Source organism: Arvicola amphibius, chromosome 1 (genome assembly GCF_903992535.2).
Source record: "Arvicola amphibius chromosome 1, mArvAmp1.2, whole genome shotgun sequence".
Lineage (NCBI taxonomy): Eukaryota > Metazoa > Chordata > Mammalia > Rodentia > Cricetidae > Arvicola > Arvicola amphibius.
In genome coordinates, this window is record NC_052047.1 from 24,265,771 (window position 1) to 24,337,859 (window position 72,089).

The following is a 72,089-nucleotide window of genomic DNA, read 5'->3' on the forward strand; positions in this document are numbered from 1 at the left end:
ACACCTGTCTGAATGGCTAAGATAAAAAATGTTAATGACAGCTTACTGTGGAGAGGATGTGGAAGCACTCCTCCATTGCTGGTGGAAGTGCAAACTCATACAGCCACTTTGGAAATCAGTATAACAATTTTTCCAATAATTGAGAATCAGTCTACATTAAAACCCAGCAAGACCTTTCTTGGGCATGTACTCAAAGGATGCACACTCATAAAATAATGACATTTGCTCCACTATCTTCATAGAACTATTATTCACAATATAGAGAATGTGTAAACAACCAAGATGTCCCTCAAATGAACACTGTTTAAAGAAAATTTAAAATGCCAGTAGGACCAGAATGGGTACTACTTACTCAGTGTTAAAAAAAACGACATCTTGAAATTTTCAGGTAATGGATGGACCTTGAAAATAGACATCCTGGGTGAAGTAATTCAGACCCAGAAAGACAGTCACAGTACATCCTCATTCTTAAGTGAAGATAAAACACAAAGCAAAGGATAACCAGCCTACAGCCCATGACCCCATAGAAGGCAGGAAAAGAAGGAGGGCCCCAAGAGAGATATACACAGATCACTCTGAGAAGGGGAAATTGACTAGATCTCTGAGAAAATTGCAATCATGTGGGTAGAGGGGAAGGATGTAAGGAGACTGGCGAGAGGAGAAGAGGGAGGAAGAGACTATGAGCAATATGGAACTTCAAGTAGGGGAAGGACAGAAAGGGAGAGCAAGGAAAGGGATATCTTGATAGAAGGAGTCATTACGGGGCTAGTAAGAAACCTGGTAATAGGGAAATTTCCAGGAATCCACAAAGATGATCCCAGCTAAAAATCTAAGCAATAGTGGAGAGGGTGCCTTAACAACCCTTCTCCAGTAAACAGATTGATCACTGCCTTACGTGTCATCATAGACCCTTCATCTAGTAACTGAAAAATGCTGATACAGAGATCTAAGCACTGTGATGGGCTCACAGAGTCTAGTTGTAGAGAGAGAAGTCTGATACTATGAACAAATTGGTCAAGAGCATGACAGGGAACCCCACAGAAACAGCTGACCTGAGCAAAAGGGAGCTCACTGACACTGTAAAGCCAGCTGAGGAACGTGCATAGGACTGAACTAGGCCCTCTGAATATGGGTGGCAGTTATGTGGCTTGGTCAGTTTGTGGGGCCACTGGTCATGGAACCAGGATTTATCCCTAGTGCATGCACTGGTGTTTTTGATCCTAGTACTTATGGAGGGAGGTGTTGCTTAGTCTAGATACAAAAAAACGTGATCTTGTGATGGAGGACTCTCATTGGTTAATAAAGAAACTGCCTTGGCTTTTTGATAGGTCAGAACATAGGTGGGTGGAGTAGACAGAACAGAGTGCTGGGAAGAAGGGAAGTGAGTCAGATGCAATGAAGCTCCAACCCAAGATGGATGTAGGCTAGAATCTTCCTGGTAAGCCACCCCTTGTGGTGCCACACAGATTATTAGAAATGAGTTAATCAAGATGTGAGAGCTAGCTAATAAGAGGCTGAAACTAATGGGCCAGGCAGTGTTTAAATGAATACAGTTTGTGTGTTGTTATTTTGGGGCATAAGCTAGCCAGGCGACCAGGAGCTGGGTGGGATGAAAAACAGGCCTGCCCGCAGCTCTTCACTACTACAATCTTGGTCCTGCATCAAGTAATGTGACAGACTGTATTGATTCCCCATGGGAGGCCTCCCCCTTTGAGGAATGAATGGGGAGTGGGGATGGTGGAAGTCACGGGGAGCAGGAAGAGTGAGAGAGATGGAATTGAGTTTGGTACATAAAATTAAAAAAAAAAAGATTGCTTTAATAAAAAAGAGAGAGAATGAACAAACATGCTTCCAGTTGTCAAGAAGTTGTCCTGAGTAAATGGAATTGTGTGAAGAGCAGCAATAAAATCTGAGAACAGAGAAAGCATGGAACAGTTATATGCAGAAAAAATACACGTACAAATTTTCAGAGAAATTTTTGTTGTATCTTATCTTTCATTAAAATAAATATGATTGGGGTGTGTCAGATGATTTGTTTTGTTAATTTTTCTGCCACCAAGCCTAGTGTTCAGAATTTTATCCTCAGAACACAAATGCTGCAAGGAGAGACTATGCACCCAAAAGATGTTTTGTAATATCAACAGCCATTCATCACTTGATGCAATTTCATTTTTGTTTATGTTAATACTTTTTCTGGACAATCCTTGCTAATTGTTCTTATTGTATATAGTTTTATATTAGGACTACAACCTTCTTAATTAGACAAAAAGGGGGAAATGTGGAAATTTGACTTCAGAAGCCAAACGTATTAGTATGTTTTAGCCCTATAGATGTCTTCTTCTCTGGATACATAACAGGGTAAGAACTGAAGAGGAGGGTCACACATTCTCTCTGTGATTGTGAAGGAACTGACAGAACTATGGCTTGGCTTTTCCCTTGGCTCTTGAGGAACAAAGTTACAGTGCAGCAGCAGAGATCTGGTTCCCCTGTGGGATTGGTGGAGCACCTGGTGATTCGATACAGACTCCTCCTTCTGTCTTGTAAACATTGTACATGGATTTGATTTAATAAAAGGTGTAACCACCCTGATTCTCACTTTACTCAACTGTTAAGGTCACTGAAAGTTTTTGAGGATGGCTTAGCCTTTTCTATTTCTCCCATTGAGAACTGTCTGCATAAAGAAGTAATGCAGTACCCATCTTGCTGCAGAAGCTCTGTTTCTAGAAGCCACTTAAAGTCAGGAAGATTTTCTATAATCAATTTAAATGGAATTGTGTTTACTTTAAGTCTCATATATGCAAGATACCTAAGAGAATATTTTCAAGCCTAATGTTGTTTGCTGTCCATTTTATGTCAAGCCTGTTGAAATAAAAGCTATGTCATTAACATATATATTTCAAGGCTCCTAAATTGTGGATGTATGGTAAATTTTCCCTAATTACAATAACAAGCACAGTGATTAGCAATAAGGAAAAAATTAAAAAAAATAATCCTCGTGGTGGCGTTTCTAAGTGTTCCTTTCAAAAAAATGTGAAAATTTGCAGTTCAACAGATTGAACAAAATGAGCACTGTGATGTTTTCCACACAACAGATTTTATCAGATTTTCAATTTCATTTTTCACGAGAATGGTACTAATAAGGGATTTTAAACATTTATGACAAAGACAATTGGTCTTTAAACTCTCATCATCAAACTGTCACTAATACTACAATTTGCATATAAATTCCAGTTCCCCATTCTACACTGTGTGGAGAGAAACCACAATTATTTGTTGTTCTGGAAAGTTGTAAAGCACTTGAAGCAAGCAGGATGTGTTGTGTTGACAGGAAAATGCAGAAGTGTGTTGCTGGAGTCGGAGATCCTCACAAGGCCCTTCTGGGAAGACTTTGCAACTTCGTTTTGAAAGGTGGCTCTTCCTTGTAACTGAGGTAGAATCCACAGTCATGAGATCCACACATTCAAGTAAACAGGTTTTCTAAATTACCTGTTTACCACGTGCTTCTCCCATTAGCACCACAATTGCTTGCTGTTCAAACCAATGTAATGATCACTTCTTGGGCATTTATACAGTATGCCTGACTAGTTTGCTGCCTTTTACTCTGTGAAAAGAGTATTGATTACTTATGTTTAGTAAGCAAGTATAAAGCAATAAACCATGGGAGCTGTTGATAATTCGAAAAGCCGAGCTAGTAATTATCTAAGGATCAGGAGGATTATTACATACCAGGCCTTTGTAAATATGCCTGATTGCTACTGAGTGTCTCCAATGACTGTGTAAACTTAAATGCATTGTTTTGATTATTTTTATTTTTACTATTTTAAATTGACGTATTTTTCAGTACAAATATCCATTCTCTACATATGTCAATCCAGTTACAGTTACATGAGAATTTATGGAGAGTCAACAGTGAACTTAGACTGCAGAAGTCTAGTTCAGGGAAACACACACACACACACACACACACACACACACACATACACACTAAAAATTCTCCTCAAAACTCCTTCACACTTGCTTTCATTGCTCTACTCTGCAGAAGGAACACACGCTGGCATCAGAATCCCCAAGCATGTGCTCTGAGTACTGTTGGTGCTGCTAGTGTGCTTACTAAGACTCTAGTGAAAATGATTCCTCCAAAAGGAAATGAGATACCACAATGACTCTGACTTTTTTACTTTTGTAAATAGAAGACAACAGTTTTTTTTTTTTTTTTTTTTGAGGTTTTTGATTTTGGTTTTGTTTTGTTTTGTTTTTTGAGACAAGGTTTCTCTGTAACTTTGGTGCCTGATCTGGAATTAGGTCTTGCAGACCAGGCTGGCCTTGAACTCACAGAGAACTGCCTGCCTCTGCCTCCCAAGTGCTGGACAACAGTTTTAACAGTAAAATATGATATGCTTTCCAGGATTACTGGAAAGTGTCAAAAGTATGAAATGTGAATTTATTCAAGTGAAAATACATTAATTTCTTATTTTAAATGGTCAATACTACAATTTTCAGAATCATATTAAAATCAGAAGCAGTATTTTTGTTTTTAAAATAGTTGTCTATCAAAGGGCAGAGGGTGAGAGACCTTGGACACTCAGTTCTAAGAAAAATGTCTCCAATCCCTCCCTTCCAGTCTCTGAAGACCACTAAATAAGAGGAGGAAGAAAGATTGTAAGAGACAGAGGAGATGAAGGGTACCAATGAAACAAGGCTTTCTAAACATTGGTGGACCACTGACATACATAAGAATTTACAGAGTGTGGCAACATAAATAAGGCCAGCCCATATCTGGATCAGATAGTGTCATGAAATCTGAAAGGAGAAGTCAACACAATTTATCATCCCTAATCCAGAGCTATCTCATATTGATCAATTTCATAAAGGTAAAATTAGTTTTTTTCAATCGGGTCTCACTGTATAGACAAATCACTCGAGAGCAGACCCTGAGTCCAAGAGTAGAAGGTCACCTCTAGCAGAGCTCAAAAGTATTTTTCGTGGATCTTTATCTCATAATGCTTTATCATGTGTTAGGACCTTTTTTCTTTGTATCTTAGAGGTCTCTGTGCATGTATTATAGAAGCAAGCTGTGTGTGTAAGAATGTGTGTCTCTGCTTGTTTCCTGTGTTTTTCTTCTCCTATTTGTTTTCTTTACCATTACAGTTTTGTTTTTTTTGTTTGTTTTACTTATTTTATTTTATTATTATATTCCAGGTTCCTGTTTGTCTTCTAAGGATAGAGAAAAAAAGGGTAAGGATTTGAATAGGAGATATAGAGGGATATAGGAGGATTTGGGGGAGGGAAACTATAATCAAAAGATATTATAAAGATGAAATCCATCTATTTCAGTAAAAGGAAAATGGAGAATAAAATCATTGTCTAGGATACTGCATAAGAGGAAAAGGACTAAATAACTCCTATATGCTTATACTAAAGATATATATGTTTTTATTTAAAATTCAGATCAAGAATCCTTTGTTCTATGAAGCAAATATAAAAAAGAGAAAAATATGGCTAAAATCCTCACTATAGAAAAGTTAAACTTAACCTATCAACAATTGCTATTTTATTCATACAAAGTCAACATTTCCTGACAAGAGGACACAGAATGTGTATCATTCTGCCTGGTATTTTGGAAGTCCGTCTTAATGGAATGGAGGTTAATTCAGGATTTTTTCTAAAGATGGATTTCTCATAAATGACAGATCTTATTCAATGTGTGTATTTTCTAATTAGCTGCTCTAACTCTCCTGTTTAGTATGGCTTGAGGAATGTGGTGGTATTTCATTAGCAATATACTTTTTAAATTTTTTGTGTAATGCTACAATATAATAACACTATTCTAGACTTGTAAACTAAAGGATGTAAAGTAATATTCTCCAATTTTCTTCTCCTATGTTCGTATGTGTATTATAGGATGAAAATGGATCAACACCTCTATGCAGTTAAAACTTCTAGAATGGGGGAGTAGCCATTTGTAATGAACACGGTAGAGTTTCACTTGGACCTTAAACCTTCATTTTTGTATTATTATTATTATTATATTACTTTAAAAATTACTAATCCAAATTCCCACTCTCTCCCTTCCTCCCACTCTCCTTCCACTATCCCACTCCCTCCACAAAACCTACTGGCCCACCTCCCTCCTATGAGAGGGCAATGCACCCTGTCATGTGGAAAGTCCAAGGCCCTCCCTACTACATCTAGGTTGAACAAGGTATACATCCAAAGAGAATAGGATCCCAAGAAGCCAGTACATGCAGTACAAATCCCAGTGTCACTATCAGTGGCCCCTCAGTCCACCCCAACTGTCAACCACCTTCAGAGGGACTTGTTTATTCCCATGCTCATTCACTCCCATTCCAGTTGGATTTGGTGAGCTACCATTAGCTGAGACTACCAAAGTGTCTCAATAGATGACCCCCTCCTGGTCTTGACCTCCATGATCATACTCTCACTCCTTTCACTCTTCAACTGAATCTTGGGAATCAATCCAGTGCTCCAATGTGGGTCTTTGCCTGTTACCATTTATTGTTGGTCAAAGATTCTATGGTGATATTTAAGATCAGTCTGACTACAGGGTAAGGCCAGTTCAGATACCCCTTCCTCTCTTGCTTAGGATCTTAGCTGGGGTCATCCTTGTGGATTCCTGAGCATTTTTATAGAGCCAGGTTTCTTGCTAACCCCATAATGGCTCCCTCTGTCAAGATACTTTTTCCTTGCTCTCATCTCTGTCCTTTCTTCACATCTACTATCCCATTTCCTCAACTTCTCCTCAATCCTCCCCTTCTTTCCTTCCTTTTACTCCCTGCCCCCATGCTCTCAAATTTTGTTCGATGATCTTGATAGTTTCCAATTTCCAGCAGGGATATGCTTGGTATTGATATAAAACAGAGATGTTGACCAATGGAATTGAATTGAAGGCCCAGATATTAATCCACACACCTATGAACACCTGATCTTTGACAAAGAAGTTAAAATTATACACTGGAAGGAAGATAGCATCTTCAACAAATGGTGCTGGCATAACTGGATATCAACCTGTAGAAGAATGAAAATAGATCCATATCTATCATCATGCACAAAACTCAAATCCAAATGGATTAAAGGCCTCAATATAAATCCGACTTCACTGAACTTGATAGAGGAGAAAGTGGGAAGTAGCCTTCAATACATAGGCACAGAAAATAAGAGCAACAATAAATAAATTGGACCTGCTAAACCTGAGAGACTTCTGTAAAGCCAAGGACACAGTCAATAAGACATAATGGCAGCTTACTGAATGGGAAAAAATATTTACCAACCCCACATCAGACAATGACTGATCTCCAAAATATATAAAGAACTCAAGAAATTAGACAGTAAAATTCTAAATAACCCAATTAAAAATAGTGTACTGAAATAAACAGAGAATTCTCAACAGAAGAATTTCAAATGGCCAAAAGATACTTAAGAACATGTTCAACTTCCTTAGCTATCAGGGAAATGCAAATCAACTACTTGGCCAATAGCTTAAGCTTATTTCTGGCTAATTCTTATATCTTAAATGAACCTATTTCTATTAATCTGTGTATCACCATGTGACTGTGGCTTACCAGCAAGGTTCTGGTGCATCTGTCTCTTGCAGGTGGCTTCATGGCTTCTCATTGACTTTACTCTGTTAAGCCATTGACCAAAAGTAGCTTTATTCATTAACCAATATAAACAAAACATAGACAGAAGGACTTCCTACACCAGTCAGGGGTCATAAACATTTAGATCTGAGCAAACATCAACATGAAATTATGTTATATAGTAATCTCATTGATAATTTCCTTGAACATTAAGTGTTATTATGTTAATATTATGAGTATTAAAAATGTTTTAGTGGGTTACTAAGTTAGTTCCAATCTCTAGTAGCCAGTTTGTTTGTTTGTTTGTTTGTTTGTTATGTATACAATATTATGTCTGTGTATATGCCTGCAGTCCAGAAGAGGGCACCAGACCCCATTACAGATAGTTGTGAGCCACCATGTGGTTTCTGGGAATTGAACTCAGGACATTTGGAAGAGCAGGCAATGCTCTTAACCTCTGAGCCATCTCTCCAACCCCCCAAAGATATTTTTTTTTTGATTTTTCGAGACAGGGTTTCCCTGTAGTTTCTAGAGCCTGTCCTGGACCTAGCTTTTGTAGACCAGGCTGGTCTCGAACTCACAGAGATCTGCCTGCCTCTGCCTCCCGAGTGCTGGGATTAAAGGTGTGCGCCACCACTGCCCGGCTCCCCCAAAGAGTTTTTATACATATGAATATGGCTGTTAAAAATCCTGCTATGAATTTATGTTTTGGTGTTATAATGTATATGCTGGACAGAAACATGAGTAGTTATGTATGTGATAAACTCAGAAAGGGAATATTCTGTACTTTAGTCATCCAAATGCAATCAAATCAACAAAATTGAAAAAGCAGATGAATTCAATACATGTAACATAACTTTTTTATGAATAGCTTAAATTGCATTGCATTAAGTAAAAGCAGCATCCTGAATGAGAGACAAGACTTGATGTCTTGTTTATAGTTATCAATTTCTGAATTACTATAATGTGTTTGCAAATAATTTCTGTATTTTACTGACAGAAGATTTGAAAGGTGACATATTTTGTTATGCCAAACAAATAAACCTATAAACAGAAAAATATAACAAAATAAATGTGGATTATGAGTTTAATGAATGGCAGTTTATCAATTGTGGGTAAAAGTAGATACTGAAGCTACACTTTGCATCATAAATAATTGCTAATAAAACCTTGTCCATAGAGTTCCCTAGACAGCACAGAACATATGTTGCTATTCTGAATGTGATAGCCGGCTATAAACTTCTTTAGAATCAGCTATATCTGATATACTTGCTACGGCTGATGTTTACTAATTTTTTATTTTGTAAAGTGTTCATGCATATACACATATCTTTATGTTTAGATAGCTCAGAAGGCAGTCAACCCTGATATTTCTAACTGATCTATCCTAGGATGTGTGACTTTGCCATTCTTTTATCAAGACTATGTTACTGCTAGATCACCCTGACACCTTACTATTTTTTTTTATCATAACTTAGTATATGATAGAGAATCTAGACACTGTTATCATCAGTATCTTCCTTTATGGCCATGCTCTTGTGCTTTTCTTTCTTGTTATCCTTCTTGTAAAGGTAAGTATCCTCCAATGAACACTATTATCCCCTTGGCATTGGTGAAAACATATAATACATTCATTCATCTCATCCTAGCCTAGTATTATCAAGAATTTTAGTAGTTTCTGGAGATTTAAAAAGGAAAATTGTCAGGAAACCTAGATTTCACCAAGAGAAGTTAAGATATTTGAAGATTCTTACTCAAGGTCCTTTAACTCACAACTCTTCAAGTATAATGAAATTCTGAATCTGATATAAATTAAGTAATGCTACTTCCTTGAACAACTAAGCACACGGGAAAATTTTGATATATATTACAGATCTGTTCTCATATTTACATTTCTCATCTGACCTGATTTTTAGTATTACACTCCAGAAAACTGCTGAGATTTTATCTGCTCAGACCTCTTATATCAATGAATTTACATGATGCCCAATTCTTTTCTTCTCAACTCTACACTGTAAATGCTGTTTCTGTTACTCCAAAGATAGAATTTACTATGACCTGCTTTTGCTTATTTAATAATTTAAGAGGTGGTTTTTAAACACTTTCTATAAGAAAGTAATGTTCCCAAACTAGAAGTATAATAATTAAAATAAAAAATAAATAAATGAACAGAAACTATATGTGGCAGCCCAAGGGATGATAATAGTGTTATTTCATCTCTAAGAAGTAGCAAAACTCAAGGAATTATTCATTCAGCTTCCTGACTTACAAGTGATTAAAATTTCTGATGAGTCTTCTTGGCTGGTCATTCTCTTCCTTTAATTCATTCCATGGTCCAAACACAGAAAATGATACTGCTTAACTTTAGGCCATTTCTTCTCATATCAGTTAACCTTAATAAAGACTATTCCTTTGAGGCTGTCCCTGGAAACCTCTCCAAAATATTGTAGATTCTCTCAAGTTGACAAATTACCTGGAAGAACCATAATTCTCTTTTTTTTCTGACTAAAATATAATGTGACATGCTGTATGCCCTGTCAGGATTACTACTCACGTTATCATCCAAATTAAATATGTCCTTTCTACAGTGACATTTGTCAGAATATTTTGGAAATGGATCCAAAATTAACAGAGATTTTAAGGAATATGGAATAAGGTTCATAACACTTGACAGCATACTTGATTAAAATTGAACACAGACTGAAAATGTTTCCAGAAAAAAAACTGTATTTTATTTTTTGTGATGTACAACATGGCTGATGAATCTATCCATGGGAGAAGAAAACAGTTTTAAAGGTTATCTGCAAACTTCACATTTCTGTAAAGAAAGTATTCTTTGGGTTTAATATTTTTGTGAAATGAAAATATCATGTCTATCCTTCTCCATGTTGTACCCTTTGGCATTATAAATGTCTGCAGTTTTGAAGTCCACCTGAAATGAATAAAAATGGAATATTCCAAGTATTTAGCAAACATAATGCTATGCAAATGTAATATTAAGGTTAGACATATCATTATTTTATTTCATTACTACATCTCCCATGAAATTATCTTTAATAAAGTTGACTTAATAAAATTTCAGTTGATTCAATGTTACCTCTTAAAATAACAAAGAAGTAAAATTGACAGATTTAAGAGATAATGATAATTGAATGTGTTTATATATATTTATGTAGACTTACATTATTCCTTAATAAAACATACTGGGATCTGATTTGCTATTACTTATAATATTGAGTATTAAAAAAACCTCTAAGGACAATAGTAGATAAGTTTTTATCCAGAAAGAACGCAGAACAGCTTATGTCATGTAGTACATATGTTGTTAACAACCCTAGAAGATTTTGCAAACATGTTTATTAAAATAAATCTAAATATGATCAAAAATTTTCAGATTCTCCCATGCATCAAGTACTATGTCAGATTAAATATTTATATACAAGTTTTATGTTAACCTAAACATTTGTACAAACACATTGCTTTGATTTATTACTTGGAATTAAATATTCTAGAAACAAAAAATTTGACATCAAATTTAATAATTATCCATTGTTTTCTAATGACTATCTCCTGCGGTGTGTGCGTTTAAGTGAAAGCTGGAGAGATGGTACAGTAATTAAGCTTTTTATTAGTACACAAATCTGCATTTGATTCCCCGAATCCACATAGTGGCTTAAAGCCATCTATAACTACAGTTCAGACAATATAACACCTTCTTTAGACCTCAACAGGCACCAAGAATGCATGTGGTATACCTGAAGCCTCAGATATAAAGTTTCACAACTGGGCATACTAAGCATGAGATGTATGGATATGGGATTACCCTCTGTATGCTATGAATGTGTTTAATTACCATTGCTTTAAAAAGAAGTTGCTTTGTCCTATAGCAGGGCAGAATGTAGCCAGCCTGAAGAAAGAGAGAGAGAGAGAGAGAGAGAGAGAGAGAGAGAGAGAGAGAGAGAGAGAGAGAGAGAGAGAGAGAGAGAATAGGCAGAGCCGTGTAGCTACCAAAGGAGACGGACACGGAGAACCTTACCCAGTATAAGCCACAGCCTCATGCAGACACTTAGACAAATAGAAATAGGTTAAGATGTAAAAGTTAGTTAATAAGAAGCCTGAGCTAATAGGTCAAGCAATGTTTAATACCGTTTCTGTTTGATGAGTCATGTCTGAGCAGCTGGGAACCAACAGGCAGTCCCTGACTATACACTGAATTAGGACAATAGCACTAGACGTGCTAAAGTGGATGGGAAAATCCCACGAATCCTCAAACATATATATACACTGAGAACCACAAGCAACTGAGGAATACTAAAAATGGGAGAGGTGGACTTTGCCAGGGAAAAGCACACCAAATTGGTAATCTACTATCAAGTGGTCATCCCATGAAACATATATTCATACCATTAAACTTACTAATAGGTTAAATTTAGAAATGTATGTATGTGTGCATGTAGCAACATTACTAAAAATTAGTGTATGAATTTGAAAGGAAGGGTTTGAAGGGAAGAAAGGGAGAGATGATATAATCATAATCTCAGCAATAAGATGAAAATGCATGAAAAATAAAATCTTTAGACAACACCCCTCAAAATATTTGAAGTAGAATTGCCTTTGCAACAATGTTCTTCCTAGAGTTGAAAAGCTAACAAATAAAATAGATTATGTCAGGAATGCATGGCTCTGTTTTGTTTCTTGGACGTCAAGTTTCATAAACACTCCTGTATTCCTCTTGATTTCCTGCCTTATTTTGACCCTGAAATTAAGATGCTGTTGCTGAAGATATCACACACTTAAGTCATATATTATGGAAAAATGAATTTGGTATTGTTCAGGAAACTTTTTCCTTTATGGATACCATAATTGTATTAAAAGTGCTGTGTATGTTTCAAGAAGAGAAAAGTCATCATTCATCCTACCCATTTCTGAACATTGTGAATTAGAGTAATAACTTACCTGACATTTCTTCACTGGTACTAAAGTGGCACAAATGTAATTGGAAAAGCCAAAATCTTTCTATTTGTATTTGAGGCTGTCTTATAAGGAAACAAAACAAAACAAAACAAATTTTTGGCAAAATTACTGGGGCCAAGAACTTGAGGCAAGATTGTTCTATGCTTGAATGGAAAACCTACCACTCAATGAATTTACATGATTGTTGAAGCTAAGCACCTAAAATTTGGAAACAAACCTCTTATTGGAACAATTATTTTGCTTGTTTTGTTTTGTGAGAGACATAACCATATATTGATATATTCAATTGGAGATGATTTTATAGTTCTAAAAAGATTGGCAGAAAACATTAAATCTACATAACACAAAAAACCTAATATAGAAATCATGCCACTAAAGTTTCATTTTTGCTATTTCATGGCACTTTTATCTGAATGTTTTATTATAAATTTAAATTTAGTCTGCTTATGTTCAATTTCTTAATTACCTCCACCTACATTAACATTCAGTGGGAATCCTTTATAGAACCTGTTATATTTCAATGACTAAGATTTATGATAATTATTGTCAACTTCTGATAATTCATTTGTTTTAACTTTATTGGGAATTTATTCTGTCTTCAATGATTATGTCTGAACTGGAAATTGATAATAACCTTCACTGTGTGTTTTATTTATTTAATAATCACTATTCCTCAAAGTTCTGTTCAACAGTATTTATGTTAGATATATTTATAAGTTTAAACAGTTTCAGGAAAATTAATTGCACCATGATGAGTGATCAAATATAACAAAAATAAAAATTTTCCTATAAATATTAAATTAGGTATAAAATTAATGAATTTATTGACTTGAATACTTACATTCTGTACATGTAAATATTACAGATGATGTTATTTTTATCTTATTTCTTGATAATTTTAGACAATATGATTTGCATGTGTCTTTATCATTCAATTTTTTGCCAAAGACAAAATAAAAATCATCATAATAGTGAACAAGGTATAACCTCATCAACATATCCCATATAAGTCTATCAAACTCCATGCCAATTGTGCTTCATTTAAAAAGCAAACTCTAAAAGGCTAAAGGATTTTTCAACAGTCCTATTTTAAGTAAAGACGCAGCATGTTCTCAGTAAAAGTTTAGAGTTAAAATAAATTTTCTTATAAGCTCTCCAAATATAAATGAGACTACAGGCCTTGCAGTGTATCTGGCTATAAAGCCTTGGTTCATGTTTGGTAATATATAAATTAAGAAGATTGCAACAAATGCTCACTTCCAATGGAGTACAAGGTAAAAGAAACAAGCCAAAGTCAAATGGTAGAGGCCTGAACACTACTGCTGATTCATGTAGATGCTTAACTGTCTTCAGGGGGACACTGTTTAAAAATGCCATGTGGATCCAGGGAGCCTAGTCGTGATGAGAAATGATACTGTTGGCTTTTAATCTCCTTGACAACTAATTTTATTTCTTCTTTTCAGAACAGGAGTATGGTTCTGAAAGTGAAGTTTGCTGCACACAACACTACTTCAAAAATGGAAAAAACAATATATACTAATAAACAAGATTCACTTAAAATGAAATACACAACTTTCTCCGAAGTTTGTAAACCACTGTGTACCTTCACACAAAAACAGAATGAGTCTACAATCTTTATTCTTACCTCAGCCTCATGATTGTAAAAATGAAGGGGCCAGGCCTGCTTGTTTGTTGGGGTTTCTGTCCTGCCCGGTACCCCACAGCCGGCAAGCCCCAAAGAAATAACACAGACATCTCTATAAGTTATAAAGCTGATTGGCCCATTAGCTCTAGCCTCTCACTGGCTAATTCTCACATCTTGATTAACCCATTTTTCTGATCTATGTTAGCCCTGTGGCTCAGTACCTTTTTCAGTGGTGGCAGATCACATCCTATTGCTTCGGTGATCTGGGCAGGAGTGGGAGGAATCAACTTCCTCCTTCCCAGAATTCTCCTGTTCTCATTACATCATTTTTACTTCCTGTCTGGTTTTCCTGCCTATACTTCTTGCCTGGCCAATCAGCATTTTATTTAAAACATGATTGACAGATTACAGACAATTTTCCCACACCACATGATGATGAGGTTAAAGTGGAAAATGTAAAAGTCTAAATGATTTCAAGCTCTTCATGAAACATCATAACACAAAAGCATTACTATACCTATTAATTTGAATATAAAAAGCTGTCTAATAACTATTGTATGTGTGTACATTATATTTTATATATTCAAAATTATTTTACTTTGTTCCTGACACAATATTATTCTGCCAGTATTTTCTGAATACTATCGAACCAAGTGTGATGATTATTTCAATATCTAAGTAACTGCTTTTGATATAAAGTGTATGTCAGGGTTTATAGGATGCTGTGCATTCGACCTAGGTTTCTGTGCATGCTGGGAAAGTACCTTAGCCTTTGATGCATCCAAGCATTTTGTATAGGACAGGATTTGTCCTCTATCCCTGTTTTGACTATAGTTTTTTTAACTTCCTGTACTTCTTGTGTTTCGCAATTACAAGAAAGGACCACTAGGCCAGAATAAATAGAAGAGTGAAATATTTATTTATATTAAAGATTCCCTTGTATAATTTTAATATTACCTTTATTTACCTCCTAATGTGAATCTCTATATAAGTTAATGGACCTTTTCTAATTCTTGAAATGATTATATTTCTATATATTGACATTAAAATTATGAATATTTCATAAAATAGCATGTTATTAAGATGAAAATATTAAAAGTAAAATCAAATTATATTTCTGGAATACTGTTACTTCTGTTCTTTGTATGGAGATTTGCATGTGTCCTTGGGTTTGTGATGAATCTGGCAAATAGGGGCTTTACCACATAATGCAATAGAATGTCTCAAGATTTTTCTCGTTAAATAGTTATTAAACTATTATTTGAGTAAATTGACTTATTCTCCTTTTTAGCAAGATCCAGACTTAAATTCACTAGTTTGAGGCCTAATCAATACTCCACTAACTGCTCCATTAATCCTCTCCCCCTGCTTTTCTCTCTCATCCTTCCAGAAAGTGGTTCACTGTTGTTACCTCACAGCAGATAATTGATTTTCCGAGGTAATAACTTAGGGCACTTATCACAGATTTCTTCCTTTCCTTCAACTGCAGCATCCAATCAAGTTTTGACACATAACTTTCATTTCTGACTATTTAAAACAGGTCATTTAGAAGTTCAAACTAATAGAAAAGAAACAAAACAGAAAGATAAAATGAAGAAAAATATCAAGAAAGAAAAGGAAGAGACAGGCTGTGATTCTGCATTTTCAAAGCAGATTCATTAACAAAGTATTCAATGTTGGTGCTGTAATTTGAATTAATTCAAAGATTACCAGAACAGAGATGTTTATCGGGGAAGTTGAAGGATTTCCCTTGTATATAGTGGCTTGAAACTAGAAAATGCACATGAATACAGGTATCAAGATTACTCAGAATTACATTGTGAAAAAAACAAATGAAGCAAAGCTGATGGACCCTGGGGTAGAAGCTTCAGCATTAGCACATGCTCAATAATTAACCCATGCTCATGGGATCCGTACATGCCTTCAGTTCTGACATGGCACTCTCATGTCCTAAACGATGACTATTTGTGGTGGCGTTCATGGATATAACGATGATGTGCTGCTGGTTTGCTCCTTTTATTGATATCTATTTTTAATGGTAATTTTACATTAATTAATTTAAGAAGTATGTGATGTGATTGATTTCACAAATACTAATATCATTTAAAAAAACTTTTATAAGGTATTGTATTGGTGACAGTTGTAGCATATAAATACTAAAGTTCTGGATTCTCATTTCTAAAATGAATATATATATATATATATATATATATATATATATATATGAATAAATAGTATGCTTAGAGTGTGTGAATGTCTGCGGCTATGATAATTTGACTGTTTTCCTTGTCTACAGAGACTTGAATTTTAAAACTATGTCTATTTTGAAACAAACATAGTGAAGAATTAAGCTGCACTATTATCTCATGGCATTTAGCACATGCAAACATTCTATACCAAGCTCAGTTTTTGTTTTTAAGAAATAGATATTCCCAGTACCAGTGAAACAGGGTTGGTCAATCAAAGTAGCAAAGGGAGAGAACATACATTAAGGTACTGATAAAGGAACATTCAGGAAAAGAGTGAGGAGTTTAGTAATAAGATTTAATTCATTCCAGTTGCTGTCTCTGTGATGTGGTCCTCCTCAATTTGCCCAATTTTAAGATGCCAATAATTTAAAAATGTAGTTACAAATGCTTAAACTTTGAGTCTCATTTTCAAACAATTTTTAGCTAGTTCTAGCACATCACTAAGAATAGTTATCATGTATTTTTGGTGCGTTTCAAAGTAAAAATATTAACTGAGTTCTGTAATGAACTTTGGACATCATTATCTAATAATCTATTTTTCCATAGACCTTTTTATTTCTGTTTACATATATACACATACAAACACACATATAAACTCATGCTTGTTGCTTTGACTGATTTCTTCAGTTTTATAACTAAAGCAGTAAGCTTCTTGATAATCATGTTTACTCTAACTCCATCCCGAGTAATTTGAAATATATAACTATCTTTTTCAATCAAGACTTGATTCTGAAATATCCTCCAACGGGGTCAAAGTTTGAATGTTTCTTTTTTCTTCATAGTGACTAATGATATTTTAGGGTACTCTGGAATATCCATGATGTGAGGTCTGGGATCTTCAGTAGGTCACTAGGGAAGACATTTGGAGGTTATTTGTTGCCCACATCTCAGTTTCTCTCTGCTTCCTTTTCTGCTGCTATAATTGGTTATGAACTGACTCTCCTCTGTAAAGGTACTATCTCTGCTGAGATAGACAGCATCCATCTGGAACCACGTGCACAAAAACAGTTCTCTTCTGTTTGTACCAGACAATTTGATCACAGAGACACAGAAGTAATTCTTACTCCAATCTTTCATCATTATCAACAAAATACTAAAGATGTTTCTATCCTTTGAGTTTTATGTTCATATGCACATATGAATTATTGACAGTATTTTAGGGTTGGCAAGAGACTGGACTCTAGACGGGTTCCCAGGTGTCCAAGGAGATGTCCCCAGCTTGTTTATTGGGCAGCAGAAGAAAGGGTGCCTGAACTGGTCTTGTCCTATAACCACACTGATGATTATCTTGCATATTACCATAGAACCTTCATCTGGTGATGGATGGAGATAGAGACAGAGCCCCACATTGGAGAACTGGACTGAGCTCCCAAGGTCCTGATGAGGAGCAGAAGGAAAAAGAAAGTCAGGACCGTGAGGGGTGCGTTCACCCATTGAGACAGTGCGACAGATCTAAAGGAAGATCACAAAGACCAGTTGGAATGGGACTGACGGAACATGTGATCAAACCTGACTCTTTGAATGTGGCTAACGGTGGAGGCTAACTGAGAAGCCGAGGACAATGGCGCTGGACTTTGATTCTATGGCATGGACGGGCTCTGTGTGAGCCTTGTCAGTTTGGATGTTCACCTTCCTGGACCTGGGGGGAGTTGGGAGGACCTTGGACTTCCCATAGCGTACAGAACCCTGACTGCTCTTTGGCCTGGAGAGGGAGGAAGTGGGGGTATGGGTGGAGGGGAGGGGAGAGAAGTGGGAGGAGGGGAGGAGATGGAAATTTTTAATAAAAATAAACAAAACTGAGATATGACTTCACAATTCACTATCGACTTTAATTTACTACAGGTCCTTGATGCTTTTAATATTAAATGTATTTCTAAAACTGTATTTTTTGTTTTGGTTTTTTGAGACAGGGTTTCTCTGTGTAGCTTTGGTGCCTGTTCTGGAACTATCTCTTTTAGACCAGGCTGACCTTGAACTCATGGAGATTCTCCTGTCTCTGCCTCCTGAGTGCTGGGATAAAAGGCATGCAACACCACCACCCAGCCTAAAACTCTATATCTTAAAACAATGGCATTCTTTCTGATGATCCAAAATAAAAATTCTACATCATTCCATCTTTATTTTTCATGTGTTTTCTTCATTTCATTAAAATTTCCTCAAATTATTTGCTTCTATGTTGAATTTCTGGTTTCTTTGTGTCTAAACTGTGAAATCTATGGTCAATGATGTTTATATCACCTTAGTTCAACAGAGTCAAACAGTAGTCAATAAATTAATAAATGACCGATAAGTAGAATAATTATAGCCTTTTAGCATATTATTTTTTACTGAAATATATCCAGAAGCTTATTTTTAGTTGGTATCAGTATACATATAATTTATAAATTCTGGAAGCTGAGGCAGGATAATTCTGTGTTCCAGAATAGCTTGTGCTATAATCTTGACATGTTATCTCAAACAAGCAAACATGAAAATTTCCCTGGCAGTCTACCAGTGGTCGACTGATGTCTTCCACTTCACTCTGTGTGGATTATTATTATAACAACCAACATGCATGCTAAACTCCAATGTCTTATAAAGAAACCAAGGTCTAAAAGTTTATGCTCATGAAAATTGTTCACAAAATAGTTTCAAACTTTACTTGCATATTAGATTTGTTCAAATTCTTTCCTTCTTATATAAGAAGAAAATGTTCAAACATTATGAAAAAGAAAAGAAAATAAAAGACCTTGAGAATAGTCATACAGTTGGGGCTTGCAGTTAGATTTTCATCTTTATGTTTTCTTTAGTTCTGTCTGGAACCACAAAGGTCACTGACTGATTACTTCAGTCTTCCCATGAAATTACTTTGTACATTCACCATGAAAACCCAGCTGGGAAATAGATGTTAAATGAGAATTTCTATCCACCAACAGATTTTTTTTTTCCTCAGTGAACCTAGCTCTCAAATATCAGAGTTTGCAGAGAAATCTATCCTGCCTGTGACAGGACTGGCCTGAGTACTCCATTCATCACATCTTTCCCCAAACTTTCTTTCAGTGAAGCAGCCTTTTTTTCTACCACTGTGACAAAATAGATGTTATGAGGATCTATGGGAAATTGGGTCAGTAAATCAGGAAACACTAATCTGTTTTAAACAAAGATCGAGTTTTGAGTTCTTTTAGTCCTTTTTACTCCTTAGGGCCAACATGTGTAAATCATAGTTGAGAACGAGGGGGGAAAGGCTGATTTCTTTCTTTATTTTTGCTACCTTCAGGCCTTCTATCTCTTTCTCTGGACTACTTAGAAAGTGGAAAGTTGAAAGATTTACCATATGTCGCCCCTTACTCACTGCCAGAAAGTGCATTGGTTGAGTTTCTCTCACTTTCTATCCCATAAGGGATTAGGTGGATATTATATATGAAAATCACACAGGCTAAGCATTTGTATTCTTTGCACTTGGCAAAGAATGAAGATTAAGTAAGAGAAATGCACAGTTTCAGTCCAGGTCAAGGTCAAGACTAATAGGGACAAGAGGAGCCCATCTACTTATTAGGGTTCTTGACTAACAGAAACCTTGAGTTTTCTGATAAAAGACAGCAGGAAAATTAGAATAAATTCCTCCACACTAAGCCTTTTTATTCTACCAAAAATTTCCACAGAGTGTACATACACCATCCCCATTCAAATGTTATTTCTCTAATCATGAATTTATAATCTCTGGTTTGATAGTTTAGATGGGCACCTAAAGTTGGGGCAGGACCAAGTCTCCCCCTGCATTAAGAAAAAGGATGGCATCCCACTATAGGGAATGGGCCCTAATAAGGTAGTTCATGCACCAGAGATAGAACCTGTTCCTACAGATAGTTGAAGCTTCGCCACCGTCTCCCATATACGGAGGGCCTATTTCGTTCCATGGAGGCTCCACAATTGTCGGTCTAGAGTTCATGAGTTTCTACGAGCTTGATTTAGCTGTCTCTGCAGATTTCTCCATTATTATCTTGACCTCCCTTGCTCATATATTCCCTCCACCCTATCTTTGATTGGATTCCTGGTGCTTAGTCGGTGTTTGGTGTAAATCTCTGCATCTGGTTCCATCAGTTGCTGAATGAAGGCTCTATGATGATAGCTGGAGTATTCACTAATCTGGTTACAAAGGAAGGCCAATTCAGGTTCTTTTCTCAGACTGCATTAGGAATATGCTTTAGAATTTAGACATCCCACCTGTTTAATGATAAATTTAAGTTAATGTCTCAAGATAGGTGTTTTATCTCCTGGGAAATGCTATGTCTGTGTGAAAAGGGAATAGTGTAATATTTATTAAGGTTTTAAATTTTGTGAAGATACTTTTATAAATTGAGTTTCTTACAAGTACATAATATATTTGGACATATTAACTCAAATTCACCCTTCAAGCTCCTTTAATAACCATCCCCACTCTCCAAATTGTAGTAGGAGGTTTTCGGTCCAACCTGGTCTTGCAAAAAACACACAGAAATTATATTGTTCATAATACTGTTTGGCCAATATCTTAAGTGTATTGCTAGCTAGGTCTTACATCAAAAATTAACACATTTCCATTATTTTATATTTTACTATGAGTCTCATGACCTAAGGAGAAATGGTGTAGAAAGTCCTTCTGTATATGTATTGCTTTTATTGGTTAATGAATACAGAAACCACCTTGGCCCGGGATAGGGTAGAGTGGAGCTAGATGGGGAAAAGTAGAATGAATGCTAGGAGAAGGCAGAGTCAGGAGAAGCCATGTATCTGTCTTGTTAGACAGAACCTCTCCTGTAAGCCACAGCCATATGGCAATACACAGATTAATAGAAATGGGTTATATTAAGATGTAAGAGCTTGCCACTAAGAAGCTAGGGATAATAGGCCAAGCAGTGATTTAATTAATATAGTTCCTGTGTGGTTATTTTGGGGTTGAGCAACCAGGAAGGAGCAAGCAGCCTCCTACTACAAAAAATCCATTTCATCTTTGCATTCTGTTTCTTTGTGTTTTAAAGGCTCTGTACTTCTTGTTTTTTAAATTAATATAACTTTAAAAAAAATCTTTTCTTATTTTACATCTTAATCCCAGTTTCCAGTCCCTCCCCTACTCCTGTTTCCTCCAACTTACTTCCGACCACACACCCATCCACTTCTCAGAGAGCATAAGGCTTCCCATGGGGTGTCAACAAAGTCTAGCACATTGCTTTGAGGCAGAACCAAGGCCCTCCTTTCTATATCTAGGTTGTACAAGGTATTTCTCAAAAGAAAATGGGTTTCAAAAAGCTAGCACAAGCAGTAGAGATTAATTCTGATCTCACTGGCAGTGGCCAAACTGTCCCAGCCATACAACTGTTACCTAAAATCAGAGAACATAGTTTGGTCCTGTATTAGTTTCACTGATGTCATATGGGAGTTGGTGAGCTTTCATAGCTCAGGTAAACTGAGTCAGTATATAGCCTAATCATGGTCTTGACTCCTTTGTTCAGATTATCACTCCTCCCTCTTTTTGACTGGACTTTGGGAGCTCAGACCAGTGCTTCACAGTAGATCTCTCCATCAGTTGCTGGATGAAGGTTTCATGATGACAATTAATATAGTTATCAATTTGTTTACTGGGCAAGGCCAGCTCAGGTACCCTCACCATTATTGCTGAGGGTATTAGCTGGGGTCATCCTTATGGAATCCTGGGAATTTACCTAGTGCCAGGTTTTTTGCTAGCCCCATAATTGCTTCCTCAATTAAGATATCTCTTTCCTTGCTCTCCCTCTCTGTCCTTCCCCCATCTTGACCACCCCATTTCCCTAATTCTCCTCCCCTCCCCTTCTTCCTTCCTTCTCTCCTACCACTTTCCCTTCTTCTCCTACCCCCAAGCTTCCAATTGTCTCAGGAGATTTTGTCTATTTTCCCTTCCCAGGGATATCCTTGTATGTTTTTCTTAGGGTTCTTCTTGTTACCTGGTTTCTCTGGAGTTGGTGCCTATAGGCTTGTTATCCTTTGCTTTATGTCTATTATTCACTTATGAGTGAGTACATACAACGATTGTCTTTCTGGATCTAGGCTACCTCACTCAGGATGTTTTTTTCTAGTTCCATCCATTTGCATGCAAATTTCAAGATGTCACTGTTTTTTACAATTAAGTAGTACTCCACTGTGTAAATGTACCACATTTTCATTATCCATTCTTTGGTTGGGAGGCATCAAGGTTTTTTCCAGGTTCTGTAAGTAAAACAGCTTTGTACTGGCATAAAAACAGACAGGAGGAATAATGGAATTGAATCAAAGGCCTTGATATTAATCCACACACCTATGAACTTCTGATTTTTGACAAAGAATCTAAAGGAAAGCATCTTCAACAAATGGTGCTGGCAATAACTAAATGTAGAAGAATGCAAACAGGTCTATATATATCCACATGTACAAATCTCAAGCATTTTATTGTTTCTATAACCCAGAAAGTCTTATTCATGCATTCCATACATCCATGACTATAAAAGCATTACAAAGTGGCACACACTTAGAGAAAGTGGATTCTTCCTCTCCCGGAAGTCATCACTACCACTAGATGTTCAAGCTAATGCTTGGATGCTTGAGCCTCCCTTTTGTTTCATGCCAGGATGTTGACTGGTTTGATCTTGTTCAGGTCATGTTCTGGCCAGCCCAGCTACCGTGAGTTCATTACGAGTGCCTAGGTCCTAACACATGCAGGAGACCGTTTCACTCTAGTTTTCACAGGCTCCTAGCTCTTTGACCCTCCTCTTCCCTTTTTTCTCTAAGCTTCAGGAATGGGGTGTGATAAATATTATAAATATTCGACATATGTAGACAGACCCTTCACAGTTTGTTACCTTGGCCAATTGTATGTTACTCTATTAACTCTGACCACTGCACACCGGAGCTTCTGTTATGAGATCTAAACAGCACTAAGTGTGAACATTGAGAGGATAGTTCCAGGACGAGTGATACTCTCACCATTTCAGAAAATGGTAATTGCAGGTTCACTCCTGGAGCCTATAAGTTCCCCCACCTTTAGTTCTTGGCACAATTTACAGAACCAGAAATGTATTTTCTCCTGTGGAGAAATTAAATTCAATCATAAATTATTGGACACTACTACATAATTTGTGCCACAATGGCACCATAATCACAACACAACCATTGCCATCCTGAATGTTATTGCAGTCACAGGGTTCATATATGGGTAAGAGTGTTGATGAATATCCTTCCTTAAGTCTAGATAGTACTATTCAGTATTGTGAAAGCTATCCAGAAAATACAAAGGTTAGTTTTAATGATAGTTTTCTGCATCCTAGGAACAAAGTGTGTGAGATCTTCAATGATAGGGTATGGCCACTAATTTATACCCAAGAAACCAAGAGCAAGATAACAATTTGTATCTTGTACTGTATTGTTGCTGGCTGGGAAAATGTTACCCACAATTGTACAGAAAGTGTCCCACATCTGCCACTGGACTTTTTATTTGGCCATCTGTGGATTCATAGATGATTATTTTCCTCTGTATAGTTTGACTCCAATTACACACACACACACACACACACACACACACACAGAGAGAGAGAGAGAGAGAGAGAGAGAGAGAGAGAGAGAGACATAAAGGTTTAACAGAGTAGGTTTATACAAGGAAATTTCAAAGGTCCTTAGAAACAAACACAGGTTATACTGCAGTAGGTTTCCACAAGTAATTTTACCTAGTGTTATTCATCCTAACCCTTCATATCCTCTACTCCTTCTCCTTTGACCTTGCTTCCTGATGCTTGATTTTCTACTCCTGCAATCTCTACTTTACTGTTCTCTTTTCTTTAGAAAAAAATTGGGAGGAAAGGTGTTTTTCCTGTAAATTCAGCACCATTCTAAAATTTGTTTCAGTACTCAAACTAAAATGGAATATCTGACAGATGAGAAACCATAGCCTGATAGTTATTGATAAGAACTATATTGTATGTCATTTCTTTAGGATTATATTTTGACATATTTTTGAAGAATCCTTAGAACATAGATCAATCATCCTCTTGGAATGAAAATAGGAGTATTTCTTGACTTAATATAGACTACTTTCCCTATAGCATTCTCAGGTACAATGAAGTCATAATCCTATCACTAATAAATGAGAAAAATAGAAACAACATTCAGAGGCATGGTAAGGTAAAAGTCAAGGTGTATAGAACTGTAAAGAAACAATTTATTTCAATTAACCACTCCATAAATTTGAGAGACAACCTTTAATCCTAAGATTATTTGAGATTAAAACTTTAATTAGTTTCTAGCCTTCATAAAGATAGTATTTAAACCCTTAATCCTTGGATCTCAAAGTCAATTAGCAAATAAATCCTTACTTTTTCTAAGAAAGTATGTGTACATGAGTTTCCTCTCCTCATGTACAAGAAGAATCATAGTTTTAGAGAGAATTTCAATCTAATCATACCCAAGAAACATAAGAAATTTATGTTTTATTATTATATCAGCCTTTAAATGATTATAAAATAATCAAAATAATTTTAAATTTTAGAAATCTTTTGAATGGCCAAATGAGTTTTACTTTTTACTTTGAGCATTGACAATTCTATAAAGTGCAATCATTAGAAATCTTTTATATAAATCTGAAAATCATTTAATTAATTTAAATATTTTAGTGATACCTTCTTCAAAGTACTACTCTGTGTACCAAATGAGTTAATTATTTCATGACTTAGTATTACTATCACGCTGGAGTATATCAGTAAGCCATAAAATTGTTTGTGGTTTAATACTAAAGTTCAGAATTTGAAAACAAAATTAAAATTTTAATACGAATATTATCTTTAAAACATATTTGACATTTGTATATATATTTATATCTATGGCAGTGCATTTACACTGAGATATGTTGCTACAGATTTGCATTGAGATATGTAGATACAGATTTAAAAAGACGAATAGATATAATTATACCAATTCTTTAATGTTGCTGTATTAAAGATTTCCACACTAGGTCAGAAGGGATTATAATAAAGGTTCATTTATAAGGGAATGAACTCACAGGATTTATAGGAGGTAAAGTCACAAAAGGGTAGCAATCCACAGTCCTCTGTGAAAATGGGCACAAAAAAGAAATCCCACACTAGCTCAGAATTGAGTATAAAAAAGGGTTATTTATTCAGGGGTAGACTCACAGATCACAGTCCTCTGAATGAACATGGAACAGGGACCAAATTCAGAAGCCAGAACAGAGAGAGAACATGCACTTTACATTGGAATTTATTTTATAATAGGCCATGCCCAAGAGGTCATGCCCAAGTGAGCAGGTAATTTAAAAACTAATGGCTATAGGATTTCTTATAGCATCTCTATGTGTGCAGGGAACTGGACCTGAGTCCAGTAGCCAGGGGTCCCTATGCATGCCTTTTGTCTATATGTATAGTAAAAGAGATCACACCTAAAGTGGGCCCGTATCTTAAAGGCTATTAACAGAAGGAGTTCCAACAGCACTTCCCCTTTTTGCCTAAATATGAGATTTTTAAACCTAATACAAAACTGTATCTAATAAGAACAAATATCAAGTATAAAAATTAGAATTACACAGCATGAACAACAACTAGTAAGAAACATACACTAAATGGCTTTTTTCTTTTATTTTTATTCTACCCTAAGGAGTCTAAGTGTTATTCTAGAAATGACTTGACTATTTCATGTGAAGAAAGTAACTGCAACTATCTAGTCTTTAACAGCATCAAAGACCTATCAAGGGAAATAATATTACTTGAGTAAACAAGAAGTATAATCAAGCAACTTCTAAAAGATGTGAGAAATGACAGACAACCAGTTATTTAGGCATGAACCCAAAGTCTCATCTGCAACATTGGGGCAACCAATTTTGGCTAAGGTCTAGAGTAACTGACAGATCACATCATTTTCAGAGGCAGGAAAATTTTAAAAACTGTCTTACCCTGTCTTGGCAAGGTTTAGTAGTCTTTTTTTTTGTGTGTGTATGTTGTTTGTCCAGTCTGGACTCCCATGCATTTTATCAGTGGTGATTGTTGAGACAGGGGCAGTTCTTTTCCCAAAAGCCAGTTTTACTTTTTACATGGCTTATTTTTTGTTACTCCTTTTAATCTACGACTATCTGTACTCTGTCTCCTTAAAGTCTTTACCACCTTTTTTTAAGCATTAACTTTATTTTATGACTCTCTATACTCTTTTTTGTCTTTCTTCCAAGCCTACATACGTTTATCCAACACTATAGATAATCTGGATTTGTCTTTATTACTGTTCAGTAGAACTTTTTAAAATGCTATGCACTTCTTAAAACTTAAACTGCGCCATTGCTATGTTATATATATAGTACTTTTTCTTGCCCACCCAGTCTAAAACCTAAGCTGTGCCATTACTATGACATATACAGTACTTCCTGCTTGCCCACCCAGTCTAGCATGCTGAAGCTGCCCATGCCTCTGAGAGCCATGTACACAGCCCATTATCAGGACTCTGATATTAATAAAGATTTATTCTTTAGGGGATAAATTCACAGAAAGAAAAACAATCAACAGTCCTAAGAGTGTGGGGGGTACTGAAACCAAACCCAATGGCCAAGGGACTCATGCACACTTTTTGTCTACAAATATAGTACATGAGACCACCCCCAAACTGGTCCAGTATTTTAAAGCCTATTGGCTGAAAGTTTCCAAAGCAGTTTAATTATTTCAATTATTAAGACTCTATTCAGAGTTTTCAGCAATTGAAAGTATATTTCCTGGCCAAAGAAAGTATCCTCCAAAATACCTTGCGTTTCTGCTGAGCTCAAGACAACTGAACTAGACAAAATCACAGCTAAAGAAAAGAAATATGAAGTCCAGGGATTGTTATAAAACCACAAAATAAAGGTGTTGCAATTACATAGCTACCACTGGGTGTATAAATAATGAATGGCACTATTCCCAGGTAGACACAAAATAAATTCACCTGCCAAGAACTTATTCTTGGGGCTTAAGTGTTAGCAGAACACTCAGTTTTATCTCTAACAAAGAAACAGAAAATAAAACAAACAAATAAAATAACAACTCATTCTTGTGCAAAAATGAAAAATAGTATTTTGTAAAATAGACAGCCATAGCTGATCATTATTGTCTTTGCAGTCGTTGTTGATATCTCCTGTTCATTTAAAAATGTAAAGCTCAGCTCAGTTTCTGCATTTACTTAAAATTTCTGTTACAGAATGTTAATTCAAAATATACTTCAAAGTGCTATTTTAGTCAAACTCCCAAAGAGAATGGTAAGTCTAGTATCAATAAGTACAAAATAAATTTTTCCAAACATTTGGATAACTTGTCTAAAATAGAGTTTTTAAATCCATGTATAAATATAAAAAAACCAAAAACTAAATATGTATAGTTGACAGTTTCTAAAAAATAAACATCATTTCTGGATATTAAAATTTAATTGAGATGAACGAAATCCTGAAGTATGGGTTAGCTGGTAGAAAAACAGTTGCTACACAGACTGGTAAGAAGTCACTAGCTGTTAATGATGTTAAAAACTTGGTGAAATAGGAATTTTTAATGATTTCCCCTCATAACTTATCAACTTGAATAACCACTTTGCATACAAAGACATGGTCATAAAGGAATTTTAAAAAAAAGTACAGTCTCAGAAGTGTGCATTACATATGTTAGTTCTATCCTAAGATTGAAAAGAGAGGATTATGTTCGAAAGGACAGTGACGTAATGGCATGGCTTAGCCAGCACCCAGGCTTACAGTGATTCCCATGAGCAATTGAAAAGATACATTGACCTAGAAGTCAGGGCCTAATACCTCAGACCATCTATAGCTCCCACTTGAGCCACGATTGAAAGGTGATCTATGTGAATCTGTGTTTTCACTGATTAGAGAAAGTGACCAAATCAGTAGAAAAATAAATGACCTATGAGATAAATACACTGAAGAGCTTAGGAATGAATGAACTAACATCTCCCAAGAACGCTCCTCCAAGGGAAGAAATACCCATGATTAATTAGTAGAAAATAAATTCTTTACTGCGAAGACAGAATGTTTCATTCCCTATGAAGACATGATTATTGTGACATTTACCGAAACATACAGTTTAAACACAGGAAAAAGCCTTAACTGGCGAATCAATAAATTTCTTTAAAAACTGATTCTCATTTAATCAAATTTTAAACTTACCTTTTTAAAAAATGATAAACCAAGTAGGTGAAACAAAACACATAAAATACACTAAGAAAAATGGCCAAGAAAATGGCTTCTTCGGTACAGCACTTGGCAAGCAAACGTGAATACATGAGTGCAGCTCATCAGCTATTTAAAAAGTGGTGGTAGATTGGAAAAACCAGCTAGGAGAAGATGACATCCCTTGACATCTTTTGAATCCAATATGCTTTTCCTCCCCACCCCGCGTGTATTTCCAGCAGCCCATAACTACTTACTGTTAAGCATTGAAGTTTTAGATTATGTGTTACATTCCTGGAGTTTCGGTTCATGTGTTGGAATTAGCTGGCACATTAACATTGTAGCTCTCCTCTGTGTTGTCACATGCCAAGATTTATTTGGAGCCACTGCAATTTTATAAAAATGAGGGAAATTGAACTGTTTTGGAAAATGACATGTATTGATATTTTTAATTTCTTCCTTAAAATAAAATGTATTTAATTTATTTGTTAATTTTTCCACAGGGAATAGGGGTAAAGTAAACTAAGCCCCAGGGTTTTATACCCCCTTTGCGATCACTCAATGGGTCCATTGTTTTTGGAAACCATGGTTCTCATAATGTGAGTTGCTTTGGAATATTGGACTAATGAAGTAGAAAGATAATCTGTCACAAGTTGCTGCTTATGCTCTTATAAATTGGTATACCATTAAGTATATGTTAAGTACTTTAGGCATTATCTGGAATTCTTAGTCCAGAATTGACCTCCCACAGCTGCTAATCCAGTGAGATACTTTCTCAAACAAAAGGTAGAAGTCAACCTGATGAATGAGACTGAAGAATTCCCTCTGATTTCCACACACATACATGCACTCCCATGTAAACACACATAAACATATTCATATTGGTGCCCTTACACAGAGACAGTCACACGTACAGAAAATAAACTCAGTTAAGGTTAAGCAATTTTGATCTAATACTCACATACAGAATATTCATCCTAGCTTGTAATACTAGAATCAGTTTTCTAAATTGAGTGCATTACAGATCAGAAAATTAATCAATTCCTTTTAAGAAAGTGATAATCTTCAGAAGCATTTCTACTACAAATAACACATTGTGATTGAATTAAATTACAAAAGATTTCCATAAAAACACACATACATTTGAACACCAAACTTCTTTGAAATACCAATGTTCCAATTTAAATAAAAATTTTCATGAGAAAAAGCAAAGTGGTTTTATCTAACATGCCAGTTTTAAACATCTTTCTAAACATACATACTTCAAAAGAACTATAATATGTAAATTTTTCTTTGCTTTCTCATGAGTATTGTTCAAGTCTCATATTTTATGATTTTTATTGTGTATGTGTGTGTGCACATATACTCATATCACATGTTTTGAGTAGTCCTATTGTGGTACTTCAAATATCAGTATAGTAAAAGTAGGCAATCATATGTTTGTGATTTAGGCATATGGTTATATTTTCATTATTATGTGATTACATTAAATGCTAATTGTTATCCAATGAACTCAGAAAAATGGGGTTGTTGACCAGTTTCTGAACAGAAAGAGTAAAGCAAATTACATTACAGAATCAGTGAGAAAGTCATATAAGATACAAATCTGAAGTTTAAATAATAACTAAGACATGAAATTATTCAGGAAGGATACAGATATTATAATGATGTTTAAATCTTGCAATAATTAACAAATCATTAATTCACCACCAATCTTATTCATTGGAAATAACATGCTATCCCCAAAATTGATCAATTATCTATTAACTAAATTTATAATTTAAACAATAATTCCAAACATTATATTTCCTAATACATGACATATTAAGATTAAAGATTACTTTTGATGACCATAGATCAACTACTGAACTCCTAGTATTTACAGCCAATGGATAAGTAAGCAAATTTTTCTTATAGTATAAAGATGTATTTCCAGTTTCAGAACATTATTTACTCTCCATCTTCCATTAGTGTGGAAATTTTATGTAGGAAAAAAAGATAATTTCTTAAAAAAGAAAATAAAATATCTATTTTAAGTGTAATTTATATTTTTCCATAAAATAAAGATTTATTTTAAGTGTTTTTATGATTGCAATGAAATCATGTTAATATTAATTTTAAGTCCCTAGAAATAATTACCTTGATTGAATTATTAGCACAGTAAGTCTAACATTTACAGAGTGGAAGCTAGTATCAAAATATCAACACTGAATGAAATATCCAAACAGGAATGAATCCTTAAAATTTTATAGTTCAGTAATTTAGATATTAATATCAAAAGGTGGTGGATAAGTTTCTCTGTCTTTAAAGAGAGTAAAACTATAGAATTGTATAATTTGCAGTAATATCTTCAATACCAATTTATTTTCTTCCTTTTTCTTGCAAGAAATGAAATTTTTATGTATTTAATTATTTTGGTTTTTGGAAACAGGGTTTCTCTGTAGCTTTTCTCTCTGTCCTAGAACTAACTCTTGTATACCAGTCTGACCTTGAACTCACAGAGACCTGCATGTCTCTGTCTCCTGAGTGCTGAGATTAAGGATGTACCACCACCGCCTGGCAATAAATGAACTCCTAAAGAACCACAAATTTCCCTTAAGGCAAATAATATTACAACATCTATTTTCTTTAAAAAATAGTTTTTCTTTTCTATTTATGTGCCCCATTTTAATAAATATTCACTGATTTAGGATTACCTCTACTAAGAATCAGTCTCACTTTCTACATTAGTAATACTGCATTGAACACAACATCCAGACATAGCATGTCCTTTTTTTAAAGTATACTTATGACACAAACAAAAACAAATGGCTGTGTAAAAAATCTAAATTGAGAAAATTCCATTTGGGAGAATTAAAAATATTATTAAAACACTTCTGTGGTTCCAATACTATTTTGTTTGACTTTGGAAGTTGCAATTATTTCTAAAAGGACAGCGTGGTCTTCTTAACAGATTTTTATGGATGCACCCTCATGTATGTATGTGTACATACATAAATACACACATATATCTCTAACTCCTGCTTTTGTCATGTAGTTTTGGTATTGAAGACAAGCACCACCAAAGCAGCTTATACACAGGATTTAAAAATGCATTAAGTTGGTAAATAATGAAGGTTGGAAGAAGAAGATTAATGTGTTGGTGAAATAAACAGATGTTTTGTAAATAGTTCTTCTAGAAGATAGCATTTGGAAATAAATTTGAAATAGTGCCTAGGATTTGACTATGAGAATAAGAAAAAAAAATCAGTGAGAGGAAATTTCAGAAGGCACTAAGAGATATAGCAAACAGGTAATACAGTGGATAATGAAAATATTAGGCACATCAAATCAAATTTGGACTGCAAAAATTTTTTAATTTTTTTTTCAAATATTTTATGTGTATTCTGATGTAGCAGCTATGACATTCTATGCAGAAGAATGATAGTATTAAATTATTTCTTCTGGGTGGCAGTGGCACATGTCTTTAATCCCAGCACTTAGGATGGGAAGCAGAGTCAGAGGAAGGTGGAACTCTGTGAGTTTGAGGCCAACCTTGACTACAGACTGAATGCCTGGACAACCAGGGCTACACTATGAACCCTGTCTTAAAAACCAAACAAAGATATAAATTATTTCTACAGTGAATTCAGTTTAATTGAGGATTGCTCATCTATCTGGCCATTGCCAAGCTTGTCAGATTCCAAGTAGAGACGAGAATAGTATAGGGGTGAAATTAGTTTTTAACTTTTCTTTCTTTTTTTTGTTTTGTAAAGGTAAATATATTTTCATTAAATTATTCCACTCTCCCAAGTCTTTCTAGACCCTCTTCCCTTCCCTCCCCATACGACTTTAAGTTCTTTCTCGAAAATCAAACAACCCAATAAACAATCCACCAAAGACAACAAAACAAAACCAGACTCCAAAGGAAAAGAAAACATCCACCAAACTGTAATCAAATAAAAGCACGCACACACACACACACACACACACACACACACACACACACACACACACACACATCTTTTAAGCCCATTATACATTATTCAACAACTCCCAAAGAGGAGCTGGTCCCGGGTGATTGATAAGCCTAGTGTCACTCTATTGGAGAAAACTGATTTCCCTCTGCCAGCATGTTTAAATGAGAATTTTATTGTTTACCTTTACAAAGTGGCTTTCTCTTCATTCAATGGTTCTTCCAAACATTTTTATAAATATAACAAAACAAAATATAAAAGGAAAAAATAAAAGTATCACATTGAAGTCAGAAATGACATACAAACTGAAGGAAGACTACTCAAGAGAAGGCACAAAAGTCAGAGACCCAGTAATTCACACACTAAGAAATCCCATAAAAACACTGAACTAGAAGCCGTAATATAAGAATCTGGCTGCAGACCTGTACAGGTTTTATGCATACTGATTTAGTCTCTGAGAGTTCAAATGAGCTTTTGCTCAAGTTGATATAGAGTGAGTCCCTTATTTTCTTGGTGTCTTCTAAACTCTCCGGTTTTTACATTTTTTTTTCTGCCTCCTCTTCTCCAAGATTCTTTGAGCTCCAGGATGAGAAATTTAATAAAGACAACCCATTTAAGGCTGAGTTTTCCAAATTCTCTCAGTCTCTGTATAATGTCTGCCTCTATATTTGTTCTAGTTAGCTTCAGGAGGAAGCTTCTCTGAAGACATAGGAATAAGAGTGACTGAAAAGTTGTGATAAACTTGGTAGAGGAAATCGGGTTTCTAATACACAGGTTAGCTCTCTAACTGCTGAGCAGACTACAGTATTTTCCAATGATGCATGAGCACATGAATTTAACTGAAGGAAAAAAATTTCCTGAGATTTTACCCAGTGCTTAGAATCATTTCTGTTTTAGATTCAGAAATGCAGCTTGTTAGATTTCAGAAATAACTAAAAATTTTGGTTCCTTTCCTATTAAGTGATGAAATCAATTTTCATGCTTCTTGAATCTGTACTAGTATTAAAAACAGGTTTCCATCCTAAAATGTTCTTCAAATCTAGTCTATAGAGGACTTTTTCTATTTCCATATTCCTGCCCTTGAGTACTTAGGTACATTCAGAGATCAATCAGACTCACAGTATGATGAGCAAGAAGCACAGTTATTTTTGGAGTACTCTACTGTTAATGACCAATGCAGTATGGATGAGTCTAACATGAATTCTCTTGTTTTTCTAGATTATATTCAAAAGGAGTCAGGGTAATCTTCAGTGTGATTTGAAAGTTCCACAGTATTGGGGGGTGGGGGAATTCAATGAATACTGAAGCTGCCAGTGATTATTTTCCACAAACTTATATACTCCCCTCCAAAAAGGGAAGGAGAGAGGACAGACTTCATTAACATGGTATAGAGAATAGACGAAGTATCCTGCAGACAGCAACTTCCTGCAACCTCCTACCAATCTCCTTGAAAGAGCAGGAATAAACTTGAATTCTCTGACCTTTGGTCAAGGTGGAGCAGACTCACCTCTATACTCAAAACACTAATTAATCATACCCTAGGTCAGGATTCCTTATTTGTAGACACACCTGCTGTCAACAACTTTGAAAGGGCAAGAATAAGCTCAAAATTTCTGACTTTTAGTCAAGGTGGAAGAGGACTAACATCTGTGGGCCCTGCCAACAAGGCAGTCAACCTTTGAACAGTGAACTAGACAAGAGATGATTTGGGGCACTATTTTTGGGTATTTTTTTCTATGCAGAAAATAAAATAATGGTACCCTCAATTTAGGAAATATGTTTGTCAGCATGTATATTTGTTTATGTAATCAAGAAGGTACAATTAATTTAATTTTAAATCTCATGATAAATGACAGCTAATATCCATCTATGACTTCATATTCAGACAAGATCTTGTGTTCACTGGGAAAATGTCATTCAATGAAAAAAAGAATTTTGGGGAAATGAACTATATTTACTGAAGTTTTCTTTTTATAATCCAGGAAGCAGTGCTGGAGTAGATAAGAGAATAAAATAACACGCATCTCATAAAAATGTACATGAAGGTCAGAAAGGCAATAAAAATGGACATGAATCTGCAGAAAGTGATATTAGCCACGAAGTGAAAGCAGTCAACATTCGATGTTGTTATGGAACCAGGGCCAGAGAAGAGCAAAGCTTAAGAAGCTAGCTATTTTAATGATTAGACATAATATGTTCCATAATGTTACATTCAATCACAAAGTTTTAAATATTACTGTTTAACTCAGTTGAAAAATCACATGCTCAGGATTCAATATTAGATTTTTGTACAACTGAATGAATAAAATAAAAATTATATATAAATATATATGTTTGGATTCAATAAAACATAACAAAATAAAATAGGGTTCTTTGGTTAAAATATTCTGAAATGGAATGCATTAGATGTTATTAGTCTTGTAGATCATACATTTAACTGCATTTGTGTCATTACCAATGGCTTATAAACACTTCTGTTTCCTACAGAAAAAAAGAAAATAGGAGTAATAATAGAAATATATAACATAATGTACCTTAGGGACAGGACATTTGTGGTATATAATTTACTAAAATAACAAAATAAAATGATAACTTAATACTACATTTAATGTAGATAGAATAAAATTTAATTTAATTTCATGAAAACTATTTTCAGCTTCTTATACATCTTTTATATTTTATGGTCATGTATAGCTTCATGTGAAAGCACCAGTGTGTGTGTGTGTGTGTGTGTGTGTGTGTGTGTGTATTTGTGAGATAGAGGGGAGAAATATGTGTGTGTGATATTTATGTGTGTATACATTTGAATAATTTGAATAATGATAGATACATTTCAAGGGAATGTTATAAGGAGTCTGCTTGTTTGTTCCCAAATCCCCAGACCCAAAAATAATCACAGAGAAACTGTATTAATTATAACACTGCTTGGCTTCTTAGCTTATGCATACTGCTAGCTCACTCTTATCTCTTTAAATAACCCATTTCTAATATTATATATTTTACTATTTGGCTCTTGGCCCTTCCAGCTGGCAGTTTGCATCTTTTTCCTCTGGTGGCTACATGACATCTCAGTGACTCCACCTACTTTCTCTCTATATATATATCTTCCAGCTTGGCTATATTCTGTTAAGCCATTGGTTGAAAGCAACTTCTTTATTCATTAACTAATAAAAGAAAGATATATATAGAAGGATTTCCCACACCATGGGAAGTTCTATGTTTTTACATCGTAATACACATATATATTCAAATAGACAGTTATGAAACTATAAAAGTTCTGAAATTATGAGACTAGAGAATAAAATGTGAAAAATATTATTTCAAATATATTATAACATTTTCATCAAAATAAAATTGATAGGATAAGATAAGGTTGATGACAAAGTTCTACATTATCTTGTTCCTCTTATTTGAGTCTCATATCTTGCTAAAATTCATAGTTAAAATGTTATCTGTTATCAATTAATTGCTTTTTCCCTTTAAGAAAAATCAAAGCACTTGTTTTTGCTTTGGGAAATTACTTTATAAGGTTTCTACTGTTATATTGTTCTATGAGATCACATATTATTGCTCACAAATATATTTCATTTCATCTAAATGTGTCAGAGAGAAAGTACAGATCTCCTGTTTAATGTTTTTAAGGTGCATGAAAGGCTAACTTTGAACAGTGAAATAAATGTAAACTTAGCAATCTGAGTAACAGTTATGTCTGGTGTTCTCATGCTTACTTAGTAATATATGTGTGATGTTAAGAGTACAAACAGACAGAATATTTATCGTCCTATACTCCGAGTGATGGCATAATTACAACTTATTGGATACTTTCTGTGGACAAAGACTAAGCAAATAATTCTTATTTTTACATAAATTTTTTCTTAATTTTGTATTTTCAAAAAATATGGTTCATATTGATTGTATATCTATCAATATATGGTACATATCATTTTGATAATTTCGCATTCCTGAAGTTTGCATTTGCAAAATCTTTTTTTCTATATGTGTACATCTATACACCTGTGCATGGATACACATGTATATTTACATGTGGAGGTTGAAAGACATTTTAGTTTATTCCTCAGTACTTCAGTACTCTTTTTTTGGTTTTTGGTTTTAGAAGGGTCTCTCATTGGCCTAGAAACCACCAATGAGACTAGTTTTCCAGGAGAGCAAACCCAAGGGGTCTAGTGGACTCAAATTTCCAAGCACAGTGATCAGAGGTCCACTAGAATATTCCCATTGTTTTCTATGTCATGTGGATTCTGGTTATCCAGTGGTACTTTATTGACTGATGATACATAATAGATATCCTCTTACCCTGCATCACAGGTTGAGGAAACTTTCTGTGACTGTCCTTCATTCTTCAAACTTATGTGTTATTTTAATTTGTTCGTTAATCTTTTACAGTTTTAGTATGGGCTAATGCAATTTTATTTATAAACAATAGAAACGTGAAATTTTCAGAAATGAAACAAGCGATCCTCTTTGCTTTTTCTGAAATGACATATTTTTCCTTGGTCATGGCTCAAACTCTCATCACCTTCCTTGGGAACCCAGAAAACAGAAATTGGCAAGAGCAAAAGATGCATTACCAGTAGGCTTCTCTATAAAATATGCTTTTAAAACTGTGAACTTTTGTAGAGGAGTTAAGATATTATTGTTATTTCTAATTTTGTCTGTTATATATTTATATAAAGTGTGTTTTAGTTAATGGGGAAATAGCTCATGTTCTCAAAGAAAACCACTCTTGAATAATGATAAATATATTTCAGGGGAAGTTTTATGACTTTTATTTAATTTGTAATACATAAGTATTTAATTTTCCATTTTGATCTTAAATAAATCTAGCAAAACACATACAAATCTGTTTTAATTGTACACTTTTTCAAAGTAGGACATATTTACATGTGTCTACATATGTATTATAATTTTGATTTTATGAGATTATAATTTCACAGACCTTGATTAGCTAAAATAGAATAAGTTCATGTTCTAATTCTATATATTAAGCAGTAGTTTCTTAATTAGAGTCCAACCAATGATAATGATAATTTCTCTGAGAGATGGGCAAAACTGCTTTATCATTAAAATTATTCTCAAAAAGAAACAATTGCAAATAATCTCTACCATCTTCAAACTATATAATAGATGTGACATGATTTTTTTTTCCTTTTGAAAGCGTGGCCAATGTTATGGTGTTGAATTATAATATTTATTTTTTCTTCAAATATTATTTTACTTTTTTATTTCACACTTCTGAATCTTATACTGTAAAAGTTTACAATATCCATAGCAGAAACAGATATAAGAATCATAATATCTTTTAATATGTCAAACACTAGAATATTATAAGAATAAAACCATTCTTCTTGCTTTTACTGAAGGTTTGACCACAGAAATTGTGATAATTTATATGCATGTTTGAGAAATTCTGTAGATATGAAACACTGAATGATATATCTTATTCATTAAAGGACTTGGAATGAGATGTATTTCATGACGCATATTTAGTTCAAAAGAAGAGAGAGAGAGAGATTGAATTTATTCAACTTGAATTGTGCCTCAAATATGATACTATTAGAGACAAATTGGCCATGTTGTAAATAGGTAAAAGGCAACTTTGAGGGATATTGTGGGTGTCTTATCCTATATGGCAATGTACTCATCAAAGGTGATATTCTATACACATACACACACAATTAAACAGCCAGGATTCTGTGGAAAGATAATTGCTATTTGATTGATTGATGCTTCCACAAAAAGAAACACTGAACTTGCCAGAAGTTCATGGCATACTGAGAAGTGTGAAAAAGAGTGATTGGGAAAATGCCCCTTTATATTTCTAATACACAGGAGTTTGTTGTTGTTTGGTTGGTTGGTTTTTGTAGGCTTTGTCCTGTAATCCTGCTTTACACTGTTCACCCATTCCACTGTGGAGTCAGAGAGAAGACATATAGCCCCACTGGAGACAGATGTCAGAACCTTACCTGGTAGTCACAGCCATATGGTGATATACGGATTACTAGGAATGGGTTAATTTCAGATAGCAGAGATAGCCAATAAGATGCTAGAGCTAATGGGCCAAGCAGTGTTTTAATTAATACAGTTTCTGTTTGGTTATTTTGGAGCTGAGCAGCCGGGAACCAAAAAGACACCTTCCTCCATCACCACTATAGCCTTCTCTGACAAATAACACTGATTAGTCAGTCATTCTGGGGGGTGGCTGGTCATAGGGCTCTTTGACACCCAAGGGAGTTAAGGGTGATAAATGACTTCTGATAGAGGGGAGTAATTACCTTCAGAGATGCAGCCACTGGTAATTTATTCATGTTCAAGTGGAAAATATCACAGTCATACCCGCATCACATGATTTTCCCTGGTTAGACCAGTAGGTCACCGCACAAAGTGAAAACAAAGCAGATAATCTGAATGTGAGATACATACTTGGTGAGAAAAGAGGGAAGAGGGCTAAAAAGTGTAAAAGAAAGACAAGAAAAGATGGGGTCATGCATGACTAGAGCACACACATGCATGAAACTATCAAATAATACATTTTAAAAATTAAATAAGCAGGTCATCAGAGAAGTGTGAGGCAGTAAAGAAAGCTTATTGGTCTTGCAGAGAACCTGAGTTCACCTCTTAGTGCTCAAAAGAGAAGCATCACAATTACCTGTAAATCCAACTTCAGTGAATCAGTGTCTTCATCTAGCTGTCATAAAATCCACAAGTATGTACACACAAACAACGAAATGCACATATACATAAATAAAATACAAAATTGTTTTAAGCAAATAAATTAGTAAATTGGGGCCACCACAGAGGAGGAAGCCTCCAACTTCCCCTATCCTATTGATCTCTATGATCAGGTAAATTTCTGACAATTTTTTTTTCTTTTTTCTATTTTTGGTTTTTCGAGACAGGGTTTCTCTGCAGCTTTTTTGGAGCCTGTCCTGGAACTAGCTCTTGTAGACCAGGCTGGCCTCGAACTCACAGAGATCCGCCTGCCTCTGTCTCCCGAGTGCTGGGATTAAAGGCGTGTGCCACCACCGCTCGGCTAATTTCTGACAATTTTTAAAAATGTAAGTACAAGGTTACTTCGCATCTATTCTAGGTAAAGATCTAGCTATGACTAGCAGTCTCCATCCAGAGATGTTGCTGGGATGGCTTAGACTGCATCCACTTTAATCATCAGAGTAACAGGATCGAGGAGCTGGGCACCAGGGAGGCAGAGGCAGGTGGATGTCTGTGAGTTCAAGGCCAACATGGTCTACGAGACATAATTCTAGGACAGACTCCGAAGCTACAGAGAAACCTTGTTTTGGAAAACCAAAAAATAAAAACAACAACAAAAAATATTATCTGCATCAGATTCTGTTGCCTCCTGTAAAATATTGCAAACTAAGAGAATGAAACAATAAAAATGTACTTTCTCACAGTGCTGGAATCTAGAAGACCAATATCTAGGTGTTCATAGAGTTGATGCCTTCTGAAGGGTGTGCGACAAATATTTTACAGACAGTAAATTATGACAGTAATTACCATGACAGGTAAATTATTTTTCAATATATATATTGTCTGACAGAGTGCCTGGAAATTGACCACAATTAATGAACCTTGTTGAATTTTAGAGCTGGTGTCTAAATTAGGTGATAGTACTAAACCTTTTTTTTTTTTTTTCTGGCCAAATTCAACAAAGACAGAACGCTAGTATGTGATATGAGAAAAAAGGGGATAAGCTTTGTCCTGATGAAGGGCATTTTCAGCCATTACTGGAAACTGGTTTTTTTTTTTTTTTTCTGTCATTTGCAACATCAACAGCAAAACATTTGCACATATAACAAAACTTTTCCTTCAAAATTTTGAATTTTCAGAAATAAGAACTTTGCTTTCAAATGCTTGATTTTCCACCTTTATCTTAATATTCGTGGCATTCTTCACAAATGAAAAAAATAGGAAGACTAGAACATGGAAAACATGTCTGATGGACGGCAGGTATGAGGAAGAGATAGACTGTGCAGAGACACAGTATCCATAGTTTTATGGAGTATCTCAATATTTCACTTAAACATATTTTTAAATTATTTTATAGATGTTGAAATAGCAGTCTTTCACTGAAATGTTTCTAAGTTCAAAATTTATCTCTTTAAATATATGATATAACTAGGGACTTTATTGAAAACTGTAAGTTACTGACATTTTATAGCCAAAGGTGGGACATGAAATTACGGGTAATGTATTATTTACTTTTCCATTATGGCGATCAAATTTCACAACAAAGGGAACCTAGATCAGAAAGCTTTTTTTTTTTTTTTTTTTTTTTTTTGTGCCCCGTAACTGTGAGGGAAGCATAGCAGCATACCACTGGGGAAGTAAGCTGAGCCTTCACATTTTCAACCATGAACACAAAGCAGAGGCAGCAAACAGGAATCAGGAGAGGTTAAGAAAGCTCAAAACCTACCTGCACTTCCTCCAAGAAACCTCCGACTTGTACAGGTTCCATAATTCCCCAAACGGCACCACCAACTTGGGACCAAATGTTCAAATACTTTCGTCTATATGGGACACCTCTCATTCCAGGGGAGACAAATTCCAGGATGTGCAAAATTGACTGTCAGATGGACAGAGACAGAGTTAGCTGCTAAATAGAGGATTAACACTGTGACTGCATTTTTCCACTACACAAAAGTTAAGTACTAGCCACACTCACATTACCCAGTAACTGAGCTCAATTTTTGCACATACATTTTAGTTATTGTTGCCAAAGTATGACCTCACAAACTAAGAAGTATTGAATCCATCAAATATATATTTCAATAAAATGTGATTTAAAATTTAGAAAATTTCTAAAAGAAAATCTCCTGAGTATCTGGAAGCAATTTTTATTGCTGTAAAAATAGTTCATAAGCCATAATGAACAATAATCAAATAAAAACTGATAGGAGTGCAAATTTTGAAGGAAAAACTGGCAAAACATTTTAAGATACATTTTGTAACAGAGTACAGCGTTCAACCTGCTATCAAGTCTTAATTTTTGACTAGATAGGAGGCACAAATTCTATGAGTGTTTTTCAAAAATCAATAATTGGACTTTCAATTTTCTTTAAAGGAATTCTGTTTCTGTCTTCCAAAGAAATAAACTTCCTATGGTTTCTGACATATGATTTACAGGTTGTTGGTATGAGACATTGGGGCAGAAAGTCAATAATCCCTTTGAAAATCCTGCTGAGACTGGGGATCATCTAATATAAGACACTCAATCAGAATCAATCCACCATTTAGGAACAAATTTTCCTTTCCCTTGCTAGAGTCACCTCCTGGGATGATTTCCCCAGAGCTTCTGGCGTTTGTCATCAGAACTCACCGAAGGATAAAGAATACGAGACTTTCCGCCCATGAGGAATGGTGGCTGTATGAGGCATCAATCGTCTCGATTCACATAAAATAAAAGGGGAGGGGGGCAGTCACCTGTTCTAATTGGAAACTTCCAAGAAATGGGGTGAAAAAGTAGTGCTCCACAGACACCCGTCAAACGCCAGTTTTCATGATGTTAATGCACCGTTACTTTTAACATTACTTGACCTTCCTGCGGACTAAGTATGCACAAGAATTAGAGAATAACTAAGCAGTAAAAGGAAAATCGGTCTCTAAGCAATCTCATTACCTGTGTTGATTAAAGGATTTTTCGAAGGCCATTGTTAAAATCTTTTAAACTATTATATTCTATAGAGTTACAAAGAAATTCATTGTCTGCTATCCCTTCATATAAGATTTCAGCAAAAATGTATTTGGTGTCCTGGTCATTGCAACAGCTGTTTGAGATCATTGGGTTACCTTGTTGACAATTATGTACTTACTGATACGCATCAAGTCGTCATAAATGATGGAAGTTGATATTATAAGACCTTTGTAACATGATTTAAGATAATAAACTATTATCCTTATGTATACAAGGTCATATAATAGTGGAAATACAACAAAATAAATCTTGAGAAAGTTTTTAAATATAAAAATTATAATTTTTCTATTTTATACTGAAACATACATGATTGCAAAAGCTTTGTCCATTAAAATACTAAACATTATTTTTAAATATATTAATATATTCTTATTTTATATTCACGTGTATGTGCAGTGGGTATGGTGAGTAGGTATGTGTGGTATGTGTTTGTTCGCCTGCCAAGGCCGAAAAGGACTTCTGATATGTTAGAGCTGAAGTTGCAGGAGGTTATAGCCATTCAACGGGTACATTAGATCTCTACAGGAGAGCTGTGAAAGAGCAATCAGCACTCTGAAACACTTAACCACATCTCTAGCAACACATGTGTTTTTTTTAAAATATGATATTGGTGAGAATATCCTGATAAGTACTCAGAAATGTAAGTCGGGCATGGAAAACCATGCCTCTAGTCATTCTGATGTAGAAACAGGGAAGTGAGATTTCAAGGCTATTTTCAGTCCGAGTAAGTTTTACATCAGCATGCAACTACATAACACCCTATTTTAAAAACCAACAAAAAAGACACACACACACACACAGACACACACACACACAGACACACACACACAGACACGCACACACACACGCACACACACATGCACACACACACACATGCACACACACAGACACGCACACACAGACACACACGCACACACACACACAGACATGCACACACACACGCACACACACACAGACACGCACATATTAAAAGAGTACTTGACTTTTTAATTGCTAATGATTCAACCTTGCTAATAGAGCAAGTGAAATGCTAAACATGCAAAATTTGCTTTTATGTTTCACTTAATTTTAATAATTATGATTACATTTTTTTCTATTAAGTGCCATGAATGAATAATACCCGTAGAAGAAATTAAGAATCGAAAATAATGCAAGTCATTTAAATAAGAGATGCGCCTCATTCCATAAAATTTCAGACAAATTTTTAATTTACATATGACCAAATAATAATAAGAAAATATCTGAATTGATTTTCCTAAGAGTCAGTTAACTCAAATCTGTGATATTATCATTTGAATTCAAAACTTTCTGCTATACCCAAATAATGTGGTTTATTAAATGAAAGTGTCAATGCAGGTAAGACTTATTGTTAGAGAGTCCTCAAAGGCACCCAAAACAACACAGGCTATTGCTATTTCCTTTCACTGCTCACTATAACTAAATTTTAAGTAATCACTGATGAAGAAAACCCTTCTTCTGATACAGGAAAAATATGAATAAAATGGACAATATGAAAATAATAATTAATACCTTTTAAATGACATGATGATTATTTTGGGATGTGAGATTGGTCCAGAAAAAAAGGATTTTATACTTGTTACTATAAACCTTGTCACAAGCCTGGGACTGTGGAGATCAAAAGCCCTAGTGGGAAATTTATTGCAGTTTTTCTAAATGGTCATGTCAATATGGATTCTAAATCTTACCTTTGTACCTATGGATGTTTATTATGCTCACATTTGGTCAGAGAATTTTTCCTTTTCAGTAGGTTGTAGTTAATGCAGAGAATTGCAACTGCTTTGTGCCCTACTGCAAATAACTGAGTTTCTCAGCAGTGGTGTTCATCTACACTAACTTGCAACCACTCACGATGATGGAACTTTTAAGATGGGTGGAAAAATCTAAGACCCAAGGGATGAGGAAGAAGGTGTGAAGTGCTCATCAGAGGTTATGAAATGCTACCTTCACAAGATACATACAAGTCTAAGTCATCAAAATTCCAGTGCATATTGAGAGAGGATCCTGAGGTACTGCTCCAATCAGAGTTACAATGTCCTATCAACTGGTAGTTGATGGTGTTGTGGGACAAAAATGAGCTTTTCTTTGGAATATTATCTAGTACTACCCTCAGTACCCCCTCAGGTCTCAGAATAGGATGTCTGTGGCAGGCGAGGATCTGAGTGTAAAAAAATTAACTCAGGTACATTACCTCTGCATCTTCTTTATTTTTCATGCAAGGGGAAAAATGAAGTGGAAGGGGCATGATGGACAGGAAGAAGAAGAAGAGTAAGGGGACGAATGAGCAGAAGAAAGGAGAGTAAGGTGAAGAAGCCGCAGTAGTGAGGAGATAAAGAAGAGTAAGAGTAAAGGCTGATTTCCACGAGGTTTCTAGTTTTTACATACATGGAAATTTCCGTTGGCCAGTACAATGATAATATAAATATCAAAATCACAAAAAGGGCAGGTAGAACTTGACAAAGCAGTAGTGACCTGACCCAGGAAATAGCCAGCATTCAAGGGGAAGTATCTGGGCATTCCGAGCCATTAGATAAAGTTACTAAACATTCCTGAATCCTGGATTCACCCGTTCTTCTCATCTTATCTCTTTGGTGATAACTAGCTTTGAGGACACCAGATTTGTTTGTTAGGGAAGGTAAGGCATGCTGCCTTTCTGCTCTGTGCCTGTCTTCTATAGAAATTTCTATGTGATTTGTTAGCAGGTAACTTTGTGAGAATGACTTTATGTAAATTTGACTATTAGAACAAAAAGTGAATGTCATTGCTCCAAAGCCTCATGGTGTCGGGGAATGGAGCAAGGTCACTCTGTTGTCCATGCAGAGGTCACACTGCTGAGGTGCTTTGGGGACAAATCATATTTCAAAGGGAAGAATGATGGCTTCACAAGGTTTTTTTTTACAGATATGACAATGACTTTTTCAAAAGACAAGTGTTCCTGCAGCTCTGCAAAATGGGTTGCTTCATGTGGACATGTACATATACGCTTCCTGTGGATCTGCCTATTGGTCTGTAAGCTGTGCATTCACTGTATAGTCTTGTGGGCTCCAGCAGAATATGACCTGATAGGTTGCACATGCCTCAGTGAATGTCAAAAACCCATGTGTGTACAGGTAGCACAACTTGCAATACATCATCCACTAATAACATCAAAAAGGGAATTTTTCAGGAATTTTTCAGGAAATACCTGAAGAAGTAGGACATCATTAGAGACTGTAACATGGAAGCGGGAAAATCTTATGTGGCTCCACCCATAGACAAATAAATCCAGGCAACTAAGGAATACTGAGAGAAGGAGAAATAGTCTTTTTCATGGGTGAGATCTTTAACTGTTTATCTAAAATCAGTAGCACATAGTAAATCACGCATGCACACACACACATACACACAACACACACATGTTTGTGTATGTATGTAAATATATGTGTGCATGTACTTGTATCAAATATTTCTATATACACAGTGTATAACAATAACAACTAAAGTAAATGAGATCATGATTCCTAGGAGAAGCAAGAGGAGGTATTCATGAGGCAGGTTGGAAGTAGAACAAATAAAAGGTAAAATGTTGTAAATATATTTTAATTTTTAAAAAGAGGAAGAAAATAACTTCTGAAGTCAGAGAAAACACAACATGATAACAAAGGTGGCCAGTTTAGGAATGTGGCTTCAAGTCTAGGAATGAAGGCCAAGAATTTATGGCAGCACCTGCAGCTTCAAGAGGAGTGATGACTTACCCCCTGGTTTAAGAGTGACCTAAGTGATCTGATATCTTAATGTCAAATCCCTGGCCCTTGATTTGTTAGCAACCATGAAAAAAGAAAGTCAATAAAAGATACCATTTTGCCTCGTGTCAACCATCCCAGTGGAAATATTCCATCAAGAAACAGGTGTTCCTCCTGTCTGGGATGTCAGATCAGCAAGGACAGGGATAAGTTTCAGCTTCCTCAGTGCTACTTACTACCTCATTGGCCTCTGTACCTGTGGATTTTAGCCTCATCCCCTATTCCAATAATGGAAGCAGATTGGTAAAGACATAAATCAAAGAAAATTGATCACTATTAGACTTACCCTTTCTAAGGAGTGGTGAGGAGGGTGGGTTGGGAAGAATGGTGGTGCAGACAGCAGGGAAGGAGAGGGAATGGGGAAAATGAGAAAAGATTGTATTTAAAAAAATAAAACAAAAAAGTAAGATGAACTTTAGTTCAGATGCAAATAGTGTAGATGTCCTAGGGGTAGTAGGAAGAGTAGATGAAAATGATTAATATACATTAGGCACAGACTGAGAAACCAAGGACAAAGGCAATGAACGTGAACTCTACAACATGGACGGGCTCACTGTGAGCCTTGTCAGTTTGGTTGCTCACCTTCCTGGACTTACTGGGAGCTGGGAGGACCTTGGACTTAACATAGTAAAGGGAACCCTGATGGCTCTTTGTCTTGGAGAGGGGTGGAGTGGGAGTATGGGTGGAAGGAAGAGGAGGGAAGGGGGAGGAGGAGGGAAGGAGATGGAAATCTTTAATAAAAGAAAAAAAAGAAAAGAAAAAAAAGAAAACTTTAAATTATTAAAAATCAAATAATTGTAACTGAAAACAAATATATTATGTAAGATAAATTTAGTTTCCACTACCTGATTTAATGTTATCTTTAAATGTGAATATCACAGTGGCAAAATATCATGTTATAATTACTCATTTTTTATTTTTGAATATAGGCATATGAATTGCTGTTATATAAGAATTGTCTGTGGATCATAGGATATGTTTCCTCTGTTAAAGATACTTAATTCATTAGAAATAAATTACTCAAGCACATTGATATGAGATGAGATCAATAAATTCCATTTGATAAACTGGAGGCTGGCTTCGTGGATAAGAGCACATATTGCTCTACCAGAGACCATTGGCTCATTTCCTAGCATCTGCACTAGTCTGTTTAGCACTAATTGTAGCTACACAGGATAGAATCTCAAACTCTTCTTTATCCTCCTCAGGTACCTGCACTCACATGGCACACAGAGAAAAGAGGTTACACACACAAATAAAAAGTAAGAAACTACATTTGACACTTCTCCCTCTTTTCCCACTAGAATTGATTTACAAGTACAAAGATCAAATGACACACAGAAGAAAATGCAGGTGCAGTAATTGTCTGTCACTTGCCAGCTGAAAATATGATTTTCTTTGCTGATGTTAATCGAAGTATATACTAGTCGTCAATGGAACATACATTAATAGCTACAGAAAGATAAGTTAGACTATAAGATACACAGATGGTATATATTCTAAAGTAAGGGAGAAAATTTTAAATTCATGGAAATAAGGGGGAAAGGATAATTTTGTACAATGAGAAATAAAATCTTCTTCTTCCTTATACTCTCAATTATAACAAGGACTGGAAACTTCTATACATTCAAAACAAGAAAAGACAAAAGCAAATCTAATGAAGAAACACACAGAGTGAACTTTCTTATAAATGTTTTGATTTGCATAAAATATGAAATGTGTACTTATTCATAAGATATTATGTTAAAACTATGTGCAATGTTACTATATTTACAGAAGAATCTTGTGTTAATAGAAATGTGTGCTTTTATGTATATTCATACTGATCTAAGGCCTAAATTACTCAATATTCTTTAATAATTTTTATAAAAATGAAAGAAGACCTTGGAAAACCATTTATTTTTTCTCTTTGTTTGAAAGCAAGTTGTAAATAGTAATTTACTTTTTGTGTCTGTAGCATCCTGTGCTAATCCATAATTATAGGTTTCAGCCTGCAGTTGTTGTCAGGGATGATTTAATGGATGCTGAAATAACTGATTTGTGATCATTCAGGATGGTCACGAGTCAGCCAGCTTAAATGTGTCAAAGCTAAATTGTCAGCTTCTATACCGACAAGTTTATTCTTCAAACTTAGCACAACTACCTTGCACACATTTAACAGAAAACTACTCCTCATTCACATTAATTTCATTCACTGAAGTCTGTCTGTTCCTGAGAGTCAGAAAAAGTCATTGGCTCTGACAGTCATTATGGGTTTTCCCAGGTTGATTAATCTTTCCACTTTGATATTCTGTGATTGGCTATGGGTTTGATTGCTACTAATCAATGATGTATGGCAGCTATAAAGATGAGTGATCAAACATCCAATGAGGGAGCCAAAGGGACTTTAACCTTACACTCATTTATGATTAAAGCTGCAGGCTTGTTGAAGATCTTTTGAAAAAGTGAGGATTAATTGTAAGGTGTGAGAAATTCCATAATTATATTATTTCTGATTCTTAATTGATATAATTTATATGAAAACTAAGAAATTTTATTTATAAATATATCTGTAACTATACATGTATGTCAAATTATGAAATATTTTTAATATTGGATTTGGTGATAAGTGATGTGAGGGGCAAAAAACTTATCCTACTCTATCTTCTTACAATATACTAATCTTTTTATGCTTATTTTGCTATAAAAATTTGAAATATACTGGATTGTTCTCATTCAGGAAAAATTAACAGATGCAATAAAAATAATGAATATTAAGTTGAATTTAAACTGAGAAGAGAGAGCAAGTTGTTATGGTATTCCTTAATTGTGCCTCTGGAACAATGATTGGTAGAGATTCTTTGCCTTGTAATTATCCATATCACTAGGAAATAGAATTGTTTGCAGGAAGATTATCCAGTCATTGTTAGATATTGCGGTGGTTTACATAGTAATGGCCCCCATAGACTCTTATTTGAATGCTTCATCATTAGGGAGTGGTGTCACTTGAGAGTTTAGCTGGAGTACATATAGTCTTCTTGGGCTGTTCTTGGGGTATCAGGAGTTCGAGTCAGGGCCTGTGGCTCGGTCTGTTTTTATTTCTGCTGCCTTCAGGACAAGATGTAGAAATCTCAACTACCATGTCTGCTTTCATGCCTCCAGGCTCTCTATCATGTGAACAATGGGATAAACCTTTGAAACTGTAAGAAAGTTTCATTTAAATGTCTTTTTCTATAATAAATGCTATGAGCACAGTATCGCTTCACAGCAATAAGACACTGATTAAGGCAGACATCTCTCAAATTAAGATGTTGAGATTGAAATATTAAGTAAAGAAGTAGAAACCAATTTACACAAATCATGACCACAACCTAAAACTAGATGGACTTTTAGCAAAAATAAATATAGATTTGACTCATGTAGGTAAAGCAATTAGAAAAGATTGGGAATGTTTTTGCTCCCCCATAAATTAATTGTATTATCTTATAGTATCAAACATTCCTTTTAGTCACAATCCTCCACTAAAATTATGAAAAAGACAAACATGAGGTTTGTCATTTATGATTGTATACTGTACACGTTCAGAATTAATTCTAAAACTTAAGTATGGCCCTCGCATAAAAAGACTTCTATTAAGAAAGAATTGCTTACTTGGATATTTTTACAAAGTAAGAATACTATATAAGACCATCAGAAAAATAATCCATGTATGAGGGTAACATATTCATGTGGTACACATGTATTTAAATATATATGTATTTATTCAAAGACATACATAATCTTAAATGATATCTTTCATATATGACAATAAAATTTGAGAAGTAGTGGTAGGGAATGAGAAGGGAAAAAGGCAGGAGACAGGAAACAGAGAGCAAATGATGCAATTATATGTGGTAGAGGTTTCTGTCCCACCTAGTCTCGCAATTGTTCAATACCAAAGAAACACACAGAGATCTACATTAGCTCAGGCCCTTATTAACTCTTACATCCTACATTAACCCATAATTGGAGTCTGTGTTTGCCACATTGCTTGGTAACTTTTTTCAGTGAGGCATTCTTGTGTCATCTGGGTGTGACTGCAGACTGCACCTTTCGTCTTTCCAGAATTCTCCTTTTCTGGTTACTCTGCATATACTTCCTGCCTGGCTACTGGCCAATCAGCATTTTATTAAACCACAGCACTTCCCCCCTTTTTTTTTCAAAAAAAATCTCTGAATCTAATCTCCTTTGTTTAGCTTTCTTCCTGACCATTATCCATAACAACTTGTAACCAGCACTCTTCACAAAGACAAACATTGACAATCCATTTTTGGGGTAGAGTTTATAGGCTACTTCCTGCTGATTGGGGGTGCTGATAATCTTATGGGGACCTAAAGAAAATTTAGAATTCTGGTCAAATCCTGACTAAAATATTCTGTGAGGCGTGATCATCTCAACCAGTAGTCTTGAGTCTGTTCCAGATATAGAATTCAGAGGAAACTCCAACAGAGGTTCTCTGAAATGTTGGATCATCTGGGCCATTTGCTCCTATAGGAAATTTTTCAGGGGGCTCTTCCTTGATCAATCCTGATTTTTCTTAACCCAGAATGAATCCACAGTCTCTCATTTCCTATGGAAATAAAAGCAAAATGTCTTCTCCAAAGCAACATATCTTTTGACTTAAATATTGAAGCCATTTTTAAACATACATAAAATAGATTAACCAACAGCATTAGTAGTCAAATGCCTTTTGGCAGCTGTTGCTTTTTGCTTGGCCATCAAACAATTCAAAGACAACACAATAACGTACAGTATCCAGATTCTCTGTATTTTCATCTTTATGTGGCTCTATTTTTTTTTTTTTTTTTTTTTTTTGGTTTTTCGAGACAGGGTTTCTCTGCAGCTTTTTTAGAGCCTGGCCTGGAACTAGCTCTTGTAGACCAGGCTGGCCTCGAACTCACAGAGATCCGCCTGCCTCTGCCTCCCGAGTGCTGGGATTAAAGGCGTGCGCCACCACCGCCCGGCTGTGGCTCTATTTTAAAGTCTATTTCTTTCCTTTTTATTTTTAATTATTAGTTTTATAAGACAGGGTTTTTGGTGTACCTTTGGCTGTACTGGAACTCACTCTATAGACCAGGCTTTCCTTGAACTCAAAGAGATCCACCTGCCTTTGCCTCTTAAATTCTGGGATTAAAGGTGTGTGCCACCATACCCAACTACATTCTCTCTCTCTCTTTTAGGACCTTATCCTTTTTCTTTTCTCTCACAAACCTACGTATGTTTTCAAATACACTGTAAATCATTTAGAGGTTTGGTTTTGTTTGTTTGATTTTGCTCTGAATCTATCTTTACTGTATATCTCTTTTTTCCTGACTACCTGAGTCTTTAATTTGCTAAGTGATGTGGATAGGATTAAAACTGTGACTGGGACAGCCGAATCCATCCCATTCCTTAGCTCTCTGAGAGATTAGCTTCATGGTAGAGGTACTTGCCAGAGCCATGTTTGTTGCCACAACTCCATGGAGTTTCAAGGTTCTTGCCGCCACCAGGAAGCATGCTTTGGCTATTCATAAACACCATTTAAGTGTTTGGTAGTGGGCTTCTTAAAAGAGGTTCAAGGTTTTGCAACTAAAGCTGAGTCAGGAATTCGCTCTTAAATGAGGTGCACTTGCCTCTAGCAAACAGAGACCACCTGAGAAAACGCTGCTACCAAGAATTTGTGCTTAACTCTGTTCTTTTGTGTCTAGGATTACTTCCTAAACTCTCTCAGGTTTGATGTGGATGTAGTTTTCCATGTTGTTACCATTTTGTTGTCAGAAGTTTCTGTCCTGCTTGGTCTCACAGCCATTCAATCCCAAAGAAACATGCAGAAGTCTGCATTAATTATAAACTAGTTGCCCTATTAGCTCAGGTTTCTTATTGACTCTTATCCTACATTAAGCCATAAATTTTGTCTCTGATAGCCACATGGCTTGATACCTTTTTTCAGTGATGCATTTTCATCTTGCATCATCTGCATCTTGGTGATGACTGCACACTGAGCCTATCTTCCCAGAAGACTCCTGATCTGCTCACCCCACCTGTACTTCCTGTCTGACAAGTGGCCAATCAGCATTTTATTAAACCAATACAAGTAACAAATCTTTACAGAGTACAAGACCATAGTCTCACAGCAATTATATAACATTATATAAAAATCAATATTCCCATATTATTTTAATCATATTTTAATTTTTCTTTGAGAGTTTTTTCATATGAACTGTTTTGATCATATCCATCTACTTTCCTCTAATTCATCCTGAGTTTACCCCACTTCCTACCCACCACTTTAAAAAAGTAATAGTAACTTCACACTTTTCTCTGAGGATGGGAAGAGCTTGGGGGAATAGGATGGTTGGGATATAGGAAGGGTGGATATGGGAACAAGGAATTATAAATCTTAGTTAAGGGAGCCATTCTAGGGTTGGCAGAGACTTGACTCTAGAGGGGTTCCCAGGTGTCCAGGAAGACGCCCCCAGCTAGTTCCTTGGGCAGCTGAGGAGGGGGTGCCAGAAATGTCCAGATCCTATTGTCATACTCATGAATATCTTGCATATCACCATAGAACCTTCACCTGGCATTGGATGGAGAAAATGACAGAGCCCCACATAGGAGCACCAGACTGAGCTCTCAAGGTCCTGATGAGGAGCAAAAGGAGGGAGATCATGAGCAAGGAAGCCAGGACCACGAGGAGTGCTTTTACCCATTGAGACGGTGGGACAGATCTAACGGGAGACCACCAAGTCCAGTTGGAATGGGACTGATGGAACAGGGGACCAATCCGGACTCTCTGAATGTGGCTGACAGTGGAGGAGGACTGAGAAACCAAGGACAATGGCAATGAACATGAACTCTACATCATGGACGGGCTCACTGTGAGCCTTGTCAGTTTGGTTGCTCACCTTCCTGGACTTAGGGGGAGCTGGGAGGACCTTGGACTTAACATAGTGAAGGGAAACCTTATGGCTCTTTGTCTTTGGAGAGGGGTGGAGTGGGAGTATGGGTGGAAGGGAGGGGAAGGAAGGGGGAAGAGGAGGGGAAGAGATGCAAATCTTGAATAAAAAAATGAGAAAAATAAAAAAAAAGACTTTTCTGGAAAAAAAAAAGTAATAGTAAGTTCAGTTTTTCCTCTCCATATATTCCTGGACATGTGGCCTTCCAGTGAATTTCACTTATTCACGTTTGACTTATCAGAACTATCTACTTAAAGAAAACTTACTTTCCCTCTCCCAGCATATAATTTATCAAAAGCTATAATATACACAAGGCACTTTATGTACATTTTCCTATCAATGCTGGGAATTTCCCTGTCTTGTACTTGCATAAGTCTTGTGCATATTGCCACACCCATTATAAATTCATAATGTAATTGTTAGCCAGGTGGTAGTGGCACACACCTTTAATCTCAGCACTTGGGAGGCAGAGATAGGTGAATCTCTGTGAGTGTGTCAGTTTGATCTACAGAAAAAGTTTCAGGATAGGATCCAAAACTACAGAGAAACTCTTTCTAAAAAGGACAATAATAAATAAATAAATAAATAAATAAATAATTGCTTAATTTTGTCTCAAAAGATTTTCCTGTAGTCACACACAACTTCTGGCTCCCACAATCCTTATGGTGTCTATTCTGTAATGGTTCCTGGGCCTGGAGCAGATGAAGGATAACAATTTTGATCCATTTAGAACTGAACATTTCTCCTTGGCTCTTTTTATTTATATTTTGACCAGTTGTGATAATCTATATTAATCATCATCTACTGTAAAATGGTGAGGGTGGTGGGATGCATTAATCCTTGAGTATAAGAGTAAATCAATAAGATTTGCCTAATATTTTGCCCATTTATTAAAATAATAGTAGAGGGTGCCTTCTATGGTTTATGAATAGATGAATATAAAGAGTAAAATGAAATAAATAAGTCATAAAAATACAAATTTATAAACAGAATATTACTTAGAATGACAGAAAAAAATGCCTAGTGCAGTCTAGAAAACTAAGGAATCATAGAAATAATTATGATTTGTGAATATTTGTGTTAATTATTTCTATTATCTTTGTTACTACTATTTTGGCTGTTTCTCTAAACTACCACCTCTTCTTCAGATCGATCATTTTAAATAGTTTTTTGTTGTGGAGTCTTATTTTAAGGTGTGTTACATGTATTTATGCTGTGGAACATTTGTTTTATAATGTAAAGATGTGTTGCAGTTTTTTAGGTTGCATTTGTTTACTGGTGAAACTGTGATATTTTGCCTGTCTAAAATACTTGATTGGTCCAATAAAGAGCTGAATGGCCAATAGTTAGGCAAGAGAGAGAAATAAGCAGGCTGGCAGAGAGAATAAATAGAAAGGGTATAAGGAATGAGTAAAGAAAGAACAAGAAAAGAAGGAGTCAGCCAACCAGCCATGCAGCTATACAGCCAGCCAGTCACCCAGCCACAGACAGTCATGGAGAAAGAGTGAAAGTAAGATATACAGAAATAAGAAAAGGAAATAGACCAGAGACAGAAGGTAGATAGCATAATTTAAGCAAGGAAAACTGGCTAGAAATAAACCAAACTAAGGACAGTCATTTATAATTAAGAATAAGTTTCCACATGAGATTTATTTGAGAGATTTATTTATTTTCCATAGAGCAAAGAACAAAAAGTAAGAGTAAAATAATAATGATGATGATGATGATGATGATCATAATAATAATAATAATAATAATAATAATAATAATAATAATACAGCTTTCTATGGTTTTCTGATCATATAACTACTCTTCATGTTAAGAAATTCTAATTTCCATATCCAAGCAGTTCTCCTGAGTTTTTGGGTTATCCTTTTCTTCTGTTATACTGGATGCAACTAGAAGACCCAAAAGGATAGCATCCCTCTAATCCAGGTGCTGTTAGATGACACAAGCAAGCCTCTGCAGCTTCAGCTCCCTTTCAACTCAAAGCAAAATGAATTTACAACAGGGCCATGTGATGACAATATTAATTTGTTCAATTTCAACTGATTCATAATAAAAACTACATTAAAATTGGTTCTTATCAGAGGCCGTAGAAGTGGCAGAAGGTGTCAACTAGTCTTTAGATGTCAGCTCACAAGCAGAATGGTTCTCTAATAGAGCAGAATCCCATCTAGACAGAACCTATAGGAACATTGATAGTTGCTCCTGCCTGTAATTTCACACATGAAAAAGCAGCTATGGTGTCTCCTTAGTACCTGCATTGTAGTATGTAATCTCATGATTGCATCTCACTCTTATAGGCACATATATACATGGATGGTTGTTGTGGAAGATGACTTCTCATTAAGTTGTATAACATATATATATATATATATATTATATAACATACCAGCATATGTTTCATAGCTATATCTATTGTCCCACAAAAACTGTAAGACACTTAAAATTCTGTTTTGATGTTTTTCCTCAAACTACACACAATTCACTTATTTTCACCTCAGAGCAAGTTCCAACTAAACTAAATATTTCTGTATATAGATCACAAGTTAAATTTTTACAGATATGCACAAGACCAGAGTTGAAGATGTCTTCCAAGGTTATTAACACAAAGCAACATAAAAATTAAGGCGAATCCTCAGCTTTTCGTTTCTACCCGATAAAACCTGACTCTCTCTACAGATCTCTCTGCAGTCTGTCTCATCAGGCACTGTGCACCTGCTTTGCAGTCAATGTCTTACACCTGGAACCTTGAAACGTGTATTGCTATGGGAAATGGCTCGGCTCCTTATCATTTTCCAAGAAATGTGCTATGAGCAATGAGATGTAACTCTAATAACTTTTTTTTTGGCCTTAAGCCACCTGTAAAATAAGGTATTTAAGCGAGGTGAACAGAGAAGCAGAGGAGAACTGGAACAGAGAATTGAAGCAAAGGACAGCTAGAAAGAATTAGAAGAAAATTAAAGGGCAGAAAAGTAGGCAGAAGAATAAACACCATGAGTCCAACAGCACATACTTGATTTTACTCTGTAATCCCTCAGATAGCAAAGTTTTAAAGCTGTTTCACTTCACTGTAGACTTCACCCTCAAACTGTGGCCTTGAAGAGCTAGATACTCAGGCTACCATTGTTCTAACACCGATTGTTGCTTTGTATTATTACTAGTATGGAATAATAGTTTGGGCTAATTTATAATTATGGTATACATACATTAACAACTAATCAATAGTAACAAGATATTTATATTTTCATTATTCATGCAGAAGGACTTAAACAAAAAACTTATTCGCACCCCTGATAATTATAAAACAGTAAACATATATGATAGAAAATAAGAGGCAAGCAGTAAATTAGGAATGTAATAAAAAATATGGAAATGAAGGCAATAGATGAATGAGGGCAATGTTATTTTGTTATTCACTATATGTCTACCTATAAGGCTTGACTTGGTTTTTATAAAACTTAGCAAACACTTTATAAATGAATTCATTTTTATTTATTTTTATTTTTTAATTTATTAGATTTTAAAAAAATATCAATCCAGTTTTCCACTTCCTTCCTTGCTCCCGTTCCCTCCACACACCCTTCCACCACACCCCCATCTAATTCTGAGAGAAAGTAAGGGACATTGCCTTGTGGAAGGTCCAAGGCTCTCCTTACTATATCTAGGCTGAGCAAGGTATACATTCAAAGAGAATAGGATTCCCAAGAGCATGCAGTACATATAAATCCTGGTGCCACTGCCAGTGGCCCCTCAGACTGCTCCAACTGTCAACCACATTCAGAGGAACTATTTTGGTCCTATGCTTGTTTCTTCCCCGTATGACTAGGGCTGGTGAGCTCCTATTATTTAAGGTAAACTGTTTCATTGGGTGAACCCATCATGATCTGGAACTGCTTGCTCATATTCTCATTCCTTCTACTCTTCAACTGGACTTTGGGAGCTAAGTCCAGTGTTCTGATGTGTGTATCTTCCTTAGCCTCCATCAATTGCTGGATGAAGGCTCTCTGGTGATATTTAAGATAATCATTACTCTGACAACAGGGCAAGTCTCAAGATAGGGTCCCCTCTCTTCAATTCCCCAGGGTCCTAGGTGGGGTCATTCTTGTGAATTCCTGGGAATTTCTCTAGAGCCAGGTTTCTGCTAACCCTATAATGCTTCCCTCAATCAATATATCTCTCTCCTTGCTCTCATCTCCGTCCTTCCTCCATCTCGATCATTCCATTCTCTTTAGTTCTCCTCTACTCACCCCCTCTCTCCTCCTTTTCTCCTCCTACTCCCCCCCCCAAGCCCCATGCTCACAACACTGCCAGCCAATCCTGTTCGTTTCCAACTTTCAGGTGGGTATATATACTTCTTTTTTCCTTTGGGTACATCTTATTATTTAGCTTCTCTGGGATCATAAACTATAGGCTTAATGTCCATTGTTTATAGCTAGTATCCACTTATGAGTGAGTATATACCATATTCATCTTTTTGGATCTGAGTTACCTCAATAAGGATAGTATTTTCTAATTCCATCAATTTTCATGCAAAATTCAAGATATCATTGGCTTTTTGCCACTGAATAGTACTCTAATGTGTCAATGTGCCACATTTTCTTTATCCATTCTTAAGTTAAGGGGCATCTGGGCTTTTTCCAGGTTCTGGCTATTACAAATAATGCCTTTATAAACATAGTTGAACAAATGCTTTTGTAGTATTATAGAGCATCTTTTGGGTATATGCACAAGAGTGGTATTGCTGGATCCTGAGGTAAGTTAATTCCCAATTTTCTAAGAAACTGCCATAGAGATTTCCAAAGTGGTCGTACAAGTTTGCATTCCCACCAGCAATGGATGACTGTTCCCATATTGCACATCATCTCCAGCATAAGCTATTATTAGTGGTTTTGATCTTCGCCATTCTGACAGGTATAAGATAGTATCTTAGAGTTGTTTTGATTTGCATTTTCTTGATAGCTAAGGATGTTGGACATTTCCTTAAGTATCTTTTGGCCATTAGAGATTTTTCTGTTGAGAATTCTAGTTTAGTTCGTTACCCTGTTTTTAAATTGTGTTTAGAATTTTACTGCCTAATTTCTTGAGTTCTTTATATATTTTGGAAATCAGTCCTCTGTCTGATGTGGGGTTGGTTGAGATCTTTTCCCATTCAGTAGGCTGCCTTTTGTCTTATTGACTGTATCCTTTGCTTTAGAGAAGCTTTAAGTTTCAGGAAGTTACATTTATTTATTGTTGCTCTCAGTGTCTGCTTCTGGGGTTATATTTAGGAAGTGGTCTCCTGTGCCCATGCATTGATGACTACTTCCCACTTTCTCTCTATCAGGTTCAGTGTGGCCGGATTTATATTGAGGTCTTTAATCCATTTGGACTTGAGTTTTGTACATGGTGATATATATGGATCTATTTTCATCTTCTGCATGTTGACATCTAGTTATGCTAGCATCATTTGCTTAAGAAAATTTCTTTTTTCCATTATATAATTTTAGCTTCTTTTTCAAAAATCAGGTGTTCATAGGTATGTGTATTAATATCTGGGCCTTTGATTTGATTCCATTGGTCAACCTCTCGGTTTTTATGCCATTACTAAGCTGTTTTCATTACTGTAGCTCTGTAATAAAGCTTGATGTCATGGACTGTGATGCCTCTGGAAGAAGTTCCTTTATTGTCCAAGATTACTTTGGCTATCCTGAGTTCTTTTTCCAAATGAAGTTGATTATTGTTTTTTCAAGGTCTGTAAAGCATTTTGTTGGGATTTTGATGGGGATTGCACCTATTAAATCTATAGATTGCTTTTGGTAGGATTGCCATTTTTACTATGTTGATCCTTCCTATCAAAGAGATCTTTCCATTTTCTGGTATCTTCTTCAATTTCTTTCTTCAAAGACTTAAAGCCCTTATCAAATACATCTTTCATTTCTTTGGTTAGTGTTACCCCAAGATATTTTATGTTATTTGTGGCTATTGTGAAAGGTGATGTTTCTCTGATTTCCCTCTCAGCTACTTTACTATTTGTGTATAGGAGGACTACTGCTTTTCTGTGTTGATCTTGTATCGTGCCACATCACTGAAGGAATTTATCAGCTGTAGGAGTTCTCTGGCAGAGATTTGTTTCAACTTATATACACTATCATATCATTGCAATTAATGAAAGTTTGTCAGCTTTCTTTCAAAATTGAATCCCCTTGATCTCCTTTTGTTTTCTTATTGCTATTGCTAAAACTTCAAGAACTATGTTGAAGAGATATGGAGAGAATGGACAGCCTTGTCTTGTTCTTGATTTTAGTTGATTGCTTTTGGTTTCTCTCCATTTAATTTGATACTGGCTGTCAGCTTACTCTATATTGCTTTTATTATAGTTAGATATGTTCCTTGTATTTCTGATCTCTCCAAGACCTTTATCATGAAGGGTGTTGGATTTTGTCAAATATCTTTTAAGAATCTAATGAAATGATCATATGATTTTTTCTTTCAGTTTATTTATATGGTGGATTACAATGATAGATTTTCATATGTTGAACCAGCCCTGCATCTCTGGGATGAAGTCAGCTTGATCATGGTGGATGATTTTTTTGATGTGTTCCTGGATTTGGTTTGTCAGTATTTTATTGTGTATTTTTGCATCCATGTTCATGAGTGAGATTGGTCTCTAAATCTTTTACTTGGTTGAGTCTTTGTGTGATTTTGGTATCAGGATACCTAAAGCCTCATAAAAAGAGTTTGGCAATGTCCCTTCTGTTTTTAATTTGTGGAACACTATGAAGAGAATAGGTATTAAATCTTCTTGGAAGTTCTGGTAGAATTTTACACTAAAACCTTTCAGCCTTGGGCTTTAAATGAATTTCTTAAAGTTGAGATTAAATAGTTATTGATACATTTTTCTACATACCTGATGTTATTGCAGGATTTGAGACACTGTTGCTGGTTCATGCATAGTTTTTTTCTTACCATACTTGAAAGCACACTGTGTTTCCATGTTAGATAATGCATAACTTTTGAAACAGGTGTCCTGAAAATGCAAGCTGCTTACCTGAATAACACGCAAGGATCTTATGTTGAACAGTCATGAGATTAAAGGTTATTGTGATGTATAATACCTGTAAGACACTATGAGTTGAAAGAGAAAGGATACAAACAGAGCCCATGCTGTTTCCTATGGTGCAGTAGTAGTTAGTGTAGCAAAAGGTTACTGCCATTCATTTAAACAAAATGGGCCCTTTATGTACTTTCACTGTCGGACAAGATGCAATTGAGCAATGCTTTTGTTGAACATTATAAAGGGCATGAGTGATGGGGGTGCGGATGAGGCAAGGAGAAAGAAAATAAGCTGTTTCATCTATTGATAGCCAACGCAAGAGAAAAAGCTTTCTCTCTCTCTGGCATAGTATCAAGTGACTTTTAAAATGACCCCAGCAGTTTCTTCTCAAAGAAAATGTTTCTAGGTGGGCGATTCAAAGGTTTATTATCATCTCAATGGGGAACTAAGAGAAAATAATATTAGGCCTTCCTTGGAAACTAGTGTGCTGTTTTGCTGGGCTAAGTATGAGACAATTATAACTCCTGTATTAATAATCAGGGTTTTCTAATTGAAATGTATTCCAATTGCATGTGACTGAAGAATGTATTCAAAATAATCTCTTGACTAAGGTGGACTGAATAATACTTTAAGAAGATACTCCCTCTTTTAAATGTTTTTATTGAGCATTAAAACGAAAATGTTATTAAGAATAATGGAATGGATTGTTTTTGTAACAGAATTTATAATTGTAACAATTATCATAAACTAAAGGTTGAATTGACTTACCAAAATAAAATACTAGTCAAATATTTTGCTCTTCTACCTCTTATTATTCCCTAGATACTAGAAAACACCATCATTATCTCTAATTTTTTTTCTTTTGTTTTACACAATCTTATTTTACATACCTTTTCCAGTTCCCTCTCTCTCCCATTTTCCAGCTATCTCCAGCTTCTCTCCACCCCAGTACCCTATCCACTCCTCAGAGAGGAGGAGAACTATAATGCGGAGTCAACAAATTCTGTCACATCACTTGAGGCAGACTAAGACCGTTCTCCCTGTACATAGGTATCCTACCACAGGGATGGGCTCCAAAGAGCCAGTTCATGCACTAGGGATAAATATTCGTTCCATTGTTAGTGACCCTACAAACTGCCCAATCCATACAACTGTTATCCACATTCAGAGGTTTTGAAATTTGCAGGCAAATGTATGGAACTAGGAAAAAAAAAAAAAAACATCCTTAGTGAAGTAACCCAGACCCAGAAAGAGAAACATGGAATATACTCACTCATAAGTGGTCATTAGACATAAAACAAAGGATAAGCAGACTACAGTCCACAACTCCAGAGAAGACAGGAAACAAGAAAGGCCTAACATGAACATACAGTGACCGCCCCCAGGGAAGGGGAAGTAGATAAGTTTTTCTTAGTAAATTGGATGGCAGGGGAGGATGAGGAATGTTGGGAGGGAAGAGGAGAGGGGAGGAGGGGAGTGGGGAGAACATGAGGGATCAGGTGGAGTTAGTTGAAGAACAGAGAAGGAGAGGAAAAAAGAGATTCTTCTAACTTTTTTAAGAAAGTGTCTTGGAGTAGTACAATGACATTTCTAATGTCAAATATATAGATGATGTGATTATTACCAAATTTTAATAATTAATATAACACAAAAATGTTTTATTGGGTCTCTAACATATTTAAAGTTTTGCTATTGTATAATATAAAGTATATAAAATACTTTTTGGGTAAGGTTTAATTATATGACTTCTATTCAATAAGCATAAGGCTGAATCTCTGTGAGTTTGAGACCAGCCTGGTATACAAGAGCTAGTTCCAGGACAGGCTCTAAAAGCTGCATAGAAACCCTGTCTCGAAAAACCAAAAAAATAAAAATAAAAAAAGCATAAGGCTGAAAGCAATTTAAGTGATAGTAAAATAGATACATCACTTTCTGAAAATAATTATACCTTTGCTTAAAAACAGTACTTGGAAGGAAGTAAGATATTCATTTTTGCACTTAATATCTTGTTAGTGTACCTGTTGGTCTCATTATTGTTGGATTATATAATTTTAATATTATGGAGAGCCAACTTAAAATTCATATAATCAACCACACCTAAGTAAAGTTTGACTCATTTGTGGTATTAAGCTAAATGAAATAAGGGTAACTGGCATTATGTTTTAAACAAATGATAACAAATAAACAATTTTGTCTTTCACTTTGCTTTGTTCCATTTTCAGACTGTTTGTTTGAATTAATTAAAAATATGTAAAAAGAATCACTTCCCATGATGTTTTAGTTACTATTAAATTGCTATGAAGAGAAACAACGACCAAGGCAACTTATAAAAGGAAGTAATTAATTGGGAAATTGCTTATATTTGAAAAGAGTAAGATTCTGACCATGATGATGGGGAGCATAGGGGCAGGAAAGGCAGTGGCTAAAAGCCTATAATATCTGATTTAAAGCAGTAGGCAGTGAGATTCAGAGATTTGACCAGACATAGGCTTTTCAAACCTCAAAGTTCATGCTCAGTGGCACAACTCTATCAACAAGGCCATTGTTTCCTAAACAGCCTATCAACTAGGGAACCATATACTCAGATTAGTCTATGGGGCCAATAATATTCAAACAATCACCAAAAACAAGAAGTCCTGTCTCTTTAGAAATAAAAGGTGTCATGGACAGATACTTTTTTAATTTTCCCTTTGGCATAATAGTCTGAAAGTAGAAAGTACCTTGATTGGCTACAGAAATGTACTAGTTCCATGAAAGTTAATTTCTGAATGAAATATTCTTCATGGAATTTTTACTCTAAGCCGGCTCAGAATATATTACTCAATTAACATAGTAAGCATAAAATGAGTGATAATCTATCTAAAGTATTCTCAGTATATATGACATCACTATATATATATATATATATTCAATAAACACTGATTTTTCTGTTATTACTTAAAATAATATATTTAAGTGAAAGTCAGAAATATTTGATATTATAGTGGATGGAGTATGGCACAAATCAAGAGAATGTAAAATGTGGAGACTCACAAATGGTTTTAGTGACTTTAGAAAGGTTTAGGAAATTATATGTAGATTTGAAAGAAGGACATTGTCATGGAATTGATGCTGCATATATTCTGTGTGCCTAAGCAGAGCTCCTGAACAACTATCATATCACGGAAAAAGATGAAAGTAAATGTTTGGGATGAGCATATGTCTGCTACTTCCACATTTAAAAGGAGAAGGACACAAGTATCATCTAGTTACTATAGATTCAGTTCAGAAGCAGTAAAAATTTCATACAAATGATATACCTTTGGGGTTTCAATTTCTATTTTAATTTTTTAAATAATAAATGAGCTAAATAATACTATCATAATCTGCTTGACACATTATGTAAATATGAATTTGATTATTATGGAAAATTTATATAAGGACAATTATGTCAGGGTTTTCTACATAAATCAACTTGATAGAATGAATATTTGTAATAAACAATGTACTATTTTATAAATACATTGAATATAAAATATGTAATTATTATAATATATTATGTATAAATCTGCAAATATAACATGTATATATACATCTATTAGATTTATTTGTCTGGATTACATACTTTGGTCAGAGTAGTCAACATTACCTACCTACGAACACAAAGCCAAGAATTTGTTCAATCAAATAGAGTAGATACTTCAGCAGTAACAAACCTGGTGCTGGATTTCTGGAGGATTCCTACAGAGTTTCTGGTCTTAAACCTACATGAGAGTCTCAAAAAACTAAATCTAATACATAACAAACTAGAATGCTGAAGCAGCAGGATGAATGAACTTAACAGAGAAAGTGGGGGCAAGCAGGCAAAAAGAAAAGGCTTCTTTTCCCATGTATTTTTATATGACTGCCACAAGAATGCATTACTCAAATTTAGGGTGCATCTTCTGACCTCACATAACTAAATCAAAAATTCACCCATGGGCATTCCCAGCTGCATGGGGTCTAGTTAATTCCTCATATTGTCAAATTGACAACTAAGATTCATAACTGCAGGTGGTATATCTGTTTAGCATTATTATGCAAAATATTTGAAGACTTTATCCTAAGTAAATAATCTCATTCAGTTATGACCCTCAGACTTTGACAAACCTGACAGCTAATGCAAATATTGCACCACTTCTGTCAAAGTTATTTTATTCATATAAGAAAATTGTCTTGGGTGGATATAGATTTACACAGTGATAAGTCTATGGACATTTGAGTATATTATGTAGTTTACTTTTTACAATAATGACCCTATGAATATGTGTGTACATATTTAAACACAAATTTATGTTCATTTCTTTGGATAAGTGCACAGGAATCATCATACTGAATCACGCTGTTGTATTGATATTTTATGATCTAACAAATAAAGCTTGCCTGAGATCACAATGTTGCGCTAGCCACTAGCTAGTCATGAAGTCCAGGCAGTGGTGGCTCACATTTTTAATCACAATATTTGGGAGTCACATGCCTTTCATCCCAGCACAAGGGAGGCTGAGACAGGAAAGGATATGCGTGACTGTAGGAGCAATATAAGGCAGGAGGAAGCAGGAATTCAGTCTGATGATTCCTAGAGGCAGGACTTCTCATTCAGTCAGAGGATTTCATAAAGGTAAAAACTTGTGGCTGAGTGCTGTGCTTCTCTGCTCTTTCAGCTTTCATCCCCAATATTTGACTGCAAGTTTTTATTATTAAAACCAATTAGAATTCATACTATACATGGTAATCTTGCTGTTAATGTCTTATAAACTCCAGGAGTATCTTTCAAAGTTGTTATACACATGTATGTCCGAACAGCCAATACATTACAAGTTTTTCTATCCTTCACAACACTACTTATTATCTGATTTTATTACAGACATCTCACTTGACATTAAGTGGTATCTCATGGTGGATTTAATTGGCATTTTATAACTAAAATTTTAAAACCCATTTCTCTGTATTTTTTGGTATTTATGGGACTCCTTTGAAGAAATATCTGTTCAGACACTTTGATTAATTTTAATTGGATGGTGTGACATTTTACTTTTAAAGTTTTAAGGATGATTTCAAAAATAAATCAAAGTGAAGTTTCCTACTAAAATACAAGACTTGCAATTTTTATCCAATTCTGCTAGCTGTAGACTCAATTACTACTTTGTAAGTTGGAATATGATTTTTAAAATATACATGTTATATATTCCATATTTCCATTTTTAGGTTTCATTTCACATCATACAGTATTGGTTATTTTAGTAAAATTTTCATATGGATTGAGAGTATCATTAATTCTATTGTTTGATGCATTAGTTTATCATGTATTTTAAATTTATTTTGAGGCTCCTTCAAAGTTATTTTATTATTATTAGTGTATAGTGATTGTTGGAGGAGGGCCTCCTGTTGGTTCCCGGCTGCCTGGCTAGCTTAGACCTGATATAATCACAGAGAAAAATGTATTAATTAAATCACTGCTTGGTCCATCAGTTCTAGTCTCATACTGGCTAACTCTTATATTAATTTAACCCATTTCTATTAATCTGTGTTAATATACAGATTAAATTAATATAGCCACGTGGCAGTGGATTACCGGGAAAAGTTCCCAGTGTCTGTCTCCACTGGCTCCAAGTCTTCTCTCTACCTTTGCCTTTCTTTTCCCATGCTATAGGCCAAGTCAGTTACTTTATTCATTAATCAACAAAAACAACACATAGACAGAAGGACCTCCCACACCAGCTAATTTTGTATAATCATGTTCATGCCTCCATTTCAGATATGCTTTTATGATGTTGGGACTGTAACCATATGCCTATTATCCTCTTTTCCCACCTTGGTTTGACACACTTCTGATGTGGGAGTGTTCTCTGTATGCTGTGAATACCATTGGTTAATAAAGAAACTGCTTTGAGCCTATAGCAATGCAGGGCAGAACAGAGCTGTGTGGGGGAAAACTAAACTGAATACTGGGAGAAGGAAGGTAGAGTCAGAGAGAAGTCATGTAGCACCATTGGAACTTTACCTGGTAAGCCACAGCCATGGAGAAATACACAGATTAATAGAGATAGGTTAAATTAAGGTATAAGAGTTAGCCAGAAATACTCTTAAGCTATCGGCCAAAGAGTATTGCAAACAATATGGTTTCTTTGTGATTATTTCTGGTCTGCGACACCAGGAAGAAACAAACAGCCTCCTACAGCACACTTTCTGTCCTTAATAGTTTTAATACTAATCTCACACACATCTACTCAAGAATTCACTGGATCCTATATATGAGGGAAAATGTATAAAACTTGATGCTTCTGGTTCTTCTCTCATTCAATGTGTTGCATTAAGATTAAGAAGAGCAAAACACTCGGGAAGGAAGTTGACTTTTTAAAAGAAAATCAGGTCTTTCCTCAATTCTTTAGCGCTTTCACACATTTCATGTTATGATGATTTATTTTATGCATCCCTGTTGTAAATCATTGGAGTCCTTATCTCTTTGTACTTTGGAAATGGGCATCATAGTTTTCTTTACTCTGTTTTCTGTTTTATAGGGAAGTTAGATTCACATATCAGCTTTCTTTATTGTTTCCAGATTATGGCTTCTCTCATTTCTTTATTTTTATTTCTTTTTTTTTTTTTTCGAGACAGGGTTTCTCTGCAGCTTTTTTAGAGCCTAGCCTGGAACTAGCTCTTGTAGACCAGGCTGGCCTCGAACTCACAGAGATCCGCCTGCCTCTGCCTCCCGAGTGCTGGGATTAAAGGCATGCGCCACCACCGCCCGGCTTTATTTTTATTTCTATTTGCAATTTTATATTATGAATTTATAGATAAGATACCTTCATATTTTTATATTGCTCTCTCCCCCTGACAGCCCCTATTTGTTTGTGATTATTCAATACCACAAACTAAAGAGCTTAAAAGACAGATATATTTCTTCCTTAGGTTCTATAGACTGGATGTTCAAAATCAAAGAGTCAGCAGGTTAAATTTATAAATACATTTAAATCTGTTTGTCCTGTTTAGAATTCTGTTCTTCTATTTCTAATTATCATTTGTCATTTATTATCTACATACATGTATAGATATATATAATCAGGCTCTGACTCTCTCATACACACGTACCCACAGATACACAGTGAGAGAGAGAGAGAGCACATTGAAATGAACTTCGTCATTCTCTGTCTAGAAAACTGAATGACGTGGAGAATTGACTTCTACATACTGAAACTGTTCCTGCTGTTACATTATTTATTGAGACAATTTTGTTCAAAAACATATCCTTTAAATTCCTTTAATCATATATCCAGAAATTTTTTAAAGTTTTAACAGCAATCTTTCCTATTTTTCTAGAAAAGAAATCTGTTGACCTTTTCAGGTTATGATGCAGGTGAAGATCATTATTTCTTTACAGGTGAAGTGGGAGCTCCTTGAAAACCCTCAGTAATTCATATCTCAGTAATTTTTTTAGGTATTTAAACTGTCAGAGAAAGACCTTCTTGATCCTCTATAAAGCTGTTTATTTACTGCCTGACAACGGATACTTCAGCAATCACAAGCTCCTATTAATTTCCCAAGTACATCCTGTGGCATTTTTAATCCTAGCCATTGTTCATATGTCTATCTTGCCTTCTTCCTGTTTATATCTCACTTAGATTTCCTGAATAACTCATCATCATTTTTTTCATAACTTAAAAATTAACTCTTCTCTATATTTTCTTTAACATTTCCAGATGGAATACTGAGCATTTTTGTCTGTGATTATAAATCCCATATAGTGAAAATGTCTATTAATAGAACACATTCTAGATTTGACACAACTAGTAGATATATTTCTGCTTTTTCATCTTAGAGACTCGAGGAAAATCTGTAAAATTTCTTATTATCATGCATGACACAGGTGTCTTGAGGCCGGTCCTAGGAGGAGCGGCAGTGGGTGACCCGAGACCACAGTGAATGGAGAACGACAGATACACACACCATGGGGAAAAAAAGTTTGGGTATAGAATTTATTTAGTGGATATTGGGAATGGTGTAAAAGTAAGTGGTTAAGGAGAAGGGGAAGAGGGGAGAGGAGGGGGACAGAGAAATAGAGGAAAGCGAGAGGGGAGAGAGAGAATGCCTCTTCATGAGAAGGACAGACAGAGAGAGGGAGAGATAAAATGGAGGTTGGAGATCTGCTTAACTAGGCAGAAAGGGGAAGATTTGAAGTAAGAGGGCCTTATCTCTTAAAGGGACGGGGTACCTGGGTGACTGGGAAGGCCAGTAAATTACAATAGTTCTGGCTTAAAAAACAACCTAAATAAAAACACTTATTACAGACACTCAGAACATACATGTTAATGGCCCTTGCTTCTGCAGCCTCATATTAGCTCTCACTCTTCCATTTCATTCTCAGGGGCAAATCAATCACTGAAGGATGAAGGGCTACTCTCATGTACACAATCATCTTTTCTTTTGAGATAATGCACTTAGTAGTAAAGTTTCTTTCCTCTGGGTACATAATTTTGAGGAGAAAAAGACACCTTTTATTTATAATATTTTTCATGAACTTCTAAATCCTGATCATAACTAAAGGGTTTTACTTTTAAGAAATAAAATAAACATATTATAAACTATTCCATTCCTATAATTTTGGTTTTTTTTTAATTCTCCAAAGCAATTTAGCTCAAGCAATAAATAATCTCCATGGGGCTGGAGAGATGGCTCAGAGGTTAAGAGCATTGCCTGCTCTTCCAAAGGTCCTGAGTTCAATTCCCAGCAACCACATGGTGGCTCACAACCATCTGTAATGGGGTCTGGTGCCCTCTTCTGGCCTGCAGGCATACACAGACAGAATACTGTATACATAATAAATAAATAAATAAATAAATGAATAAATAAATAAATAAATATTTAAAGATAAATAGATAATAAATAAATAAATAAACTCCATGATTAAAATACTTTAATCATATTTAAAGGCAAAGTATCATTGAAATCAAATAAATATTAGTGGCCTGTGCAAGCAGGATGTTTCAGTTCATTTTTATTGCTGTTTTTTTGCTACCCTGTGCCTGAACAGAAACAATTTATGTTTGGGAAGAAGAGGTAAGGATTACACAAAATTCACAACAATATAGCCACTGTTGATAGAAAATAATAGCAGTGGCAGTAACCTGGTATGCGGTACTTACCAAGAGGAAAGCAGGAGTGGTACCATGGGCATTTGTCCATTTATTGTAGAACTCCAGCACATGGGGTTGTGCCACCCATTTGTTTTGAATTCCAGTTTGAGTCTATTCTTAATTTTTTTTAACAAAATAGGAATCCCAAGATAGGAGCCTTGTTTCTACTGTATCATAAAAAGGAACTAACGATTAGGTGAGGTAAAAAATGATTATACTCAAGAAGAAAGAAGACTGCCATTAATTATGAACACAATATTTAAGATCTCTTCAGTACAATTAAGGGAAAGTCACCTCAGAAACAAACATGGTTGATGAACTGATTGAGACACAGACTAAATGTAGAGTAACTTAATATATATGCATATATGTGTGTGTATGTGTTTGCCTATGTATAAAATAAAAACAACTCACAGAGACACAAAAGAATTTCATAGTGTAACATTGTTATAAATTTTCACACAAGATAAATGTTGTTGACTGAAAATGCATACCTTAATGGATCCATGCTAAAACTGAATGAGATTCAAGAGATGCCTTGAATTCATCACACAGAGAGATTTTATCTTATCACATGAAGCATAAACAAAACTACATCTTTCTGAGAATGTGCTAATGTGACATTAAACATAACCTTTGAACAACTGATTGAAATGCAAATTATAAAAAAACAAGACTAATTTCACATCAAATGGTTTATCAATCTGTATAGCTATACTAGAAACATTTTTAAAAGTTTTATTTAGAGAATTAATAGTTTAGATTATGTCTATATTATGCAGCCTAGTTGCAGCAGAATTTATTTCACCAATAATTTTCAGTCTTTAGTAATAATAACAATAACTAATAGATATATCATTAAAATGCCAAATTTAAATCTAATATTTCTATTACTAAAATACCTGACCCAGGTTTTGAGTGTCCTAGAAATAAAAACCTATGAATCAAGAACAATTTCAATTAGAATTTCATAGAATCACCACCCTATGTGAGATTAGGTATGACCTCTGTTATTATATTTCTGAGAAAACTTCCAAATCCCAACACCGTCAGAAAAAATTACATAAAATATATTTAAAACTTTGACATTGTTTATAGAGCATTGGAGAGAAATGATTATAAATGGAACTTGCTGATTATTGGGTATGAGGTAAGAGAAGTGTACTATTTACTCAAGGAATATCATGTGAAATAACTTAGAAATTACAAATTCTGCACACATGAAAGTATGTCTTAAAGTCAGTTCTGAGTTTTGCATGCAGATCACATCCTTTAAAATGAGAGCTTGCATACCCTCAAAAGACTTGTTATTGGTAATATAAGTTTAAACAATATCAAAGATAATATATAAATTTAAATATAAAAATCCAAATATAATACATATATATGCTACATATTAATTTTAAAGTAGCACAAAAGTTTTTATTTTGAGTGTAAAATGGGATTAGAAGTTACTTTATGTTCATCTCTTATATTACCTTCAACTAGGTATCTCTGATATTTAATTACATATGCTGAATTGATTTCCACATAATAAAGGAGAAAATTTAAAATTATCTACTGGTTTGACTACTAACTAAACATTTGTCCACGTTGTTACTTGAACTGCTGTCCATCCAGATCCATGTGTTTTTGAGGGTGCAATCTCATGTTTTCAATATAAAAAAATTATATCATTGTACCATCAAAGGTCAAGGTACATATTTGAAAGGAATGGTAAAGATACTATGATACAAATTATATGAACAAATGGTTCAATGCTCATTCCCATTCCTTCTGTATCCCTTTTCTTAATTTATTTTATGACTCCAAGGAGATTTCCCTATTTTCTATTGCATTGCAGAGAAAAGAACACTTAGGCCAAGTTTGTAGATCATTCTGCACAATATGTAGATACCAAATGAATATGAACAGTTCTAGCCACGTTATGCTCTCCTGAAACTGGAAAGCGCATACTCTACAACAGTCACATTATGAAACATCTCTGAGTGGCAAAGAGGAAGGGAAATCCTCTTAGCTTTGGAAATACAGGTAAATGTCTTCGTGAATTTTTCTTCAATTGTGTGTTATAGGCTAATTTTTGGTCTATGGCTACTAATTGGAAGAATGAACAGAGAGTTCATTCTTGGAAAATTTGTGACAGAATTTCTGCATTAAGAAAGAAGTCACTATCAGAGAAACATGAAGAACCGGCATAAAGACAGATTGAAAAAACTACAAATGCGTAGGCCTTTTAGGAATACTTGTTAAAGGGCAACTAATCTTATCTGAAAGGGATTTAATGACTAAGTAGATAAAATGACCTATTCTGTGCATATGAGCTCCTTCATCCAATGACCATGGTGTTATCCAATGGAATCATGAAAACAGAGGTGAAATATGCAGTATTTGAGATTATATATATAAACCGAATAGCATGGACTGAGTTTTACCAGAGACAGCATGACTTAATTTGCTACTCATTGCCCAATCTTCCAAAATAAAAAAAATCTCTCTGAACTCTAATATGGCATTATTGCCCTAAGAAATCAGCAATCTGCTTAGTCCCTAGCTGGCTGTTACATTGTTTACTCTGATGTTGAAGTGAAAAAACGTCCCTACTGAAATAATATGCTCACTCTGCTTACGAATTTGCCAGTCCTGAACATCTATATGTAAGAATGCAATATAAGAACCCAGCTGCTCTTTGTGGAGCAGCCTCCACTCCTTATCATGACAATGACAATTACTTGATTGAAATATTATCTGTGAGTCCCTGACTAACAGACTTACTTGAAATGTGAATTCAAATTATCTATATGAAAAGGATGAAATATCCTTCTCCCCACTTGTCATC